At 50.4% G+C, this 71,567-nt stretch overlaps 1 protein-coding gene across 1 annotated transcript; it reads right to left on the bottom strand.

The window, feature by feature from the left end:
• Nucleotides 1-19,034: 19,034 nt before the first annotated feature.
• map1aa (microtubule-associated protein 1Aa) lies at nucleotides 19,035-66,473 on the bottom strand. Its single transcript, XM_070864953.1, has 6 exons — nucleotides 66,446-66,473; nucleotides 40,770-40,852; nucleotides 38,605-38,745; nucleotides 27,075-36,114; nucleotides 25,091-25,323; nucleotides 19,035-21,880 (listed from the first exon to the last, which is right to left on the bottom strand). The coding sequence occupies exons 4-6, from the start codon at nucleotides 35,974-35,976 to the stop codon at nucleotides 21,725-21,727; spliced, it is 9,291 nt and encodes a 3,096-aa protein (XP_070721054.1). The 5' UTR covers nucleotides 35,977-36,114; nucleotides 38,605-38,745; nucleotides 40,770-40,852; nucleotides 66,446-66,473; the 3' UTR covers nucleotides 19,035-21,724.
• Between the last annotated feature and the right edge of the window lie 5,094 nt (nucleotides 66,474-71,567).

The following is a 71,567-nucleotide window of genomic DNA, read 5'->3' as shown; positions in this document are numbered from 1 at the left end:
CTCCACACCAGCCCCCTCCCACCCCTCTTCATCTCACCCCATCACCATAACCCTCCTATTCCCTTCTCCCCCATACGCTTGTCTAGCCTCCCCTTAAATGCATCGATACTATTCGTCTCAACCCTCCCTGTGGCAGCGAGCTCCACATTCTCACCACTCTCTGGGTAAAGAAGTTTCTCCTGAATTCCCCATTGGATTTATTAGTGACTGTCTGATATTGATGGCCCCGAGTTCTGGTCTTCACCCCCAAGTGAGATCTTGTGACCTGAGCTCATGAAAGGCGCCATTGAAATGCAAGTCTTTCTTTTGTATAATAATTTTCATAACCTCAGGACGTCCCAAAACACTTTACATTAGATCATAAGAAATAGGAGCAGGAGTAGGCCATCTGGCCCCTCGAGCCTGCTCCGCCATTTAATAAGATCATGGCTGATCTGATCATGGATTCAGCTCCACTTCACTGCCCACTCCCCATAATCCTTCACTCCCTTATTGCTCAAAAATCTGTCTATCTCCGCCTTAAATATATTCAATGACCCAGCCTCCACAGCTCTCTGGGGCAGAGAATTCCACAGGTTTACAACCCTCTGAGAGAAGAAATTCCTCCTCTTCTCAGTTTTAAATGGGCGGCCCCTTATTTTGAGACTATGCCCCCTAGTTTTAGCTTCCCCTATGTGGAGATATCCTCTCTGCATCCACCTTGTCAAGCCCCCTCATTATCTTATATATTTCGATAAGATCTCCTCTCACTCTTCTGAACTCCAATAAGGGGGTTCCTACTCAACCTATCTTCAAAAGTCAACCCCCTCATCTCCGGAATCAACCTAGTGAACCTTCTCTGAACAGCCTCCAATGCAAGTATATTCTTCCTTAAATACGGAGACCAAAACTGTATGCAGTAGTCTAGGTGTGGCCTCAACCAATACCCTGTACAGTTGTAGCAGGACTTCTCTGCTTTTATACCCCATCCCCCTTGCAATAAAGGCCAACATTCCCTTTGCTTTCCTGATTACTTGCTGTACCTGCATACTAACTTTTTACAGCCAATCAAGTACTTTTCTGAAGGGTAGTCACTGTTGTAATGTAGCCAATTTGCGCACAGCAAGTTCCCACAAACAGCAATGTGATAATGACCAGATAATCTGGGTTTTTTAGTGATGTTGATTGAGGGATAAATATTGGCGACAAGACACCGGAGAGAACTCCCCTGCTCATCTTTAACATGGGATCTTTTACGTCCACCTGAGAAAGCAAACAGGGCCTCGGTTTGATGTCTCATCTGAAAGCTGGCACCTCCGACAGTGCAGCACTGGATGACCATGGGACCAAAATTCGGATGCACCAGAAAGCTGGCTCACCGATGAGTTTTTAGCTGGTACTCAGCGCTGGAACTCCTGGTGCAGTGAGTAGATCCATTTTCGGGACTGAATTCTTTTCAAAGTCGTACAGGAGATGGATCATAATGGGGGCGGGCCTTAGACTCGAAGCCATGCTGACTGGCTGAAAATGGGTCACTGTCAATCAACGCTGTGATGTCACAGCCCGTTAAAGGGGAGCGATTCGATCATTTTTTAACTTTGGCCACTGGGCCACTGGGGAGGGTTTCGGCCGTGTTGGCAGCCTGGCATCTAAGAGGCTGCCCGTTGGCAGTCCGGCCGAACCCGGGGCCAGAGTTTTGCCGGCCAATTGGCAAGTCGGCGGCAAAAATTCTTCCATTGCGCGTGGCAGTGGCCCTCCCCTTTAAGGGCGGCCATGCTGCCGGGCCGCATTCAGTGCCGAGATGGTGCACCGGCAAAGAAACCTGTTGGGGGGCACCGCGCGGCGGGGGATCAACGGATGGAGCTGAAAATGGATAGGTTAGTATTTATTTGATTTTAATTTGGCAGTGCATCTACTTGGGTGGGATGGGATCCAGGCTGAGCTTTGATCGGGGCGGCCAGTTGACCCCAAAGTGGTGGCCATTCGATTTTTAGGAATGGCCACCACCAACGGGCATTAACGGGCTTGAGACCCTAAATTTTGGCCCCACATATGCGTACTCCCAGAAGCTGCAGAGTGGTCAGCAGTGGGATTCCTGGCTGAAGTTCCCCTTGACTGGTGTTGAAGCTAGTTATAATGCTCCTCCCCCCCCCCCACCTCCCCCCACAGCCCCCTGCACCAGCCATGACTGTGACCAACCAGTTGAGCACAGACCTCTCTCGCTCTCACGCTCAACTCCCACAGCAAACGGTGCACTGCCCAACTCGTCAGTGACCCCCAGGGTTTAAGCGTCTCATTACCCGACCCCGGTGTAACTGGAAGTCCTCACTGAACTGGGGGCTGACCCCAGCGAGCTGTGTCACGAACCTTCGTCACGAGCATTCGTCAGTCCGAATGTGACTGAGGGCCTTGTATAAAGCCTGACCGAAGGTCAAAAGATTGAAATGGGCATTTGTTTCTGAATCTAAAGTTAAAGGAAAACATAATTTCAATATAGCTGTTCTTTACTCTCCGAACTGCAAATTTGTAAAATTCTCATCCTTGTTTTCAAATCCCATCTTTATTCCTTCAAGCGAAAGCTGGATTTGTTTGTGGCTGCGGTGGAGATCACCTTTTACAGAAGGGTAGGTACTGCAGGGAATTCAAGGCCAGAGTGACTTGTTTCGATCGCTGGAGAGGAATTTCCCAGATTTTTTTCCCCGCAAATTGTCCTGGGTTTTTATCTGTTAATTTGCCTGTCCCAGGAGATCACATGGTTTGGGGTGGGGTGGAGAGTATATGTTGTGATACAGCACGGTATTGTAATTGTGTGGGACCAGGCTCAGTGGACCAGAGGGTCTTTACCTGTCTGGCATTGTTCGTATGTTCTTCGTCTCTCTGTAATCTCCTCCAGCCCTGCAACCCCCCGAGATATCCACACATCCCCGATTTTCCCCATCGGTGGCCGTGCCTTCTGTTGCCTGGGCCCCAAACTCTGGAACTCCCTCCCTAAACCTCTCCACCTCTCTACCTCTCTCTCCTCCTTTAAGACGCTTCTTAAAACCTACCTCTTTGACCAACATGTTCGAATATCTCCTTATGTGGCTCAGTGTCAAATTTTATTCGATAACGCTCCCGTCAAGCGCTTTGGGATGTTTTACTGCGTTAAAGGCGCTATGTTGTTGTCTGTGTGGCAGATTTAAGTTTACCGAACAGTGAACAGGAATTAAACAAATAAACGCTGTACATGAGATTTTAATTAGATCTGTCTCGCTGGATCATTGTCTATAGATTTTATGCTAATCACTAGTCATCTTATTAGCATTTATCAATGCCATTGCACATCTGCATAGTGATTGTGTCTCTCTCCGGCTCCTTTCTCCTGTGGGCGGTGACTCCTGGCCGGAACTCTCACTCCGCACACCAGCTGCTCCCCGCGGTCTCAACCGAGACACCGTTCCTCAGGAATAAGCCTGGACTCAGAGTGTTCAACAATGGAAGGCATCATCCGGCCCTTGTCGAGACAGCCACATACTTCCCAGCATGGCTCGCTGGCTGCTCATAGAATCGTAGGCATTTACAGCAAGGAAGGAGGCCATTCGGCCCATCGTGTCCGTGCCAGCCGACAAAGAGCTATCCAGCCTAATCCCACTTTCCAGCTCTTGGTCCGTAGCCCTGTAGGTCACGGCACTTCAAATACTTTTTAAAAGTGGTGAGGGTTTCTGCCTCTACCACCCTTTCAGGCAGTGAGTTCCAGACCCCCACCACCCTCTGGGTGAAAAAAGCTCTCCTCAAATCCCCTCTAAACCTCCCCCCAATTACTTTAAATCTATGCCCCCTGGTTGTTGACCCCTCTGCTAAGGCGAATAGGTCCTTCCTATCCACTCTATCTCAGCCCCCCATAATTTTATACACCTCAATCAGGTCTCCCCTCAGCCTCCTCTGTTCCAAAGAAAACAACCCCAGCCTATCCAATCTTTCCTCATCGCTAAAATTCTCCAGTCCTGGCAACATCCTGGTAAATCACCTCGGCACCCTCTCTCGTGCGATCATATTGGGAGTGGAGCCCAGGTTGAAGTGTTCCCCTCCCTACACCAGGAGTGCAGACACCCTCTAACTGCCATCAAGTGTCCTACGCATCGTGAGGCCATTCATCCCATCCAATACTAACCCTTCCAATTAGCCCAAACTGCCCTAATCCCGTCTCTGGCACTGGGGCATGAACCTGGTGTCGTTAATCGGGCGCCCGGTATACAGACTGGACCAATTTAATTCCTTCAAAATCAATAGGGATACATATCGGGCAATTTCTATAACAGGAGGTCGATGTGTATCAGAGACTGTTAGAATACTTGTCCATCTCGCTCTCTCGCTCCCTCCCTCTCCCTCTCTCCGTCCCTCTCCCTCTCTCTCCTCCCTCTCACTCCCCTCTCCCTCGCTCTCTCTTTCTCTCTCCCTGTCCCTCTTCTTCTCGCGCTCTCTCTCTCCTTCTCTCTCTCTCTCCCCTCTCTCTGTCCCTCTCCTTCTCCCTCTCTCTCCCTCTCCCTCTCTCGCTTTCCCTCCCCATGTCCCTCGCTCCCTTGCCCTCTCCCTCTCCGTGTCCCTCGCTCTCTCCCTCTCCCTCTCTCCCTCTCCCTCTCTGTGTCCCTCGCTCTCTCCCTCTCCCTCTCTCCCTCTCCCTCTCATTGTCCCTCTCTCTCTCCCTCTCTCTCCCCCTCAGTTTACCCCTGGGGGGGCGGGGTTTAGGGACAAGTGTAATGAATGCCCCTGTGAGGATGCTCACAGATTTGTAGAGCTGTTGCATTGTGAGTGGCTTAGCCAGTCACGTGTTCACAAGACTCAATAAAGCCCCGACCAGTTGGGTTCGGGGGATCCACGATGAGGCAGGTGGTTGTGAGCCTGGTGGATGAACTGGTAATGTGTAGTGTGATTGTTAAACCTTTGCTAATAAACCAACTAGTTCTTAATAACAATGTGTTGCTATGGATTCTTCAGAAAAGAACCCATGAAGCAAATATATTACACCTCGATATTCCGGGATTGGAGAGAGAAAAGATCAGCGTTGCTTTCAGTATTCAGGAGAAAAAGTAAGAAAATTGGAGGAGAAAAAAAATACCAATTTTTATCAAAATAAATAATTTCTATAGCACCTTTCAGGGCGTCCCAAAGCGCTTTACAGCCAATAACTTATTTTTTTTGAGTGTAATCACTGTTGTAATGTAAGAAACACGGCAGCCAATTTGCGCACAGCAAGCTCCCACAAACAATGGTAATAACCAGATAATCTGGTTTTTTATTGATGTTGGTTTGAGGGATAAATATTGGACAGGACACCGGGGAGAACTCCCATGTTCTTCTTTGAAATCGTGTTATGGGATCTTTCATGATCACGTGAGAGGGCAGATGGGGCCTCGGTTTAATGTCACAACCAAAAGACGGCACCTCTGACAGTGCAGCGCTCCCTCAGTACTGCCCCTCCGATAGTGCGGCGCTCCCTCAGCACTGCCCCTCTGACAGTGCGGCGCTCCCTCAGTACTGCCCTTCCGACAGTGCGGCACTCCCTCAGTACTGCCCCTCTGACAGTGCGGCACTCCCTCAGCACTGCCCCTCTGACAGTGCGGCGCTCCCTCAGTACTGCCCCTCTGACAGTGCGGCGCTCCCTCAGCACTGCCCCTCCGACAGTGCGGCGCTCCCTCAGCACTGCCCCTCTGACAGTGCGGCACTCCCTCAGCACTGCCCCTCTGACAGTGCGGCGCTCCCTCAGTACTGCCCCTCTGACAGTGCGGCGCTCCCTCAGCACTGCCCTTCCGACAGTGCGGCGCTCCCTCAGCACTGCCCTTCCGACAGTGCGGCGCTCCCTCAGTACTACACTGGAGTGTCAGCCTGGATTATGTGCTCAAGATTAAGACTATAGTGTTTATCTCCCCAACAAACGTTTTGTGGTTAACGGGTAGCAAAATCAGATTTTGCTGGAGAGTGTCTGTATGTTAACGCCTGCGCTCCCTGTGGTCATCACCCTGACTGGGTGACTGGTCCATGATCTGATGCCGCACACAGTGTAAGATGTTGTCAGGAGCTCCTGTGTAATGGCATCCTGTATCAGTAAACCATGATTTAACAGGGTCCCATTGAAATTCATGAACTGGGTAATGGCTTTGCTTGGCACTTGGAGTGATTAGCATGTAAATAAAGGGAAGGGGAGGGATCCAGCTGTTTGTATTTGTCCAGAGGGCTGATTATCTGATGGTTGCCTGACTACAAGTGCTCTCACGATGTTGCAATGTTCCTGGGTGTCTGATTCCATCACAAGCTGACTTCTGCTGGCATTTCCTTGGGTGACAGCAGCCCACCTGTACTTTCCCCAAGGCAGTCTAATAAATGCATTTTGAAAGTGGCAAGAAAAAAAAAACAGAGCACTGAATGGGTTAAATGTAGGCGGCTCTCTCTCATGTAAATGAGATGTGCCCCTCCCTCCCATCCCCACGAAAGGGTTTTCGCTGAGACGAATCTCCTTCTTGCAGATGTGACTGAATCCAATCCATCGGGCAATGGCAGGGCCTCAGGATGCGAGCTGTCCTTTCAGAACCCTTCCATATTGCAGGTACAAGTCTGGCACTGGTACCTGCTACCCGGGAGCCAGCAGAACTGAGTTATACTGCTTCACTCGCGCAGCCCCGTACTCGAACAATACAGAGCTCGGCGCGGAACCACTTAAACACTGGCGCAAAGTTCCCCTCACTCGCGTCGAAGTGCGACAAAACTTTATGCGAGCACTCTCGCCTCTGAGTTAGAATGTTCAAGAGGATAACTAGAGAAAGAGTGGGGCCCTATTAGAGACCATAAAGGAAATCTGTGTGTGGAGGCAGAAGACGTGGGTAGGATTCTTAATGAATGCTTTGCATCCGTTTTCATAAAAGAGAGGGGCGATGTAGACTTTGCAATGAGCGAGGAGGAGTGTGAAATATTAGATGAGATAAAAATAGTGAGAGAGGAAGTATTAAGGGGCTTAACAGCTTTGAAAATGGATATATCCCCAGGCCCGAATGAAATGTATCCCAGGCTGTTAAGAGAGGCAAAAGAGGAAATAGCAGAGGCTCTGACCATCATTTTCCAATCCTCTCTGGCCACAGGTGTGGTGCCAGAGGACTGGAGCACTGTTAATGATGTACCTTTGTTTAAAAAAGGGAGAAAGGGATAGACTGAGTAATTACAGGCCAGCCAGCCTAGCCTCGGTAGTGGGAAAATTATTGGAAAAACGCCTGAGGGACTGGATAAATCTTCATTTGAAAAGACATGGATTAATCAAGGACAGTTGGCATGGATTTGTTAAGGGAAGGTCGTGTCCGACTAACTTGATTGAATTTTTCGAGGAGGTAACCAGGAGGGTCGATGAGAGCAGTGTGTATGATGTAGTCTATATGGATTTTAGCAAAGCTTTTGATAAGGTCCCACATGGCAAACTGGTCACGAAAGTAATAGCCCATGGGATCCAGGGCAAAGTGGCAAGTTGGACCCAAAATTGGCTCAGAGGCAGGAAGCAAAGGGTAATGGTTGATGGGTGTTTTTGTGACTGGAAGGCTGAATCCAGTGGGGTTCCGCAGGGCTCAGTGCTGGGTCCCTTGCTTTTTGTGGTATATATCAATGACTTGGACTTAAAGGTTGGGGGTATGATTAAGAAGTTTGCAGATGACACTAAAACAGGCCGTGTGGTTGATAATGAAGAAGAAAGCTGTGGATTGCAGGAAGATACCAGTGTACTGGTCAGGTGGGCAGAACAGTGGCAAATGGAATTCATTCTGGATAAGTGTGAGGTAATGCATTTGGGGAGGCCTAACAAGGCAAGGTACGACATTAAATGGTACAACACTGAAAAGTGTAGAGGAACAAAGAGACCTTGGAGTGCAGGTCCACAGATCCCTGAAGGTAGCAGGCCAGGTGGATAAGGTGGTTAAGAAGGTATATAGAATACTTGCCTTTATTAGTTGAGGCATGGAATACAAGAGCAAGGAGGTTATGCTTGAACTGTATAAAACACTGGTTAGGCCACAGCTGGAGTACTGCGTGCAGTTCTGGTCACATTACAGGAAAGATGTGATTGCACTGGAGAGGGTGCAGAGGAGATTTACAAGAATGTTGCCTGGACTGGAGAATTTTGGCTATGAGGAAAGATTGGAGATGCTGGGTCTGTTTTCTTTGGAACAGAGGAGGTTGAGGGAGACCTGATTGAGGTGTATAAAATTATGAGGGGCCTGGATAGAGTGGATTGGAAGGACTTGTTTCCCTTGGCAGAGGGGTCAACAGCCAGGGGGCATAGATTTAAAGTAATTGGGGGGAGGTTTAGAGGAGATATATGGGGAGATTTCTTCACCCAGAGGGTGATGGGGGTCTGGAACTCACTGCCTGAAAGGGTGGTAGAGGCAGAAACCCTCACCACATTTAAACAGTACTTGGATGTGCACTTGAAGTGATGTGATGTAACCTACAGGGCTACGGACCGAGAGCTGGAAAGTGGGATTAGGCTGGGTAGCTCTTTGTCGGCCGGTGCGGACACGATGGCCGAAATGGCCTCCTTCTGTGCTGTAAATTTCTATGATTCTATGATTCTAAGTCCCACTCCAGAGACTGGAACACATAAATTCTAGGCCGACATTCCCAGTGCCAATACTGAGGGAGTGCTGCACTGTCAGATGAGACATTAAACCGAGGCCCCGCCTGCCCTCTGATTAGAGGGTCAAATTAGAAGGCCAAGTTGCATAAACTAGGCTTGTATTCCCTTAAATATAGAAGATTGAGGGGTGATCTGATCAAAGTGTTTAAAATATTAAAAGCGTAGATACAGAGAAACTATTTCCTCTGGTGGGGGAAATCAAGAAGGAGAGGATATAATCTGAAAGTTCAAGACAGGCCGTTCAGGGTGATGTCAGGAAGCACTTCTTCACACAACCAGTAACTCTGTCCCCCAAAAGGCTGTGGATGCTAGGGGCCGATTGGAGCTCTGAAGACTGAGAGCGATGGGCTTGAGTTGGGTACGGAGCTCAATGGAGATGTGGAACAGATGAGCCACGATCTGGCGGGAATGGTTGAGCAGGCTGGAGAGGCTGAATGGCCTCCTCCTGTTCCTGAGAGTAAGGTAATCTGCTGTGATTGAGCAATGGAGGAGGTTCCTTCTCCTGATCAATACCCAGCGATGTTTGGTGAGGGACCAGAGGGCTGCTGGTCTTTGTGAGACTTATGCAATCAGCCATGATCTTATTGAATGGCGGAGCAGGCTCTAGGGGCCGAATGGCCTGCTCCTGCTCCTATTTCTTATGTTCTTATGTTATCCCAGTAAGCGGCAACCCCTTCAGCAGATAAGGGGACAACACTGGGGGAGGGGTTGGGGAGGAGGGGTGTAGCTGGTGGATCAAGGATCTGAGTTTGTTAATGATGCTAACCGTTAATTAATTATATTTCCTGTGGATCTGTAGGATGATCTGCTCGAGAATGACGGGTAGAGTATCAGTTGTATTAAAGTTGCAGAGGAAATACTTTGTTACACAAGAATATAGGAATCGTTGGACATAAAAAGACCAGGGTCCATCTCGTTCACCCTCTACCATCCTGTTAGTCAATTGGAGCTCTCCAGACTGAGATCGATGGATTTGTGTTGGGCAAGGGTGTCTAGGGATGTGGGTAAATGGAGATGAGAATCCAACAATAATGGAGTTGTTGACCAATCACAGCGATTGATTTCGATCAATGAGTCTACAACAGACCCAGACACGAGGCGAGGGATATCCCCAGTGGGGGAGAGCTTTGGGGAACCAGGGGCCCAAAGTCCCCTGTTCCTCCCAAGCTCGCTATACTCCCAACATGTCACGTCTCACAATATTCACATACCGTGTCCCCAAAATGTTATTTTCTGTTTCTGTCCTGCATTCAGCAAGCGACCAGTGCAACTCACCCAGCGAGAGGTAAGAAGTTTGGAATGACAGGGAGCGGGGTCTTGAACTACGACCTTGCCATTGAGAGCCAGTCCAGGCCCCATCGCCTTGTGCTGAGAGACTCCGGCTCGGAGATGCCGCTATCTCTGATACCCTGGAACATTTTTTCAGCACAAAAAGAAAATGATTTGTCTCCTGAAGGAGCTGGTGCGTCAGTGTATAACGCCCGCAATAAACTGGTTATTAGAGCCGCAACCTCTTGCAATCCTTGTGCAATTGCATCCATCTCATTGAGCCCTGGTTATTAAAGCTCTCTGGTGGCAAGTTATCAGCCTTGCATTAGAATGTGAATGTGTGGCACCCCCCAGTGCAATCATTATTCCAGACTGCAGTAATCGGTTCTGCTCGGGTGAGGGGGATTGTACGTTGTGTTCCTTTCTTTGCCCTGAGACTGGCCTTTCTCTCTCTAACTTCTCTCTCTCGCTTGTTGCACAATGCCGGTTTTCTTCAGCAGTTCTTTTGTAAAGATGAATGACAATTCTGTCACCCCCCCCCGCCCCCCATACACACACACACACAAAAAGCATGAGTCAATGCATGATGTCATTGGGCAGGCCATTCAGCAATGTCCCTGATTAGGAGTCTCAAACTATTGCACTGCCAAACAGCCAGGCGAGAGACACATCCCTCTTCACAGAGGGAGATTACGCCATTGTGATCGGCAATGAAAATCAGTTGGTTGTAAGTGGACTGAGAGCCAGTGACTGAGTAAACATTTAAGGGGAATTCCCCCCCCCCCCCCTCACCTCTCATTGCACCATGAAGTCATTTGTAGAGAAGAGATGGAATAAATAAGCCTCCTCTTATTCACCACAAAGACAGCAATATTTCTTCTGTAAGGCTAACCTTCTGAATAAATAAGTCTGTGCTCTAGTCCTCTGCATGTAGTGTTGGAACTTTCCCAGAATCATATAAATTTACGGCACAGCAGGAGGCCATTCGGCCCATTGCATTGGTGCAGGTCAAGAAAGCGCTATCCAGCCGAATCCAGCTCTCGGTCCGTAGCCCTGTAGGTTATGGCAAAGTTTAGAGAGGCTGTAATTCCCGTATTGGACTGTTCAGTCACCTGAGAACTCACTTTTGGAGTGGAAGGAAGTCTTCCTTGATTTCAAGGGACTGCTGATGATGATGATGAGTTCACGGCGCTTCAGGCGCACATCCAAGTACTTTTTAAATATGGAGAGGGTTTCTGCCTCTATCACCCTTTCAGGCAGTGAGTTCCAGACCCCCACCACCCTCTCATTCGGTTGGACAGGATACTTTCTTGCCCGTTTTAACCCCTCATATTCGACTTTTGTCAGCGCTATTTGCCCTCCAGAACCCTGACTCGAGCAGAAGTTGCTCATGTACAAGACGGATAGCGACCGTCAGTGGCTGATTGGCCAACGTAGCCGGGTCTGATCCCAATCTCGCTCACACCGTGAGCGGGAACGGGAATGCTCACCCTCACTGAAGCTCAACTCCGAGGGAGACCACTACGGGGGATGAGGGATAAATAACTGTGGGATGGGACAGGGGACTGAAGTAAAGAATTGTACTGCGTAGAGTTCTGATCGCTATATTATAAACAGAATTCGAGGCACTGGAGAGGGCGCAGAGAAGATTTACAAGGATGATACCAGAAATGCAAAGGATGAACAGGCTGGGCCTCTTTACTCTTGAAAAGAGAAGGCTGAGGGGTGACCTGATTGGTCTTTAAAATGGTGAAAGGTTTTGATAGAGTGGATAGAGAGAGAATGTTTCCACTTGTGGGCAAGAGCATAACCACCATGATAGCAAGGCCATCAATATAATAAATCCAACAGGGAATTCAGGAGAAACATTTACCCAGAGAGTGGTGAGAATGTGGAACTCGCTGCCACAGGGAGGGGTTGAAGCAAATAGCATCGATGTATTTAAGGGAAGGCTGGACAAGAATATGAGGGAGAAGGGAATAGAGGGTTATGCTGATAGATTTAGATGACTGCATGCAGTTTTGGTTTCCATATTTACGAAAGGATATACTTGCTTTGGAGGCAGTTCAGAGAAGGTTCACTAGGTTGATTCTGGAGATGAGGGGGTTGATTTATGAGGAAAGGTTGAGTAGGTTGGGCCTCTACTCATTGGAATTCAGAAGAATGAGAGGTGATCTTATCGAAACGTATAAGATTATGAGGGGGCTTGACAAGGTGGATGCAGAGAGGATGTTTCCACTGATGGGTGAGACTAGAACTAGGGGGCATGATCTTAGAATAAGGGGCCGCCCATTTAAAACTGAGATGAGGAGAATTTCTTCTCTGAGGGTTGTGGATCTGTGGAATTTGCTGCCTCAGAGAGCTGTGGAAGCTGGGACATTGAATATATTTAAGACAAAAATAGACAGTTTCTTAAACGATAAGGGAATAAGGGGGCGGGCAGGGAAGTGGAGCTGAGTCCATGATCAGATCAGCCATGATCGTATTAAATGGCAGAGCAGGCTCGAGGGGCGATTTCCAAAGATCCACAACCCTCAGAGAAGAAATTTCTCCTCATCTCAGTTTTAAATGGGCGGCCCCTTATTCTAAGATCATGCCCCCTATCAGTGGAAACATCCTCTCTGCATCCACCTTGTCAAGCCCCCTCATAATCTTATACGTTTCAATAAGATCACCTCTCATTCTTCTGAATTCCAATGAGTAGAGGCCCAACCCACTCAACCTTTCCTCATAAGTCAACCCACTCATCCCTGGAATCAACCGAGTGAACCTTCTCTGAACTGCCTACTCCTGCTCCTATTTCTTATGTTCTTATGAGGAAAGACAGGAGGAGGCTCGAGTGGGCCATAAACACCGGCATGGACTGGTTGGGCCGAATGGCCGTATAGCCGATGTAATTTAGGTGCATGTCAGCTATTCAGGAACTGGTAGATGGAGCTTTTATTAAAAAAGAAACATGGAACACTCCTTGCATTTATCAAATGCCTCATCAGTCGGAAACATCGCAAAGCAATCGGCACAGTGACTGACAGTGTGTGTGCCACCTCCAGCCGAGGGGAGGAGATAGGAGATGGACCAAGATATACTGCTTCAGCTGTAGGAACTGAAAGCTCTGGGAAAAAAACCAAAACCAACTCACAAGTCACACGGGCTGCTTCTCAATAGACGTATTTTATTGGCATGATCAGCCTGTTCCCTTTTACAGTAAATCTCAGTAGTTCGCGATTAAAGAGATACAGAATATTGCACACAAATTCTGAAGAACTAAATATTAATATTGAGCGGAGAGATGATTACTACAGTATTGTTGTTTTTACACCATGGGACTGAAAGGGTGGCAGCTTCAGTATGCTTACAGGTCCATCTGATTACAGTTAAGACAAGTTGCTTTTTATATTTTTTTTTCAAATTTGTTTTTTTTTAAACTATTACATACAGGAATATAACATGTTGCACATGCAAAACGAGCAAGAGGTTTCTTTTTCCTTAAAAAGTTTGAATGAAGTTCCCACGGACTACTCTACGGCAGCGTATACCCCAAATGTAATATCGTCCTTGTATTAAATCTCTAAAAGTCCTGACAAACCTTTTTTTTTGTGTCGTTTCCTAAACTGAATTATGTGTCCCCTCCCCCCGCCCCCAAAAAGCCCCATTTTAAAACCCAAAACTTTCCCATTGAACTTTCCCACTGAAAAATTAAAAGTGGGACATTGAAGGAAATTTAGCCTGGTTATATCTTCCATGGAGTTATAAGGGATTTATTCACAGTTAGAGAAACAGAGACAGTGGATAGAAACAGCATTGTCAGAGACAGTCCCGTCAATGACAGGAATTCCCTTGCGCGACATTAGGTTCACGACCTTCTAAATTTAAATATTCTTCACCTCGCGACAACGTCTGTGCATCAGTCTCAGTTCCTGCACCCCACGTGCACACACTTTGTTTTTTCTTGAATTATTTTGTACATTTCTTCTCAAACTCGGTTAAAATGGACGGCAAATTTCAGACACCTTTTTTTTTGTTCATTTGAAAAGTCAAATAACTTTTTATATATATATATATCTTAAAACACACAGCGAGAGGCAGGTGGTGTTTGTTGAGTTCTGTCAGAAACAATCACCGTGGCATTATCCCGTGCCCCCACCCCAACAAAAACTTAGTGCATTGCCCTTTTAAATCTGCAATTATTGGCGTGGTTTGGGAGAATGGGGCAAAGAAAAAAGTAATGAGTGGCTTTTGATTTTGGTCTCACTTATTTTGGCCAGCTTACTGCAGACAGAATCATCATTGGTATATTGGCTGGGAGGGGCCTTCGAATAGGACAGAGTTAGTAGTTAGGACTGCAGCGGTTCAAGAAGGTGGCTCACCACCACCTTCTCAAGGGGGCAATTAGGGATGGGCAATAAATGCCGGCCTGGCCAGCGACGCCCACATCCCAGGAACAAATATTTTTAAAAGTGTATAAACAGTATTGTACAGTCACTTTTATTTATTTATATTCAGAGTCCTTTAGGTTCTAGGAGCAGAGAGCGCTCAACACTGATTTTGACTCGCCTCCTCTTCCCCGCCCACACCAAACAATTTGGATTACAATGTGTTTTGAGTGACAGCTAGGAGAGGATAAATGTTGGATGGGTCGCTTATTGATAATACTGCACTGTAAGAATACACATTCAAAAGTCAAAACAAAACACAACCCCACTGCGCGGAGGGCGGCTGGGATTTGTGTGTCGGGGTCAGTGGTTTTCAAAGACTTGCATTTATATAGCGCCTTTCACAACCACCGGATGTCCCAAAGCACTTTACAGCCAATGAAGTACTTATTGAAGTGTCGTCACTATTGTAATGTGGGAAATGCGGCAGCAAATTTGTGCACAGCAAGCTCCCACAAACAGCAATGTGATAATGACCAGATAATGTGTTTTAGTGATGTTGGTTGAGGGATAAATATTGGACAGTACACCGGGGAGAACTCCCCCTGCTCTTCTTCGAAATAGTGCCATGGGATCTTTTACGGCCACCTGAGAGGGCAGACGGAGCCTTGGTTTAAAATCTCATCCACAGGACGGCACCTCCGACAGTGCAGCACTCCCTCAGCACTGCACTGGAGTGTCAGCCTAGATTTTTTTGTGCTCCAGTCCCTGGAGTGGGGAACACACAACCTTCTGACTCAGAGGCGAGTGTGCTGCCCACTGAGCCACAGCGGACACTAAGTTGAGAAGGTTAATGATTAGTGAGCAAGACTCAAAACAGTGCAAAACCCAAATGAGGTCTAGAGTGGCACCACCGTGCTAATACACGGCAGTAATCGAGAGGTTTGCTGTATGGCAAGCCAAGGAACGGATGGCTCTTCCATGGAACATTTTACAAGGCTCTGAGAATCCTGGTTCTTAATTTCCTTGACTAATGATCATTAAGTTTATTGCTGTGGGAACAATTCTGTGACCGGGTGAAATAGTTCCAGGCATCACCAGCCCCTCATCGCAGCCCTTCAAAAACGTCCCGTCATTTTTATCCACCAAAAATTAGAGGCAGGCCCCTCCCATCACCTCTTGCCTTGCTCCCCCACACCCCCCCCCCCCGAACACCACCACCACCACTTCTTGCCTCCCTCAAAACCACCTCTTGCACCTCCCAGTACCTCTTACCCTTCATCATCACCTCTCGCCTCCCTAACTACCACTTGCATCCCTCACCACTTCTTGCCTCCCTCAAAACCACCTCTCGTCCACTCCCAATACCTTTTGCCCTTCATCACCACCTCTCGCCTCCCCTCAAAACCACCCCCCCGCCCCCTCAAAATCACCTCTCGCCCACCCCCCCTCAAAACCACCTCTCGCCTCGGTGCCTAATGCCCCCAACATGCGCAGCACGTGGGTCCAGGGAAACGGGGTCAAATCTTTTCTTTTAAAGGAAAGACTTGCATTTCTATAGCGCCTTTCACAACCACCGAACGTCCCAAAAGTGCTTTACAGCCAATGAAGTACTTGTTTTGAATGGTAATGCTGGGAGAAAATATTTTACTTACTAATGGAGTTTTACTGTCCCGTCTCTGGATACTGGCCTCCACATTCACACAAACATCTAGCTTGGCAAAATTCAAGAAGAGTGACGTAAAAACATGGATTCTAGATAATTTCCATCCAATGATTCATTGCTCAGGATTCTGCAGTGTTAGTCTTGTTAAACAGAGTAGGGCAAATGGATCTGCTCATAATGTTAACCCAACACTGGGTGAAACTGAAAACATTTCTGGTTTCTCGGGCAACCTGATGATAAAGTGTAAGAATCGCGATAAGGAGCAGCACAGCCAGACACCATTGGGCCCATCGACCAATGCTAGCTCTATTCTGAACCCATCCTATCCTGGCCCTTTCCCAGTTTCCCTTTAACATGTGATCCCATGGGAAGAAGAGATGTAAATCTCACAATTGGGATTGGTGGAGCAGCATATTGTAGATTCTTCATTCCACCTCTGAACTGACCACTGTTTATTGTTTCTGGAATATTCTGGAGCTGTTTTCACTCTTCACTTTTTAAAATTTCCCCCCAAAATCTAGAAATCAAATTCTGAAACCTTGTCTGTTGCAGCAACCATTCTATAAAGGGTGTCTAATTCAGATATCTAGTCCAATACCCTGAATACTCCCCAGGCATATCTGCCCATCTGATGGCTGGAGTTTGGTGTACCAGCTACTGAGGGATTTTCATATTAGTCACAGAATGATGCAGCACACAAGGCCATTCGGCCCATCGTGCCTGTGGCCCTGGGCTATTTAACTAGCCTCACTCCCCTACTCTTTCTCCATAGCCCTGTCCCATCTCTCTGAACCCCCATTCCCCATCTCTCCTCCGATCGCCATTCCCCAGTCTCCCCAAACCCCGTCTCCCTCTCTCTATTTCCCCCCCCCCGCCCCCATTCTCCCCCTCTCCTCCAACCCCCATTCTCCCAAGGCATGGCAATGGCAAAATGATTGAAGGGCCGACCGTGGAATATTTGTTAAAGAAACAAATGGTGTGTCTGGTTGGGAATAGGATTGGACAGCACAGGAACGGATTTAGGCTTTAGTCCAAGGGTCCTCTCGGGCGCAGGTCATGGTTGAACAGTTGAGGTGTGAGAATGGAAGGAATATTGTGGAATTTTGTTCCATATCCTTTGGAGTACTTATACAGAACTTTCCCCCAGGAGATTAAATGGGTGTGTAGGGTCCATGATAGGTGAGAGTGTACATGGGCTGTGGGTGGAATGGGATTAATAGGCTGAATGGTCTTTCCTCATTAAGTGTCTGGTTCAAGATGATGTGTGATTAAATATCAAAAGAATCGGATGGAACACAACTGGACAGAAACGTTTCAGGGCTCGACTCCCATCTCTCCTACAAGTGGGACCTCATCGAGGGAGCTCCTGGAAATCTCCCAATAAACCAGAAATTAATTCAGCCCCTTTAAAATAAAACAACGTGAATTCTCAATAAAAATAAAAAGGAATTGTTCCATTGTCTCTCAAAGCAAAAAAATACAAAATACACAGGATATTGAGCCGGGATAAGGGTCGCTGCCTCTATGAATGGAGTGCAAATGAACTCTATCTGTAAACATGTCATCTTGCAGTTGCAATACTGGTTAGAGTTGTGCTTATAAATTAAGAACATAAACTATAAATCTCTATAAAACACTGATAATCTACAAGACAAATAAATTATAAATTAAGCTTCATGAGGACTGGTCTCCCTCTGGACTTCAGGTAAGTTTGCTTCAACCCAACAGCCGGCTCAATAACCTGCGTTGCCCACTGGTGTGGTAAAGTGTATGCGAAGATCTGCACTGAAGCCTAACATGGTTATAACACTGTTGTAATGAAAAAGTGCTGGTCTAGTCCTTTTGGGGAGGGTCTTTAAAATAGCAACGTGAACTTTTTTTGAAAGAAAAAAAAAAGACCTTTTGTTTCTAATCGTCTACAAACATGCGTACACTAACGATATTGCCTTTATATACCTTGCTGTAATCTGTTGTCTCCCTCACCCACCACAATGGCCAGTCCAAATACCTGGGGGCACTGGGAAGAGACACAGCAGATGAAAGTGTCTCAGGAGCGGGCAGTTGGCAATCTCTTGATTGAATGCCCTTCTGTGCGATGTGCAGTGCAGGGAGGCGAGACAATTCATGCCCTCCCTGGGATTAGTCAACACTAGAATGGGCATGCTGTGACATGTCCTTTACACGGGGCCCCTCGAGATCCCTGGTCACTGCAGAAAGTCACCTTGCGTCTATTCCACAGCCCCTTCTGTATTTCAATGTCAGTGCTGCTGTTTTAAGTCGAGAGTCTGTCAACTGGCAAAGCGCCAACTGGCTGGCATCAAATGCCGGTCGCTTTCCTTACCGCTCACGCTCTCACACAGCTCCAAGACGTCTCTTAATACTGCACAAGTTGCTTCACATTCCAACCACAAGCATCGGATCAAAACAGACTTTACACACTTCCTCCACTAAATCTAAATGTCTCACTCACTTTGCACGATGAAAACAGTTTTCAAAGAAGGACCCGAGCACATAACAACACGACACAAGTCAACCTGTTCAATCTGCGGGTTCCGCCATCTGAAACACCGATCCGGTGTTGGAAAGATCCAACGCCAGGAACCATTAACCTAATATGCACATCTCAGTTATCTGCTTAAATGGCCCGTTGCGGGAACACAGGAGAAACTACAGACGTTGTACACTCTTGTGTTAAAGACCCACCCATCTACATGCCTTGGGATAGGATGCTTGGGTCATCCCATAATCATTCTATCAGACTGTCTATAATGCATGTATATTTAATATACACACACACACACACTATACATACAAGCCAAGCAACTTCCAACATATACACACAGGGAATGACTCAAGTACTCTACATCCCCTTCTGCTATACACAAGGTCAGGTGTGATATCATACACATGACTAACTTACTATTTCATTGTTGGGATTCCTCCTCTCCGCGTAATCACAACCCTTCCTCGTCTCTTCCTCCATGTCGCTTTGAGTTTGGCTATTCTGCATTTGTTGTGAATTGGAATTGATTAGCCCCACACACCCACCCACCCACCCCAGTGGCGACCTCGGTAAAAGGCCCCCATCCCTCCCTGTCAAACATTGTTGGAATAATCAGAAGATCTGATCCCCACCGTGAGATTGAGCACTTTGGGCTTTTGTTGTTGCTGTCCTTCAAGTGTAGGAAAATTGTGCAAAATTATTAATTTAAAGAGATGCTGCTTCATAAAACGGTGAGGGCAGACTGCATCAGTGGTGATGGGCACAGAGCCATCCAGCACTGAATCAGTCTGAAATAGAATGAAAGTACCATGTAGCTGACTATTCTAGTGTGTGAGAAGCGGGGTTGTGGGGTGAATTACTTGTTGGAACCCCAAGAACTGGTTCTAGCTGACAGACAATGGGAGTCCCACAGCAAAGTCTAGATTCTTGTGGAGGGCTTGTTTGACCAAAAACAGGATGTGCTTGGGGAGGGGGAGAAAGACACTGACAGCACATGTGGTTCCACCAAGCACAATAACAGCCAAAGATCTTTCCAACCTTCCCCCCCTCACTCCAACTTCAGTCTTACAATGAAATCAGGAAACCCTTAAATCGAAACGTTGCTTTTGTTGTGGTCCCCACGCCATCGGAACTAACCTCTTGTGGGAATTCGGGGAAGGCAGAGACAGCAAAAAATAAATAAACTGACGGAGAAGCTCGCTGACGGTGGTGCCGATGGGAAGAGACGCAGTAAAATTGGCAACAAAATGGAAAACATAGCCAGTCCAGTTCTGCAGTGCAGCAGCAGTAGTGCATTGGTTAGCTACATTCATCTTAACGTCTAAGGCAACCACACCTGATATTTAAGCTTGATAGAGGCTGCTCACACTTCCTTTGGTTTGTTAAAAAGGCAATATCCATCTTTAGCCCCCTCCTCATCCTCAGTACAAAGGGTTGGGGGGGGGGGGGGCACGCACTGGTCCAATTATCCATCTCTCTCTCCGTGTCTCATGGGGCAAGACCACTGCCAGGAGTGCGGAGAAGAACAAGACAGACCTCAAGACTTTACTCAAAGCAATATTTTGAGTATCAATATAGCGTGGTTCTCCGTTTGGAAAAAAAAGAATCACAATTATCCCTTTAAAACCTATCGTAAAACTGGAGCTGGAGGTCACGTGGAAAGTGGCACAGATAGATGCCTGTTACATTGCAATGTCACTCTTAATGCAAGCGCTCCTCACCACAGCACGCTATGATATAGGTCACTGTCTTTTTTCTGAAAGGCTCCCTGATTGGGTAAAGCACACAGCACACATTCCGCCAGTAATATGTCCCCCTCACTGGAGCCAGTCCCAAATGCACCCCAAAGGAAATCTCGCATTGAAGGCTGCTGCTGTAAACATGTACCCTCCAGCGTGTCTAAAACACGCCAGCACATTGCGGGCAGAATCTACCCGCTGTAGTCTGCACTTAAACTTCAAGAAATACTATTTAAACCAGATATTGCCTTCTTAAGAGACAGGCCCCCTTTTGTTACCTTTGATAGGTTGTGTTTAACAATTAAATCCCTTTTAGATAACTTTTCAGTTTCAGTCATCACAACTTCTTTTTACAACTCAGAGTTTCATTAAACAGTTTAAATAATGCGCTAGCTACAAATAAAGTGAATTGGTCTTTTGCCCAAGTTCTGGATTTATATTTTGAGCAGGGATAGCTCTGATGTACAGTCTACATTGACTGGTACAAACAAGGATGCTGTCTCTTTTAATATAATGGATTTCTATTGTGAGTATCGCTCACAGTTTGTACCATAATCCATGGCAAACGCTCACAGCGCCCGCTGGCTCGACAAACGCCGCCCTGTCTAACAGGCTTCCACACTCTCCGAAGGAAGTTTCCTTGCACGGATCATCTCAAACATGTTTAGCAGTTCCTGCTTTAAGAGAATTTTTTGCAGCGGACAAAAAACAAAATCTGACCGAAGCTCGTTATGACAATACCAAGAAATGGCGCATTCAACAAACCCCTTGCTGAACTGGGTCCGCGGGGTGTACCAGTAATGTACGCGTGGTCTCACCAATACACCTTCAGTCCCGCTCCTTTCCCCAAACCATGCCTCTATGATCTTTCGCTACTCTCTGCAGACCTGCCACAACCTCGACCACAGAGCGGCAGGCAAAGTTCACTTAACTTGTCCCCCCGTCTTCCGACTCTACCGTGCGGCCAGCAATTTTCCCATCTACCTTTGGACTACCGGTAGTTAAGGTTAGAGTACTGGGGGTGTGTGGGCACTGTTGGAAAGGAGAGGTGGATTTTCTTTTGAGAACAGGATGAATTCTTTTTTCTCCAAAAAAAAACCAAAATGTACTCTAACATTAAGTCCCCCCCAAAACCTCAAAACCATCTAAGTCCCTGAACCAACTAACTTAATCGTCGATTTGCTCACCAGGCAAATCCAGGCAATGGTCTCAAGTCAACCAGATACCTTCCCAAATGTATAAAACCTTGCAAGAATAGAATAATCAATTATTCCAATACAGTCCAATCTGCAGAAGCGGCAACATATATGGGATGATCCACAATTCTTGATAGCAAATCGCTCTCCAAACTAGGTCCCTCTTCATGGAGGTCAATACACTCAGATTACAACCCTTGTTTTCTTTTCTTAACAGTAAGCTGCAAATCTAGCCATAACTGTGCTTTTTTAAAACAATTTTGAAAAAATTAGTGTGGGAGGATAGAATGGAATGATGAAGCAGGGTTCTCCCTCAGGCCGGTGTAAGCGGGATGACTGGAGTTGGCCCAGCTCAGAATTCGATCTTGCATGCTGGGAATGACTCATCCTGCATCACCACAGTACTACTGCTGGCCAGCACCATGATGTTCAGCTCCTGCTGCCGTTCGTGGGTCTGCTGGTACCACTCTCGCGTGACTTCTGTGTCATGGGTTGGTATTAGCGTCACCTAGAACGGGCCAAACAAACAAAGTGCCACTGTTATAGAAGGCCAACAGAAAAAGCCTTTCATTCCAGGCGCTCCAAAGCCGAGGAGGTCGAGCACTGTGAAGCCCGAGCACTGTCAAAGCCCTTTATTCTCCCCGGTTCTCTCACAACAGCAACTTGCATTTATATAGCACCTTAACCAACCTCTTTGGCCCAACCTTTTGGTCACCTGTCCCAACATCTCCTTAGCTAGCCCGATGCCCAATTTTTGTTTTATAACAAAAACAACTTGTGTTTATATAGTGCCCTTAACGTAGGGCAATGTCCCAGGGCGCTATCAAACAAAATTTGACATAGATCCAGCTATTATGCTCTCCATGGCATCACACCTCCCTATCTCTAACCTCCTCCAGCACCATAACACCCCCCCGCCCCCGCCCCCTGAGGTTTCTGCGCTCCTCCAATTCTGCCCTCTTGACCATCCCTGATTATAATCGCTCTACCATTGCTGGCCGTGCCTTCTGTTGCCTGGGCCCCAAGCTCTGGAACTCTCTCCCTAAACCTCTCCACCTCTCTTTCCTCCTTAGAACCTACCTCTTTGACCAAGTTTTTGGTCACCTGCGCTGATTTCTTATGTGGTTCGGTGTCAAAAGCTTGGTCAAAGAGGTAGGTTTTAAGGAGCGTCTTCAAAGAGGAACGGTGGAGAGGTTTAAGGGAGGGAATTCCAGAACTTAGGGCCCAGGCGGTTAAAGGCACTGCCACCGATGATAGAGAAACTAAAATCGGGGAATGCACTAGAGGTCAGAATTGGAGGAGCGCAGATATCTCGGAGGGTTGTGGGGCTGGAGCAGATTACAGAGGTAGGGAGGGGCGAGGCCTTGGAGGGATTTGAAAACAAGGTGCTTTCTTTGACTCTTGGGGATGCAGTTCATGGGGTAGGTTATAATAGGAAAAATAGTTTAACAGTACAGAAGTCACTATTCATATTTTGTATTATAAAGTAGACATAGAAGATGCTTCCACTTGTGGGGTGTCCAAAGTAGGGGTCAAAAATATAAGATAGTCACTAATAAATCCAATGGGGAATTCAGGAGAAACAACTTTACCCAGAGAGTGGTGAGAATGTGGAACTCGCTGCCACAGGGAGGGGTTGAGGCAAATAGTATCGATGCATTTAAGGGGAAACTAGATAAGTACATGAGGGAGAAAAGAATAAAAGGATATGTTGCTGGGGTTTGAGGAAGTAAGATGGGAGGAGGCATAAACAGCGGCATGGAGCAGTTGGACTGAATGGATGGTTCCTTGCTGTAAATTCGATGATTTATGAGAATGTATTCTGTGTGATAGGGACTAGCACAGGGTATAGATTGAGTCATCAGGTTAATCCAATTTCAGAAGCATTAAAGGGTTTATGTAAGAACTATGGTGCGTTTGGAACCAAGTTGTCTATGTTTCAGCTTGTTATCATTCAGTTAAAGGGGGGGTTTATGAGGTCCAAGTGTTTGAAACTGGTACCAGCAATACTCGGGCATCCCAGCCAAGAACAGACTCTTCATGTGTCAGGCCCAGAGAGGCGGGCATGTGGGAGGCCCAGAGAGGCGGGCATGTGGGAGGCCCAGAGAGGCGGGCATGTGGGAGGCCCAGAGAGGCGGGCATGTGGGAGGCCCAAGAGGCGGGCATGTGGGAGGCCCAGAAATGCGGGCATGTGGGAGGCCCAGAGAGGCGGGCATGTGGGAGGCTCAGAGAGGCGGGCATGTGTCAGGCCCAGAGAGGCGGGCATGTGTCAGGCCCAGAGAGGCGGGCATGTGGGAGGCTCAGAGAGGCGGGCATGTGTCAGGCCCAGAGAGGCGGGCATGTGTCAGGCCCAGAGAGGCGGGCATGTGTCAGGCCCAGAGAGGCGGGCATATGTCAGGCCCAGAGAGGCGGGCATGTGGGAGGCCCAGAGAGGCGGGCATGTGGGAGGCCCAGAGAGGCGGGCTGAGAGATACGATCAGACCCATCCCTTTAATGCTAAGATTGCCAACAAGCAGGGCATCCGAGTGCCTTAAACAGCTGTCAACGACAACCTGTATTCCCATAGTGCTCGTCATGCGAACATCGGAGACCCCTTGACAGCAGATGTAAAAGCCCCCATGGTTCTGACCTGCGGGCCAGAGATGCATCCCAAGGACGCCCGCCATACGAATGAGTTTGGATGACATGCGCAAACGTCTTCAGTGAACCGTCGTGAGAAGCTCCTTCCACCTTATGGGAGGGGAAGCCCCCAAGCAATCGCCTGATCACAATCCACCCACGTTCCCCAGAGGCAGTGACCAACTAGGGTGGAAATTCTTTGATGTCCACCTTTTTAAAAAAAAAATCTTTTATTTCTTGTTTTACTTGGGGTTTTCTTTTGCTAACTTAGACTCTCAGAAATCCCAATTGAACAGGGAAAACATAGAAACATAGAAACATAGAAAATAGGTGCAGGAGTAGGCCATTCGGCCCTTCTAGCCTGCACCGCCATTCAATGAGTTCATGGCTGAACATGCAACTTCAGTACCCCATTCCTGCTTTCTCACTATACCCCTTGATTCCCCTAGTAGTAAGGACTTCATCTAACTCCTTTTTGAATATATTTAGTGAATTGGCCTCAACAACTTTCTGTGGTAGAGAATTCCACAGGTTCGCCACTCTCTATGTGAAGAAATTCCTCCTCATCTCGGTCCTAAATGGCTTCCCCCTTATCCTTAGACTGCGACCCCTGGTTCTGGACTTCCCCAACATTGAGAACATTCTTCCTGCATCTAACCTGTCTAACCCCGTCAGAATTTTAAACGTTTCTATGAGGTCCCCTCTCATTCTTCTGAACTCCAGTGAATACAAGCCCAGTTGATCCAGTCTTTCTTGATAGGTCAGTCCCGCCATCCCGGGAATCAGTCTGGTGAACCTTCGCTGCACTCCCTCAATAGCAAGAATGTCCTTCCTCAGGTTAGGAGACCAAAACTGTACACAATACTCCAGGTGTATAAGAACATAATAATTAGGAGCAGGAGTCGGCCATTCGGCCTCTCGAGCCTGCTCCGCCATTTAATACGATCAAGGTTGTTCTAATCTTGGCCTCAACTCCACTTTCCTGCCCGCTCCCCATAACCCTGGACTCCCTTATCGTTCAGACAGGGATCTTTTTTGATAGAAAATTTAGGAGGGGTGGGGTAACATTCCAAGAGAAAGAAAGTATTAAGATACACACCTGAAGGTTGTTCCCCCACTGGGCCTTCCCTTCCAGAAGAGCGTCCAACACAGCTCGGCTGGGTTCCCCACTTCCAGGGTCGTTGCCACTCACCACGTAATAGGACGATCGGACGCGTTTGAAGAATTCCAGGTCCACGTTCTTCCCGCTGCAGTGGTTGGGGATATACGCCAGGTCCACATAGACTGGGGGACCTGGGGGGACGCCGGAGCTGGTCTTGGTGTTGATGGAAGCTGTCAGTCGGGGGCAAAAGAACCAGAATCAGTTGGAGTTTTAACGCAGCCGTCTCATAGACCAAGGCCGCAGTCAACGAACGGTAGAGCAATGGTGACTCACACTGCTCCCCTATATTAGCAGTGAACATGGGCCTTTGGAGGACATTCCAACGCACACCCGGCTGGCCTCCCAAATTCTACCCTACGTAAACTAGAGGTGATCCAAAACTCGGCTGCCCCCGTGACCTAACTTGCACCAATTCCTGCTCACCCGTGACTTACATCCGGTTAAGCAACGCTTTGATTTCAAAATTCTCATCCTTCTTTATAAATCCCTCCATGGCCCTCGCCCCTCCCTATCTCTGTAATCCCCTCCAGCCCCACAACCCCCAAGATGTCTGCGCTCCTCTAATTCTGCCCTCTTGACCATCCCCGATTATAATCGCTCCACCATCGGTGGCCATGCCTTCTGTTGCCTGGGCCCCAAGCTCTGGAACTCCCTCCATAAACCTCTCTTTCCTCCTTTCAGATGCTCCTTAAAACGTACCTCTTTGACCAAGATTTTGGTCACCTGCCCTAATATCTCCTTATGCGGCTCGGTGTCAAATGTTTTGTCTCATAACACTCCTGTGAAGCTCCTTGGGACGTTTCATTACGTTAAAGGCGCTATATAAATGCAAGCTGTTTTTGTTGACCTTGGCCTGACAACTACATTAACTAAGGAGAAACTATTGCCAGGGGTGGGAGGGTCGGTAACTGAAGGACACAGATTGAAGGCGATTGACAAAAGGACCAGAGGGAAAATGAGGAGTTTAAAAAAAACCGCAGTGAGTTGTGATCGGGAACGCGGTGGAAGCAGATTTTAACAGTAATTTTCAAAAGGAAATCGAGGGATATGGGGATCGGGCGGGAAAGTGGAGTTGAGGTCGAAGATCAGCCGTGATCTCATTGAATGGCGGAGCAGGCTCGAGGGGCCGAATGGCCGACTCCTGCTCCTATTTCTTATGTTCCAAAGGGAATTGGATAAATAGTTGAAGGGGAATATTTTGCAGGGCTATGGGGATAGGGCAGTGGGGGTGGGACTAATCGGATCGCTCTTTCAAAGAGCCGACATAGGCACGATGGGCCGAATGGCCTCCTGTGCCGTGTGCTTCTATGATTCTGTAATGGAGGTGTTACCCAGTTCATTACAGCTTAGTGCCTCCATTAATGTGACAACAATTTCTCGCCTAATTTACCTGCCTAGTTTGGTGTGGCTGGCCGCTGCTTACTCTCCAATGCCACCCTGCTCCAGATTCAGTTTCAATGGTTTTCTGTATTCTCTATATTTTGTGTAAGAAATAGGAGCAGGAGTCGGCCATTTGGCCCCTCGAGCCTGCTCCACCATTTAATAAGATCATGGCTGATCTGATCATGGACTCAGCTCCACTTCCCTGCCTGCTCTCTATAACCCTTATCGCTCAAAATCTGTCTATCTCGGCCTTAAATATATTCAATGACCCAGCCTCTACAGCTCTCTGGGGCAGAGAATGCCACAGATTTACAACCCTCTGAGAAAATAAATTCCTCCTCATCTCAGTTTTAAACGGGGGGAGCCTTATTCTGAGACTATGCCCCCTAGTTTTAGTTTCCCCAATGTGTGGAAATATCCTCTCTGCATCCACCTTGTCAAGCCCCCTCATTATCTTATGTTTTGATAAGATCGCCTCTCACGCTTCTGAACTCCAAAGTGCATAGCATCATGGTAGCCCCCACCACACAGTCCTTACCGGAACTGGATTTGATCCCATTAACCATGGCCTTCCCCATGCTGGGCTGGCTTGATCTGGAGATATCGTCTCGGTCATCGATTCGGGACGAATGGACGTCGCTGGCTCGAGAGGCTCGCGTTGGTTTGTCTGCTGCCTCCTTCTCCTTCTTCTTCGTTGACGCTGCTTTGGGAGATTTTTCCGTGGAGTCTTTGGGCGGCGAAGGCTTGGCAGGGGTGGCCGGGTGCTTGCCCTTGGAGTCGGCCTTGCGGCCGGGAGAGGCAGACTTGGATTTGTTGATCATCTTCCGAGTGCCCTTCGCCCGGTCCTTCAGGTCTTTCTTCAGCAGCTTGTCCGCCTTGTTGATGTTGTGCTCGTTGGCCAACACCTCGGGGTCGACCATGCACACGTCGGGCTGCGGGGGCTGGGGGCGGGGGTCCACCATGGGGGCAGGCGGCGGGTCGTGGGCTGGGCGGCCAGAGGGAGGGTGGTGATGGGCTGGGCCACTGGCCTTGTCCACGGGGAGGTAGTCAGTGTCCTCGTCCGAGTCGATGGCCGCATCGGCGGTGATGGACGGACATTCCTCCGTCTCGGGCGGTACGTCAGAGTCCGAGTTCAGGGGGAACGAGTCACTGCCGGAGGTCGGGGGGGTCTCGTCGCCCAGGCCGGGGCGGGGTCCGGGCTGGGGGCCGGGGCCGGGGCCGGGGTGGCTGCCGCTGGGCTGTTGGACCGAGGTGCGCACCTCGTCCTGGGAGTGACCATCCTCCTCCTCGTCCGACAGCTCGTGGGGGCTGGGGTTGATGAAGGAGGGAGAGAGCTCGCCCTTGGTGTGCTTGTACTCGCTGGGGGCCACACTGGGCTGCGGGTCGCCAGGGGAGGCCCCCGGGCCGGGCTGGGCGCCCGGCAGGAAGGGCCGCAGGGTGGGCTGGCTGGAAGTCAGCGAGCACGGGCGGGCGAGACGATCGGCGCCCTCTGCCAGCGGTGGTTGGCCGGGCTTGGTGTCCGGAGCGCTCGGTGGCGGTGGTACTGGTGGGCCGGAGCAGAGTGCCGCCGGGCCGGCGCTGGCCTCCTGTGGAGCCAGGGGAGGAGGAGGGGGGAACAGGGTCTGAGCCGCCTCGGGCTCCGCTCTGCCCTCGGAGCCCGACCTCTGGCACTCCACCCTGCAGGACAGGCTGGAGTCCTCAATGTCACACAGGTACGCCGAGCTGTGCTCCGCCGGGGGAGGCAGGGGGTCCTCGGCCTCAGGCTGGCACACGGCCTCGTCCGCCGGGACCAAGGAAGACACTCCATCTAGACTTCTCTCCTTGGCTTCCACCAGGGGGGCCGGCGGCAGCGCCATGCCGTAGGGCGATGACACCAGGTGAGAGGACTTGTCCTCCGCCTGCATCTGGGTGTGGACCGAGGCATAGTCTCGGACAGAGGGTCCCTCGGGGGGTGCACGGTTAGCCTCGGCCATTGCTGGTGGGAACGGTTTCATCTCCTGGAAGGGACTCGGAGGAAATGTTCCCGATCCAACTTTTTGTGACACTTCTAAATATTCGTCCTGAATGCCGCTAGCTTCAGGCGCCGCTCCCACAACGCTGGTGGGAAACATCGCCCCCTCGGTGAAGGAGGAATATTCAAACTGAGTCTCCTCCTTGGTCATGTATGAATGCTCAAAGCTGGATTCCCAGTGCTCTGGCTCGGCTGTCAGCGGCCGCTCAATGGCCGATGGATGAATGTCTTGGTCTTTGGCCAGAGTGACCGAGTCCGGGCTTGGCAGCCGATCCTCCGCCCGCCCCTCCTGGCCTTTGGTCATCTCGGGGTCTTTCCCCGGGTCGGGTGTTGGCTTGGCCGATTCCAGTTCAGCGAATGGGGACTTTTCCAGCTCCGGCTCGCCCTGGTCCGCACGTTTGGTGACGCTGTCCCTGTCCTGGGTGTAAGGATATTTCAGCCCGTAGGAAAAGCTCTCCAGTGTCTCTCTCTGGTCACTCGTGCACGAAATGTCCTTTTCTTCGTGGCAAGAGGTGAGCTGCTCTTTCTCCGATTTGGTCGGGCTGTGCTCTCGCTCGGTGTCCTTGCTTTGTGTGCTACCTGCTACGGTCAGTGGCGAAGCTTGGTGTTCTGCCCAAGGCGGCTGGCTGGCATCAGGTGAGGGGGCCACCCCGCCCGCCTCTGGCAGCTCTGCGTACGAGCATCTGGCGTCCTTCTCTTGGTCGGCTTTGTCCAGCGGAGACTCCTTTTCCGATTTCTCCTTGGCGCCTTTCTCCAGCTCGGAGTCACTGCTGCTCTCGTCGGCTTCCTTCTCGTAATACCCCAGGACATTGGAGTCGGGCTCCTTCACCCCCATCAACGTGTACCCGAAAACGCTGGCATCGGAGCGTGGTATCTTGGCGCACAGCAGCAAGCAGGAAGGGCTGTCTTTGGAGTCGGGGCTGCTTTGAGCTGATGTCGTCTTTCCTTGGGGTGAGCCAAGGTGGGGAGAGTCAGATTTCATTTTGCCACCTGTGCTGACCTCGGGTGTCAGTCCAGCAGGGTCTCCCTGAGCATCAGAGCCCAACGGGGCTTCTTTCGCCACTGGAGAAGGAGATCTGCGTGCATCTGGAATTTGCGCATATTCAACCGCTGTCGATTCATGTTCCGCGGGTGGGACCCGCATTGGTGGCTCTTCCCCCAGGACAAGCGAAGATTCCTTTTCTATTGGCGACATGTGCAGTGAGGGCTCCTTGTCTGTCCTCCCGGCCTCCCATGTCATCTCCAATGGCAGCTCTTGAGAAGCCAAACCTTTACACTCCGTCTCCTTCTGCGACTTCACGAGATTTTCGAGCCCCAGGGCGGTGACCTTCTCATCTATCTCCGCGTAGGTGATCGCCTTCTTCTCCGCCTCAGAGTCCTTGCCTTCCTTTGCTAAAGGACCCTCTCTCGCTGTGGAGGTGGGGTCCTGGTCTGTGAAAAGTCCAGTGCTGCTTGGCGTTGGGTCTTCATGGGTCACAGAGGGGTAATCTAATCGTGTGAAGCTATCTTCTAATTCTTCAGTGGGAGAGTGCGCTGACTGGCTGAAAACATGCACTTGCTCGTCAGGAACCAAACTCTGCGCACAAGTCAGGGCGTCGCTATCTCTCGATATTTCAGCGGATTCGTACCCATACGGAGGGGCGTACCCTCCCGAAGGCGTTTTCCGCTCTTTACTTGCGGTGTCACCGGGCAGACTCTCCTTTTCTTCCACGGGTGAGTCCCTGAAGGTTTCTTGCACCGTTGCTCCGGTGGCAGATGGAGCCGAGACTTTGGGCTCAGCAACGGTCCACGAATATTCGGGCTGAGGGAGAGACATGGCTGAAGTCTTCAGCTCCAGAGAAAGGTCCTGCTTCTTTTCAAACATCGCGGCATAGTCGAATGGAGACTGACTGCTTTCCGTCCCAATGGTCCAAGAGTAGTCAAGCCCAGTGGAAAACTCCTTCTTTTCGTCTTCATGGTCAGAGTACTTGTGTTCACTCGCACTCTCTCGCTCGTCCTTCTTTGCGGCGAGGGGCTCCTTGAGCTGGAATATCTCGGTTGGAGGATCCTCTGGGGAGGACATCGGTGAGATAACAGCAGCATCCTTGGCGTCGTCCAAGTAATATTGAGATTCGTAGGAAGGAGGGTCCCATTTGCTGGTATCAACCGCCGGCTTTGTCTCGGTGCTCACTTGTTCAGACTTGCTTTCAAGATGGCTGCCGACTCCCGAAGGGGACACCCGGCCTCCTTTGGGGCTCGTGTGTCCGGCGTGTGTTTCCCACTTGTCCGGTGTTGCAGCCACTCTCTCCTCCGGAACACCGACGTGTTCGGTGCTGTCCTTCGCCTGACTGTCAAACGCCATTGTGCTCTCTGCCGCCGGTTTATCCTTGGCATGGAGTGAAGGCTCGGAATGCAACAGGTCATCCCCCTTCACTAGATGGTCGTCTTTTGCTTCTACCGGTTTTGTTTTGTCTGCAAGGACACGCTGATCACCTGATGGCGACGCGTCCTGGGCGATGGGTTGCTCAACAGAAAGTTTCCCCTCGCTCTTTGGCGATGGCAACTTTTCCACGATTGGCGTTAGTTCCTTCTCCAGAACCGCCTTCCCTTCCACAATCTCGGGAAAATGTTCATCTTCTGACGAATAGACTGCCTCGCTGACTCTCTCTCCTGTATATTTTGGCACATCTTGTGTCTCAGTAACGTGCTTTCCCAGTGTACCGGTTGGGGAGTACACCGTTTTACATGTTACTGCCTGCATGTCTTCTGTTGATGTAGGTCCCTTCTCTGGGATGTCTTTGGAGAATTTCTCAGTTTCCGCTTGCTCTTTCTCCAGGTCTTCTCCTGATGCTGTACGCTCCTTTTTCTCTTGGTCCTCTTTGGTCACTTGTTCTGCTGTGTGTTCCGTCTCTAGCACCCATTTCCCAATATCTGCAGGTGTCTTCGCTGGAGCCTCCTGTTCCACCTTCCCAGATGCTACAGGTTCGCTCTCGAACCCACCTTTCCCCAATTTTTCTGTATCTACAAGTTTTGTCTCCACGATCTCTTTTTCCATCGTTGTGGCATCTGGCGCTTTCTTCTCTGGTGTCTCCTTGTCCATCTTTTCAACATCTTCTGGTTGCTTTTCCAAGTCTTTCTTTTCTACTTTAGTCACCAGGTCTTCTTTTGACACCTTTTCAATGTCTGTAGGCTGTTGCTCTGGGACCTTTTGTTCAATCTTTCCAATATCCATAGATTTTTTCTCTTGCTCCTCTTTCTCCAACTTTCCAACATCTCCAAGTTTCTTTTCCAAATCCTTTTTCTCCAGCTTTCCAACGTCTTCTGGTTTCTTTTCCAAATCCTCTTTCTCCAGCTTTCCAACGTCTTCTGGTTTCTTTACCAGTTCCTCCACCTTTCCAACATCCACAAATGTCTTTTCTTGCTCCTCTTTTCCCACAATCTCTGCTGTGGCAAGTCGTTTGTCCAGAGCCTCTGTTGTCATGGTCTCAGTATCGGTGGGTTTTTTCTCCAGGTCCTCTTTGTCCATCTTCTCAACGGTTGACGGTTTCTGCTCCAGAATCTCTGGTGCTATTGTTTCAGTATCTGCAGCTTTGGGCTGTGGGATCCCTGTGGGTGCCACGTGTTCCTCAATGGCAGGTTTCGGCACTGAATCCTTTTCCATCTTTTCAACGTCCACCTTTTTCTCGGGGACTTCTTTCTCCAACTTTTCAGCCTCTGGAGATGTGGCTTCTGGGCTTTGTGCGCCCATCAGTTGGTCAGGGCTGGCTTTCAGCTCCTGGACATCTCGTTCCATTTTCTCAGTGGCTGCATGCTCAGTCTCGTGGGCATCTTTTTCCATTTTCTCTGTCGCTCTCAGTTCCTGCTCTTGCATCATTTGCTCTTTCGATGACAGTTCTGACTCGTCGGCATCAGAGTCCAGGACAATGGGCGAAGAAGGCAGGAAGGATTCCTTGAATAACTCGGGTTGGAGTGGCAGGTCACCGAGAGGACTCTGCCTGGAACTGGGTAGCGTTGAGTCTTCGCTCTTCGTTGTTTCCTCGGCGTGCAAGGATGTTTTTTGTGCGGCCGGTTCTGCCAAGTCTGTTTCCACAGAGTCAGTTCGTTCCTCAACGGGCGACTGGTGGAAAGGTGTGTGCCCAGCGCTGGTGGGTCCGGACTGAGTTGGCGAGGCCATTTTTACCGTGCTATCATCTGGGCTGATGCACTTGTCATCGCTCTCCGGCAAGTCGGCATCAAAGTGCAAGGAAGGTTTGAGTTTATCAGAGCTCTGAAGGTCAGCACTTCGGTTATCACCGAAATATTCACCTGGCATAAAAGGTGGGCTCTTTTCTGGAAACATTGCACTGTATTGCTCTTTTAGTTTGGTTGGAACCTCTACGTTTGGCGTCTGATCCTCATCCTCTTCCTCCTCCTCTTCCTCCATTTTAGCAACCACTTCAGCAATAGGCCGAAAGTCCTCGGAAGGCGGTGATTTAAAGCACTTGTCCTCCTCCAGTGAGGAGGTGGGTGAGATGGTGCCCGCGGATGGAACGTAATCCCTGCCCTGAGTGGCCTCGGTTCTGGAGGAGGCCATGCTATTAACGGTGTCCAACAGAAGCGAGCTCTTCCCGGTCTCTTCGGTCTGGGGTGCCGTGACAGATGCCACTGACTGGTCCTCTGCCACCGACGTGGCGAAGGAGGAGAGCTTGTCGCACTCGGTGATCGAAGCCGCCGACGAGATGTGCTCCTCCTCGGCAAGGGGGGCCGCCACTATCTCCGAGGGATAGACAACGATCTCGGGCTCCTCCCTGGCGAAGCCCTTGGCCGCCATCTCAGCCTCCGACATCGCCTTCATCTCCTTCATTCCATGGACCGTGTCAAAGGACCTCGTGTCGTCCGGCACGGAGATGTCGTAAGTGTCCACTTCATATTTCAGGTGGGCGAGATGGTCTTCTTGTTCTTCGTGGATTTCCTCGTCAGAGATAGTTTGCTCGGTTTCAGAATAGCCAGGGATGGTTTCATCCTGGATGTACGAAATTGGCTCGCCCACCGCTGCGTGTGCAGGCTGTAGTTGGGTTGGCATCGCCTCGTCCTTCGTCTTGGCCTCTTTAGCTACTGGTGGGGCTTCTGATGGGGCAACGTCCCTTTTCTCTGCTGGAGATGATTCACGCTTAAATATGTCTTGATCTTGTTTTTCACTGAATGGATGTTTATCTTTCAATTCGTCTCGAGGCACTTCTTCTTTCTCCTTGGATTTGATTTTCTTATCTTCCTCTGCACCTTCCACCGTTTCTTCCAGCTCCGCCTTTTCCACCACCTCTTCACCATCGCTTTCCTCCACTTGCTCCCTGCTCCCCATCGTTTCAATGTATCTCTCACATTTCTCCATTTCTTCCACTTCGTCCTTTCTTCCAACCTCTTTTCCTGTGTCGAGTTTCTCTTTCGCCAGGTCGTCTTCCTCTTCATCGAGCTGAGCATCCAATCCATCCTTGACCAGGTTCTCTTCCTCCTGCTCCGTCCTCGCTACCTTCTCTTCCAATTCACTCATTTCCAACGATTCCTCCATGGCAGCGCCTTCATCGTCAAACTTCTCGGCTGTTGGCCCAGGCCGGCAAATGACCTGTTCCTCGTGCGGCGACTCTCCCTCTACATCTGTGGTGTTTATTCCCTCATCTGGAGATTCGAGAGGGGCCTTTGTGTCAGCAACAACTGGAGCGATGGTGATCTCCTCCCGAGGGCTGGGCTCCAGGGTGTCTGCCGGTCTCTCTTCCTCCACAGGAGCTGTTTCTTCTCCATCAATGGGACTCTCGCCTGGCTCCAGACACACAACTTCCACCTTGGTTGTCTCTTCGTTTCTCAGTTGCTCAAAGTCCTTGGTCAGATCTTCTGGCGAAGACATTACAGACCTGTCCTCCTGTAACCGAATGGCCATGTGCTCGGCCACCGCGGTGTCGGGTGCGGCTGGATGGTCCTTGCGTTCGGCCACCGCCTCTTTTGGCACTTTGGTTTTGGCGGAGTCGGCTTTTTTCCCGGCTCCTTTCGCCTTGTGTAGAGTTTTCCTCACCTCTGGTGTGAACGGCTTCAAGTCGGCTTTGAACGATTTCTTTGACTCTTTCTTGGCCTCTTTTTCCTTCTTCTTCTCTTCCTTCTTCACTTCCTTTTTCTCTTCTTTCTTCACGTCTTCTTTCTTCACTTCCCTTTTCTCCTTCTTGGTCTCCTTTTTCTCTTTATCCTTCTTTTCTTCTGACTTGGCCACTTTGTCTTTGGTGTGTTTTTTGATAGTTTTCTCCTTGGCCAGCTTCTTCTTCTCGGTCTTTATCACGTCTGTCGCGGCTTTTTCCACCTCGGCCTTCACCTTCTTTTCCTCTTTCTTTTCCAGCTTGTTGTCCTTCGCCACTTCGGGCTTGGCCTCTGGGTGTTTGGGCAGCGCCTCCTCGGGCGATTCCTCCTTCTTCGCCGGCTTGGCGGCTGAAGGCTTGGGCGACGACTTGAGGCTCTCTTTGCTGTCAGTCCTTTGCCGCATCTTGGTCTGCTTCACGACGGGCGGTGTCACGCCGGAGGCCAGGTCCTTCTGCGTGGCCACCGGGTATTTGAGGAAATCCAGGTGCTTCAACTTCTCCAGCCCTTCCAGGATTTTGTTCTGCGGTGCGTTGCCGGGGAAGAGGACGCGGACTATTTTCTCCATTGGGTTGGCTGGGTGCCACACCACCAACGCTGTGATGGAGGTGAGATAAGGGACTGAAATCTCGCCTTCTTTGCCGTTTGGCAGAATGATTCCCGTCTTTGCCTTGCTGTTCCCAGCCCACTTCTGCATCAGGAACTGCATCTCCTTGCTGTCTTTCACTGGGTTGAGGATGTACATGTCTAATCTGCCAACCCCCATTTTGTGGAACAATGGGATTGGGTCAATGGTCGCCCCAACAACCCTGTTGAGGTGTTCAGGCTTGACTCCCAGTTTGGTCAAGTACTGTAGCGATAAGCAAGCTTCTTCGATGCTCCGTTTGACCTTCATGGATGACTCGTGCATTTTCAGTTTATCGGGGACGTTGAAAAACACCACTCCCAGCTCAGGGGAGATAAGGTTCTTGATCCAGTCACTGTATGTGGTGGACCCTTGTGACTGCTCCTCATCCTGCTCAGCAATCTTTCGCTGCAGCAGCCCGTTAATTCCAGGCAAGTTGTCCGCGCCAATGTGCGTCAGCAGGATGGAGTCAATCCTGTCCAAGTGACGGACCAGCTTCCAGAAGCAGGACTTCCTCTCGGATCCTCCGTCCACGAGGATGTTGAAACCGTTCACGGCAAACAGGGCCGAGTCGCCCCTTCCACCAGGGAAGATGTAGCAGCAAGGCTTGGAGAGTTTCAGGAAACCTCCCGAGGTCGGAGGCTCCAGCAAGTCAAAGGGCGACGGGACCTCGACCGATTCCGTCAGGTACTCTGTGAATTCGGAGACGCCGTCCATCTCGGGCAGCATGGGGGCCGGGTTCAGTTTAATGCTGATGAACCCCTGGAGATTGTGGTGCTCTAGGCTGCTCCAGTCTCCTTCTCCAGAGTGGCAGATAGTGACACAGGCCTTGGTGTCGCCGTCGGTGCTGCTCAGTAGTTCTGTGACCTGGAGCGACAGCAATTGAAGAGTGTTAGACAAACCAGGAAAAACGCCATCCACCCACTAAAGCACCAGTCAGTCATATTTTGTCCCTCATTGCAAAGGTGGGGAGGGGGTTGGAGTTCAAGAGTAAGGAAGTCTTGCTGCAACTGTACAGGTGAGACCACACCTGGAGGGAGTCAAGGGTTCTGGGGATCGGGCATGAAAGTGGAGCTGAGGCCCAGATCTCATTGAATGGTGGAGCAGGCTCGAGGGGCCGTATGGCCGACTCCTGCTCCTATTTCTTATGTACCTCGTACAGTTTTGGTCTCTTGGTACAGTGACTGGATCAAGAACTTTATCTCCCCCGAGCTGGGAGTGGCATTTTTCAATATCCCCGAGTGTAATAAAGGTTCACCAGACTGATTCCTGACGTGAGAGGGTTGTCCTATGAGGAGGGATTGAGTAGATTACGCCGATACTCTCTGGAGTTTAGAAGAATGAGGGGTGATCTCATTGAAACATACAAGATTTTAAGGGGGCTTGACAGGGTAGATGCAGGGAGGATGTTTCCCCCGGGCTGGGGAGTCTAGAACCAGGGGTCACAGTCTCAGGATAAGGGGTCGGCCATTTAGGACTGAGATGAGGAGAAATTCTTCATTCAGAGGGTTGTTAATGTTTAGAATTCTCTGCCCCAGAGGGCTGTGGAGGCTCAGTTGTTGAGTATATTCAAGGCTGAGATCAATAGATTTTTGGACTCTCGGGGAATCGAGGATATGGAGATCGAGTGGAAAAGTGGAGTTGAGGTCGAAGATCAGCCATGATCTCATTGAATGGCGGAGCCGAATGGCCGACTCCTGCTCCTAATTCTTATGTTATGATTTTCTTATCTTATGAAAAGGAAATCGTGGCACTGGAGAAGATGCAAAAAAGATTCACAAGGATATTATCAGTGGGAGAAGGGTCGATAACCAGAGGACACAGATTTAAGGGGATTGGCAAAAGAACTAGTGGTGACATGCGGAATAAACATTACGTAGTGAGTTGTTGTGATCGGGAACGCGCTGTGTAACAGGGCGGTGGGAGCAGATTCAAAAGTAACTTTCAAAAAGGAACTGGATAAATACTTGGACAAAGAGTGGGGGAGGGGAGCTAATTGGATAACTCAGCCAATGAGGTGTCCTTCTGTGCCCATTCAAATAATTGTATGATACTTATCAGGAAAGGATGAACAGCCTTCTCTAGAAAAGAAAGGCTGAGGGGTGACCTAATAGAGGTCTTTGAAATTATGAAGGGGTTCGATAGTGTAGACGGAGAGAATATTTCCCAGGGAGCCATCAATATAAGATAATCACAAATAAACCCAATAGTGAATTCAGGAGAAACTTCTTCACCCAGAGGGGTGAGAATGTGGAACTCGCTGCCACAGGGAGGGGTTGAGGTGAATAGTATCGATGCATTTAAGGGGAAGCTGGATAAACACATGGGGGAGAAAGGAATAGAGAGTTATGGTGATAGGGTGAGATGAAGGGTGGGAGGAGGCTCGAGTGGGGCATAAACACTGGGCGAAAGTGCAGCAAATGAGGGTATGGGGCCCAGAAGAGGCGTGAGCTCGGGCCCAGGGGCAGCACGGGCCCAGCCCACACTGCGATATGTGAGCGCACTAGGTCCATGCAGAAGAGCTGGTTTCCAGTCGTCCTGGTTAATCTTTACCACTGGACCAAGGCCTAGCTCTGTCAAGCCCGTGTGGTGGCTGGTGTGCAACGGTCACCCCACATTAAAAAAATTCACGCACAGGCATCTTCCACCCCCTCAACTGGAGTTCAGGACTGAAATATCGGGTCCTTCATTGAAACACCTGTGAACTCTTGTGGAAGCGAGTCATCCTCGTTCGAGGGACCGCCTATGATGATGAAACACCGGGATAGACCAGTTGTTTCTGTGCTGTAAATTCCACGCAATATTTAACATGCTGAACATTTTTTTTTAATAAGCTGGAATAGCTTGTACACAACTATCCATTATTAAATGATTTTTCCCCACTCGGCTGAAGACACTGAGCCTTGCTAGGAGATAGATCCAAGTGCTTCTGATGCCCTACTAGCACGTGCCCGGGTGACCACCTTGTTGGATGGGTCCGGAGAGTAGACTACTCAACCGTGGACAGCATCACAGGCAGGATCAATTTGTCCTGACACCTAGTCTCCAGCGGGAGTTGCTAGACCAGGGGTGGGAACCTTGGCTGGTTAGTCTACCCGCTACTCCCGGGGTTCCAAGACCAAGCCAGCCCCATCCAAAACAGAGAATTGCTAGCACCAGGAATCAAACTTGGGAATTGGGTCAGCTACTGGGTCACCGCTTAAACCAGAGTAATTTGCAGAGATTTCTGAGAGATATATAAGGTGCTATCGATACTCCCAGGTCTTTCTTCATCCTCACCTCACTGCTGCTCTGGCTCATTCTCTGGAGTTTAGGGACCATGAGAAGTGGTTGTGAGTTCATGCAAGCAATTCTCACCTCAGGGTCTGCGAAAGTCTGAATGAATCGTTGAAAAGAGTAGGTTCCGGTCTGCAAAATGAGGTCTCCTCCTTGGTCCGAGCTTTGTCCGCACAGAACCAAGAGCTTATGGCGGGACGAGTCTGTCACGAGTGAGTGAACCTAGAACAAGGCACAAGAAATGAGGCGATTGGAACCCAGCTCTGTGTGACCTCTGCCTCCACACTGCCCTCGAGGCAAGTCACGGAGCTCCTGCTCGTACAGTGGGTACACACTGGGGACCTCCCCATGGCAGTCCAACCTTCGGTCACCTCCCACCTCGTCTCCTAACTTCCCCCCCCCCCCCACATCCCTTTGTAACGCGCCTCGGGATGATTAAAGACTGTACACAGAGCTGTTGTTGAACCTGCTGCTCTCTGGATGGTACGAAGGGGCAACGAGGGCACTGCCCATCTGCGGCTCGAACTGTAGAAGCGATGGAGTCCCAACAAATCCAGCACCAACTTTAAAACCAATCACACGAGCACGGCATCGAGCAGCGATGGGAAACCGGGAACCGGTTTAAATAACCGCGCCAGTGCACCGGGAACTCCGAGGGTCGCCCACCCCGTTTGTGATCTCACTTCCTGTCAATCAGGGTGGGCATCTCAGCGGAAATGGGATTTTCCTCACTCTCCGGCAGGAATCACCGGATATAGGGGTTGCCAACCCTCCAGGACTGTCCTGGAGACTCCAGGAAGGGAAGATTAATCTCCTGCTGCGAGCAAAACCCAGGAGAAAAATCATAGGGATGTTTATAATTTTCCTGTGAACACTTTTATTCATTGGTTATAAAGTATTGGAATTGGGGGGGGCGGGGTAGAAACCTGTTCGACTAACAAGTGAAGATTAATCCAATCAGGTAACAAAGAGTGGCTTCCCTTTCCAATTGGCTGTGGGAAGGCGGTGTGCCTGGAGGATAGACCAATGGCGGGAGAGTAGGGCGGGGCGGCTGGAGGATGGACCAATGGCGGGAGAGTGGGGGTGGGGGCGACTGGAGGATGGACCAATGACGGGAAAGTGGGGGCGGGGTGGCTGGAGGTCATGTGATGAAGCTTCCAGGAATACACGCGACTGGAGTTGGCAACATCACTGACAGTGTTCGTGCTCCCAGTTACTGTGCGTTTGAAACTTTTGTAGATTACGATCCAATGACAAAACCTTGGGCTCCTTATTGAACAAGTTAAAGCTGCTCGTTCTTGGAAACTACAGCCGGCATATTAGGATTTAAAGGGTTAAGTCCACATTTAAAGACTATTTCTACTGGAGAGTTTGTGAGGATCTGGAGACATTACCTTAAAGCGCACGTCCTAATAACCAGCAACATATTTCACGTTATGCTATTCATGGGTACACCTTAAACAGGCTGGGGCTCCTTTCTCTAGAGAAGAGATGACGGAGGGATGACCTAATTGAGGTCTTTAAGGGGTTCGATAGGGTAGACGTAGAGAAGATGTTTCCACATGCGGGGGAATCCAAAATTAGGGGCCGTCAATATGATAATCGGGAATTAAGGAGAAACTTCTTTACCCAGAGAGTGGTGAGAATGTGGAACTCGCTGTCACAGGGAGGGGTTGAGGCGAATAGTATCGATGCATTTAAGGGGAGGCTGGATAACCATATGGGGGAGAAGGGAATAGAGGGATATGATGATGGGGTGAGATGAAGCGGGGTGGGAGGAGGCTCGTGTGGAGCATAAAACCCGGCACGGACCCGTGGGGCCGAATGGGCTGTTTCTGTGCTATAAATACATAAGAATTAGGAGCAGGAGTCAGCCATTCGGCCCCTCGAGCCTGCTCCGCCATTCAATAAGATCATGGCTGATCTTCGACCTCAACTCCACTTCCCGTCCGATCCCCATATCCCTCGATTCCTTCAATATCCAAAAATCTATCGTTCTCAGCCTTGAATATACTCAACGATACCCCTCTGGGGCATTCCAGAGAATTCCAAAGATTCTCCACCCTCTGAATGAAGAAATTCCTCCTCAACTCAGTCCTAAATGGCTGACCCCTTATCCTGAGACTGTGACCCCTGGTTCTAGACACTCCAGCCCGGGGAAACATCCTCCCTGCATCTACCCTGACATTGCCTATGCCAATCCTAATCCCTGTCTATCCCAATTTCTATGAAGTGTTCAGTGTTACCTCAGAGGCGACTGTGTCTTCAGCAGGATTAACTAGGACCACTGTCTCCAGGATATCACTCCTGTGGTGAAGCGTCTTTTGGCCTGGAAAAAAAAGCAGATTTTGATTGTAGAAACCTCCAAACCGACCACTCTGCACCAGGTTATAGGGTTGCCAACCCCTCCAGGATTGGCCTGGAGTCTCCAGGAATGAAGGTTCAACCACTCACAGCCAGGTAGCCAGGATTCAAGGGGTGGCGAGTCACAGGTTGGTCACCGCTGCAGATACCAATTTGCCTCCATCAGTCAGCAGTGCCCGATACATCCCACACACATACTTTCTCAATACATGGACTCCTATCTCGAAAATCTCCACATTTCAACAACAACAGCATGCAGTCACTCAGTTTAGGAATCTCATGCATGAAGGACAGGGTCAACCAACAGGCGACAGAGACTGCAGCGAGATGGAGAAAATAATTTGTATTTCTATAGCGCCTTTCATGACCACCGGACGTCTCAAGGCGCTTCATAGCCAATGAAGTACTTTTGGAGTGTAGTCACTGTTGTAATGTGGGAAATGCAGCAGCCAATTTGTGCACAGCAAGCTCCCACACACAGCAATGAGATAATGACCTGATAATTACCGAGATGAGGAGAAACTTCTTCACTCAGAGAATTGTGAACCTGTGGAATTCTCTACCACAGAAAGTTGTTGAGGCCAATTCGTTAGATATATTCAAAAGGGAGTTAGATGTGGCCCTTACGGCCAGAGGGATCAAGGGGTATGGAGAGAAAGCAGGAATGGGGTACTGAAGTTGCATGATCAGCCATGATCTTATTGAATGGTGGTGCAGGCTCGAAGGGCCGAATGGCCTACTCCTGCACCTATTTTCTACGTTTCTATAATCTGTTTTTAGTGATGTTCATTGAGGGGTAAATATTGGCCAGGACACCGGGGAGAACTCCCCTGCTCTTCTTCCAATAGTAGCCATTGGATTTTTTACGTCCACCCGAGAGAGCAGACGGGGCCTCGGTTTAACGGTTCATCTGAAAGAAGGGACCTCCGACAGTGCGGCACTCCCTCAGCACTGCACTGGAGCGTCAGCCTGGATTTTTGTGCTCAAGTTCCTGGAGTGGGACTTGAACCCGCAACCTTCTGACTCGGGTGAGGGTGTGACCCACTGAGCCACGGTTGGCAGATGGAGCTAGACTATACCCAAGGAAAACAGAAACCACAAAACATTAAAGTGTGAGCAGCAAGGTGTGCCCAGATGCTTGGCATATTCAGTATGTGATAATCGATCTTTAATTATTCCTTGGGAAAGGGAACATGGCCTGCGGGGCAGGGCAATCATTCAAGGAACAATCTTTAATCAGGCGCATAGAAGATGTTTCCACTAGTGGGGAGATCAGAACTAGGGGCCATCAATATAAGATAATAAACTCAATGGGGAATTCAGGAGAAACTTCTTTACCCAGAGAGGGGTGAGAATGTGGAACTCGCTGCCACAGGGAGGGGTTGAGGCAAATAGTATCGATGCATTTAAGGGGAGGCTGGACAAGTATATGAGGGAGAAGGGAATAGAGAGTTATGCTGATAAGAGTTAGATGAGGAAAGACGGGAGGAGGCTCGAGTGGAGCATAAACGCTGGCATGGACTGGTAGGGCCGAAAGGCCTGATTCTGGGCCGTACACTCCCACTCCAGGGACTTATATTGATGGCCCCTAGTTCCAGGGACTTGAGTACATACATCTAGGCTGACGTTCCAGTGCAGTACTGAGGGAGTTCCACATTCTCACCACTCTCTGGGTTAAGAACTTGCTCCTGAATTCCCCGTTGGGTTTATTAGTGACTGTCTTATATTGATGGCCCCGAGTTCTGGTCTCCCCCACAAGTGCTGTCTTTCGGATGAGACGTTAAACCGAGGACCCTGTCTGCTCTCTCAATTGGATATAATAGATCCCATGGCACTATATCGAAGAGGAGCAGGGGAGTTCTCCCCGGTGTCCTGGACAATATTGATCCCTGTATCAACATTCAAAAAACACAGATTATCTGGGTCATTATCACATTGCTGTGTGTGGGAGCTTGCTGTGCGCAAATTGGCTGCCGCGTTTCCCACATTACAACAGTGACTACACTCCATGAAAATACTTCATTGGCTGTAGAGCGCCAGTGGTCTTGAAAAGTGTATAGAAATGCAGGTCTTTCTTTTACATTCGATGTAATTCTATGTAATCAGTTCTACATGCAGAAACTAATCCTGGAAATTGACTGGGAGTGGACTGTACAGTGTATCTGGAGCTCCCAACAACAGCTGAACACACCCCAGCAATCCATTCCCTTGAACAGGATTACCCTGCAGCCTCCAGGAATGCAGGATTAATCTCTAGGCCACGGCTAGGAGCATCCCAGGGGAGAAAATCCCAGGGGCATGTTTATTTTTCCCATTTTCTTTCCACGCTGTTATTAGTTATAAAAATATTGACGATGGGGGAAAAAAAAGGCTGTTTGATCAGGTGGGAGGTCATGTGATAAAGCCTCCAGGAATTCCTCCAACCAGAGTTTGCAACCCCAGCCTTGACGATGTGCAAGAAAGACAGACTTGCATTTATATAGCGCCTTTCACGACCACCGGTCGTCCCAAAGCGCTTCACAGCCAATGAAGTACTCTTTGGAGTGTAGTCACTGTTGTAATGTAGGAAATGCAGCAGTCAATTTGCGCACAGCAAGCTCCCACAAACAGCAATGTGATAATGACCAGATAATCTGTTTTTTTGTTATGTTGATTGAGGGATAAATATTGGCCAGGACTCCGGGGATAACTCCCCTGCTCTTCTTCGAAATAGAGCCATGGGATCTTTTACATTCACCTGAGGGAGCAGACGGGGCCTCGGTTTAACGTCTCATCTGAAAGACAGCACCTCCAACAGTGCGGCACTCCCTCAGCACTGCACTGGGAGTGTCAGCCTAGATTTATGTGTTCAAGTCGCTAGAGTGAGACTTGAACCCACGACCTTCTGACTCAGAGGCGAGAGTGCTGCCCCCTGAGCCACGGCTGACACCGAGGATGAACTGTCCAACAACAAATGATCATTGCTTATCAGAACTAACAATCAGGAAGCAAGCCCCTGTGGCTTCTCAGTCGAGTCCCACAAATCTTTAACTTCATCCCCCAAGGAACTCTCAGCTTCAGTCTGACATGGCATCAACCGGGAACACAGGAGGAGGAAGGCAAGGGAAGAGAGTCAGAGTGTTGAGTCAAGCCAAGGTGGCCTCTGGCATGTTCTACAAGTGAGCACCTGCAAAGAGCTACAAGAAGATGACGTGTCTCCTCTCAGTTGCAAGAATCGGACCAGACAGGAGATGAAATACAATGTTATTTTTGCACCCAAATACGCCATAGAAATAAACATCAAAAATCGTAAGAATCCAAATTACTTGTCGAGAAGCTCCCCCTCACCCACAAGGACACAAGCTCCACATCCTTGCTCTGCAACCTCTCCACCAGTCCTAATAACATTTAACCGAGGTGCAGAAAGTTCCGTGCAACCATTTGAAAGGAGACCCTCTCCTAAAATGCCTCGTGCCTATTTGACGACAAATAAGGCCTTTGTACGGGACATGCAATGTGCTCTGTTATATTTTGTAATGTATTTGCTTACGAATTCATAGCAACACATTGCTATTAAGAACTAATTGGTTTATTAGCAAAAGATTTAACAATCACACGACACATTACCAGTTCATCCACCAGGCTCACAACCACCTGCCTCATCGTGGATCCCCCGAACCCAACTGGCTGGGGTTTTATTGAGTCTTGCGAACATCACGTGACTGGCTAAGCCCCTCCCAACTCAACAGCTCTACCAACCTGAGAGCGTACTCACATGGTGCATGCAGTGCAGGCGGGCAGGTGGAGTTGAGATCGAAGATCAGCCATGATCTTATTGAATGGCGGAGCAGGCTCGAGGGGCCGAATGGCCGACTGCTAATTCTTATGTTGAAAAACTTTGTGGGAAAACAGTTAAATGTGTGTGCTTTTGGTCCACTACAGAAGGTTACTGGGTGCTGGCCCAGGATTGGAAAGCAAGTATTAACGAGTACTACAACACAGCAGTTCACCAATGTTTCCGACAGTCCAACTTCACAAAAGTACTTCATTGGCTGTTAAACGCTTTGAGGCGTCCTGAGGTGGTGAAAGGTGCTATAGAAATGCAAGTCTTCCTTTTTCATTTTCCCTACTTTGTGTAAAAACGTTGCTCTTTATGCGGCCTCAACAGCTGCAGATTAAAGAAAAAAAAATCCCAGGACTTATTTTCCTGCTTCAGTCGAAAAGATGCCGAGCACCTTTCAACGAACACGACATCTTGTTCGAATACAAAGATGGGTTGTGTGCTTGCTCTACAGCCCCATGAGTCATCTGCGATGACATATAACGGTACTTCAGCCAGTCCACGCCAGCTGAATGCGTAAAGCAGTCCGTACAATGGCTGGCTCCCCTCAATGAGCACCAACCTCATTTACAAGTGCAAGGGGGGAACGACCAGCTTACAAATAACAGGCGCCCCCGCCCATCAGCCTTCGCCTGCTCCATCCGCCTGTTGGAAATGCTCGAACATTTGTCCCCCCTTGCAGGCTCAAGCTGTGACGTGTGACTTGAATTGCAATGGTCTTCCGCTGCTAATCCAATTAAAGCCATGGTACCAATTACAGCTCAAGCACTTCTGGTTAGCCTTGGAGATGGGGCGGGACTAGCTTGGTTTCAGCTTTCTTCTGATCTCGTCTTTTCTAGGAATTAGCAAATGCTTCATCTCTCAACAAGTAATGATAACTTTATCGGACAGTCCTTTGTTTGTTCCTCCTATAGATTCTTCCTTCGGTGTCAGCTGTGGCTCAGTGGGTAGTGCTCTCGCCTCGGAGTCAGAAGGTTATGGGTTCCAGTCCCACTCTAGGAACTTGAGCCCCCCAAAAATCTAGGCTGACACTCCCCGTGCAGTGCCAAGGGAGTGCCGCACTGTCAGAGGTGCCGTCTTTCGGATGAGATGTTAAACCGAGCCCCTGTCTACTCCTCTCAGGTGGGCGTAAACGATCCCACGGCACTATTTCGAAGAAGAGCAGGGGAGTTCTCCCCGGTGCCCTGGCCAATATTTATCCCTCATTCCACATAACAAAACAGATTAACTGGTCATTATCACATTGCTGTGTGTGGGAGCTTGCTGTGCGCAAATTGGCTGCTGCGTTTCCCACATTACAACAGCGACTACACTCCAAAAGTACTTCATTGATTGTAAAGCGCTTTGAGATGTTGGGTTGTCGTGAAAGGTGCTATATAAATGCAAGTCTTTCTTTCCTGTGTTTATATCAAGACTCATGGCGTTGTCTCTCATTCTTTCTCAAGGACCTGCAAACTTTGGAACTTTTCCCTCAGTCGTCGCCTTTTTATAAAAAGCTTTGACCTCATCTCATCTCTCCTACTGGTTCCAATTCTGATGGTAACCTGCAACCTGAGCCATGGCACAGATTTAACAAAATTGATTATTCAGTTTATCATCAGTCAGTCGACAAACTAATTCTGATTCCCCCATGGCTCGGGAATTAATTGTCCCCACTGGCCGAGAGGCAGGATTCATACCGACCTGGTTATTATCCAGCGTTGGTCAGAGAAGGTGCTTAATGTCCCAAAGTTACAGAATGGGAAACTACAGGTAGTTCAGCCTCCCAACACGCACCTCCAGAAACCAGCACCGCAATCGCCAATCCCGAGAACGTTGCAGCCCCGAGACTGGTGTCATTTCTTAGCATTTGTCTGCACAGCAGCTTCAGCGAGACCACGAGAGGCTCCGTCTCGGTTTGTATAAAAGGCCGTCATATCTCGCACTGGACACACGCACAACTACACTAACAATCGCAGAGGCAACATGCCAAGGAAAAGAAATGTTGGACCAGGACTTCGTCAGTGAGGGGGCAAAACAGCCACAAGGGGGCAACAGGAGGGGGCAATGGGAGGGGCGAGGGGGCAACGGGGGGGGACAGGGAGGGGGCAACGGGGGGGACAGGGGGGGGCAACAGGGGGGACAGGGAGGGGGGGCAACGGGGGGGACAACAGGGGGAACAGGGAGGGGGGGGCAACGGGGGGGACAGGGAGGGGGGGCAACGGGGGGACAGGGAGGGGGGGCAACGGGGGGGACAGGGAGGGGGGGCAACGGGGGGACAGGGAGGGGGGGCAACGGGGGGAACAGGGAGGGGGGCAACGGGGGGGGACAGGGAGGGGGGGCAACGGGGGGGACAGGGAGGGGGGCAACGGGGGGGAGGCAACGGGGGGGACAGGGACGGGGCAACGGGGGGGGACAGGGAGGGGGGCAACGGGGGACAGGGAGGGGGGGCAACGGGAGCGGCAGTGAGGGTGTGTACTGCAGCACACAATGAAATATCGGCAGAGTCGCTTTCAATCTGCGCTCGCTAGTTTTACAAATGCCTGGCTCAAACTAATTATGTTTTTTTCTTTCTGCGGCAGCTGTGTTGTGATGGAACCTTCCAGAGGGCTGTGGAATGTTGGAAACTAGCCGCTTTGTTCATATTTAGAAACTTCTGGCCTCTGAGGTAAATTGTGCAATGTTAAATTACCCAATGTGCTCCGATCCGTACAACAGCCAGAAAGAAAAGAAAGACTTGCATTTATATAGCGCCTTTCACCACCACCGGACGTCCCAAAGCGCTTTACAGCCAATGAAGTACTTTTGGAGTGTAGTCACTGTTGTAATGTGGGAAACGCGGCAGCAATGTGCGCACAGCAAGCTCCCACAAACAGCAATGTGATAATGACCAGATAATCTGTTTTAGTGATGTTGATTGAGGGATAAATATTGGCCCCAGCACACCGGGGAGAACTCCCCTGCTCTTCTTCAAAATTGTGCCGTGGGATCTTTTACGTCCACCTGAGAGAGCAGACGGGCCTCAGTTTAACATCTCATCCCTCAGCACTGCCCCTCTGACAGTGCGGCGCTCCCTCAGCACTGCCCCCTCCAACAGTGCGGCGCTCCCTCAACACTGCCCCCTCCAACAGTGCGGCGCTCCCTCAACACTGCCCCTCAGACAGTGCGGCACTCCCTCAGCACTGCCCCTCAGACAGTGCGGCGCTCCCTCAGCACTGCCCCCTCCAACAGTGCGGCACTCCCTCAGCACTGCCCCTCAGACAGTGCGGCGCTCCCTCAGCACTGCCCCTCCGACAGTGCGGCGCTCCCTCAGCACTGCCCCTCAGACAGTGTGGCGCTCCCTCAGCACTGCCCCTCAGACAGTGCGGCGCTCCCTCAGCACTGCCCCTCCGACACTGCGGCACTCCCTCAGCACCGCCCCTCAGACAGTGCGGCGCTCCCTCAGCACTGCACTGGAGTGTCAGCCTGGATTATGTGCTCAAGTTCCAATCATCATATCATAGGCAGTCCCTTGGAATCGAGGAAGACTTGCTTCCATTCCTAAAGTGAGTCCTTTGGTGGCTGAACAGTCCAATGCGAGAGCCACAGACCCTGTCACAGGTGGGACAGACATTTGTCGGGGGAAGGGGGGAGGGGTGGGACTGAATTGGCGCGCGCTCCTTCCGCTGCCTGCTCCTGACCTCTTCACGCTCGCGCCGTTGAGATACGAAGAGCTCAACGCCCTCCTGCATGCACTTTCTCCACCTCGGGTGGTCTTCGCCAGGGTCTCACAGGTGTGGCTGGGGAAGTCGCAGGGAGGCTTTGAGGGTGTCCTTGTAACGTTTCCGCTGCCCACCTAGTTCCAATAACTTTATATAGAACTTATACCCACAGTCTTCAGAAAGGGCAATACTGGAGAGATTGTGGAAGATGGTTGCTTGCGACCGTGTTGGATGAAGCTAGGAGAGACAGTAAGCTGTGAGAAGGACACAAAGAGCTTGCAAAGGGATATAGACCGGTTAAGCGAGTGGGCAATAAGGTGGCAGATGGGATAGAATGCTGGGAAATGTGAGGCTATTCACTTTGGTAGGAAGATTAGAAAAATAGAAACATTTTTAAAATGGTGATAAACTATCGGTGTTGAGAGAGAACTGGGTGCCCTCGTACAGGAAACACAGAGAGCTAGCCTACAGGTACAGCAAGCAATTAGGAATGTAAATGGCATGTTGTCCTTTATTGCGTGAGGGTTGGACTGGAAGAGTAAGGATGTCTTGCTACAATTGTACAGGGCCCTGGTAGGACCACACCTGGAGTACTGTGCACAGTTTTGGTCTCCGTATCCAAGGAAGGACGTACTTGCCTTGTAGGTGGTGCAATGAAGGTTCACTAGATTAATCTCTGGGTTGAAAGGGTGGTCCCATGAGGTGAGATTTAGTAGATTGGGCCTATACGCTCTGGAGGTTAGATAAATGAGAGGTGATCTCATTGACATATATAAGATTCTGAGGGGGCTTGACTGGAATAATGCAGGGAGGATGTTTCCCCCGGGCTGGGGAGTCTAGAACCAGGGGTCACCGTCTCAGGATAAGGGGTCGGCCATTTAGGACTGAGATGAGGAGAAACTTCTTCACTCAGAGGGTGGTGAATCTTTGGAATTCTCTGCCCCAGAGGGCTGTGGCGGCTCAGTCTTTGAGTATATTCAAGGCTGAGATCGAAGGAATTATGGACTCTTGGGGAATCGAGGGATATGGGGATAGTGCAGGAAAGTGGAGTTGAGGTCGAAGATCAGCCATGATCTCACTGAGTGGTGGAGCAGACTCGAGGGGCCGAATGGCTGACTCCTGCTCCTAATTCTTACGTTATGTTCTGGTTACCACTCGTTAAAGCTTTAATCGGACAGTAGAATAATTCCTGTCTCCACGATGGCAACAGTTTACTAGTTTCATTGCGATTGGTTGAACAGCTGATGGCGACAAGACAAAACAAGCTGCCAGGACCCGTCCAGTAACAAAGAACCACACACACTGCACAAAGTCAGTCGGAACAAGCCTTCCGTCCCCTCTCTGCTTTTCTCCCCCCAACTCCCGGAAGTGTCAGCTTGTAGGGCAACATGATGTCGTGACCCGGAACGCGCTGCCTGAAAGGGCGGTGGGAGCAGATTCAATTAATAGCTTTCAGAAAAGGAGAATTGGATAAATACTGGAAAAATAAACATTTGCCGGGCTGTGGGGAAAGAGCGGGGGGAGTGGGACTAATCGGATCGCTCGGTCACAGAGCCAGCACAGGCACGATGGGCCGAATGGCCTCCGCCTGTGCCGTATCATTCTATGATTCTAACATGTCACCTTGCGGTATTTTCTAATCAGACACTCAGGTGCCGTTGTTATCACAGCCGGTCAGAGGCTGGGTATACTGCGGCGAGTGTCTCCCCTCCTGACTCCCCAAAGCCTTTCCACCACCTACAAGGCACAAGTCAGGAGCGTGATGGAACACTCCCCACTTGCCTGGATGAGTGCAGCTCCAACAACACTCGAGAAGCTCGACATCATCCAGGACAAAGCAGCCGCTTGATCCACAGCCCAGCCCCTAGCAACTGGTCAAATATTTTCTACTACAAATACATTATAATCTGTATACCTCTGAGCTAAGTGTTGAGGGGAATCTCCCTTGTAAACAACGTCCTCCCTTTACACATACTTAACCCACTCAGCATATTAGGCTTGCTTCACGGGGCATTATCTGAAGCAACATCAGAACATACGAAATAGGAGCAGGAGTCGGCCATTCGGCCCCTCGAGCCTGCTCCGCCATTCAATAAGATCACGGCTGATCTGGTCATGGACTCAACTCCACTTCCCCGCCCACTCCCCATAACCCTTCACTCCTTTATCGTTCAAAAATCTGTCTATCTCCACCTTAAATATATTCAATGACCCAGCCTCCACAGCTCTCTGGGGCAGAGAATTCCAAAGATTTATGACCCTCAGAAATGAAATTCCTCCTCATCTCAGTTTTAAATGGGTGGCCCATTATTCTAAGATCATGCTCCCTAGTTCTAGTCTCCCCCATCAGTGGAAACATCCTCTCTGCATCTACCCTGTCAAGCCCCCTCAGAAGCTTATACGTTCAACTTCCTCAAAAAATTATTTTACAGAACCAGGAGCAAAGGACTGAGACCCAATCAAACTGCGGCTCTTATAAAGAGTAGTTATACTACTGCTGCTGCATTGTTCCCACTGTGCAGCAAAGCTAAAGTGACGATCTAACTCTGGAAGATGCAAATATGTGAGGTGCCCTTCACGGGCCCAGCTCAACCCGCCTCAGCTCCACACTGCACCGAGGGGACAAGCTGGGTTGTACATTAAACTCTTGTACAGAGCTTAGTGTACATGTGAATCGCACGCACAGAGCTCGGTGTACACGTGAATCACATGCACAGAGCTCGGTGTACACGTGAATCACATGCACAGAGCACGGTGTACAAGTGAATCACACGTACAGAGCTTAGTGTATACATGAATCACAAGCACAGAGCACGGTGTACATGTGAATCACACGCACAGAGCTCGGTGTACACGTGAATCACATGCACAGAGCACGGTGTACAAGTGAATCACACGTACAGAGCTTAGTGTATACGTGAATCACAAGCACAGAGCACGGTATACACGTGAATCACACGCACAGAGCTTAGTGTACACGTGAATCACACGCACAGAGCTCGGTGTACACGTGAATCACACGCACAGAGCTCGGTGTACACGTGAATCACACGTACAGAGCTTAGTGTACACATGAATCGCACGTACAGAGCTTAGTGTACACGTGAATCGCACACCCACTCTCACTTTCCTGATATAGAGAATTGAATTCTCAGCCGAGCTCAATAAACCGGCTGTAAATTGATCAGACATTAGAAGCCACACACACTTCTGTGTTCTTATTTCCATTGATCGAACACATCGTCAGATTACCCGACAAACCATCACCGCAACCCCCCACTCCCCCCCGGCCCCGCATTCCTTACCCACAGTGCAAGCACATCACCACGGCAACAAATTTGAAGGCGCCAGACTAAAGGATGCAGAAAATCTTGTCTCACCGTCATGGGCTTTTGACTATATTTCTGTACACTCAGCAACCACCTCACTCGGTCTCCCTGGTTACTGAGGAGTTATTCCAGTGGATACGCATCGACTGCCGGCCCACACCCAATCATTGGGCATCGACTGCAGAGGACGCAGTGCGCTGATGTGACTGGGCAGGCCAGCGGATCCGTGGTTTGGCTCTGAAGCGTTTTGGGACATTCTGAAGCCCTGGCAGTTTCTACATAAAGGCAAATCATTGAATAAATTTAAAACAGAGATAGAGTTTCTTAACCGATGGGGGGGGGGAATAAGGGGTTATGGGGAGCGGGAAGGGAAGTGGACCTGAGTCCATGATCGGATCAGCCATGATTGTATTAAATGGCGGAGCAGGCTCAAGGGGCCGGATGGCCTACTCCTGCTCCTATTTCTTATGTTCTTATAAGTCTTTTATTTCATTTTAAGACTCAATACTGGTGTCACTTAAGTACTTTCAAGACCGAAATAGACTGATTTTGTTGTGTGCGGGTATCGAGGGATATGGGTCAACGGAGGTTAACTGGAGTTGAGATACAGATAAGCCACGATCTAATTGAATGGCAGGAAGAACAGGTTTGAGGGGCTGAATGGCCTCCTCCTGTTCCTTCAAACCGGCAAGCTTCACCCCAATATCTCCTATGTGGCTTGGTGTCTAACGTATTTGCTTCATGGGTTTTTTGCTTAAGAATTCATAGCAACACATTGCTATTAAGAACTAGTTGGTTTGTTAACAAAGGTTTAACAATCACATTGCACATTACAGTTCATCCACCAGGCTCACAACTGCATACCTCATCGTGGATCCCCCGAACCCAACTGGCTGGGGTTTTATTGAGTCTTGTGAACATCATGTGACTGGCTAAGCCACTCACAATGCAACAGCTCCACAACTATTTTAAACTAAACTTTCAATCAAGTGCCCCCGTTCGGCAAGAGCACTAGAACCCATAAATTTAGAAATTAACTGGAAACTTTGTAATCAAATAAAAATTCTGTTGCCGGGGGTGATGATGCACTCCAGTCCCTCCGGCGCCCACCTCTCGCGGAAGGCCGCGAGCGTACCGGTGGACACCGCGTGCTGCATCTCCTGGCGCGAACGTAGCCGCGGAAGAGAGGCAGGCAGTCGGGCTGAACGACCCCCTCGACCGCCCGCTGCCTGGACCGGTTAATGGCCCCATTGGCCAGGCCCAGGAGCAGTCCCGCAAGGAGGCCCTCCGACCTCCGACCTGCCCAGTCCCCTCCGTAACAGGTGCTACATACTCACCAGGTGCGTACATGACAGTGTTAATTTTTGTCTTATAACGCTCCTGTGAAGCACCTTGGGACATTCCAGTACGTTAAAGGCGCTATATAAATACAAGTATTTGTTGTTGTAAAGTGTCAAGACGACCTCATCTTTTGCAGTGCTTTGACCCCAGACCTACGTCTCTCAATGAAAGAGAAAAAAAAATCATCTCTCGTTCCAAGTCTTTTTAAGGCTCTGATTCCAATATTGTTAAACATTCCTGTGCTCCATTGCAAAGCCTGGATGCCAGGCAAAAGCCTGATCTCCAATTTCAATCCGTTGCTCGCGACGTAGGCCGAGCGTCTCAAGTTTTACTTTTATGGCGATTGTTTATAAACACACGAGGGCTCGGTAAGCTCGACAGCTGACTTATGCACTTGAAATAATCGCTTCCCATCCAGCAGGAATTCAGGCAATGACATCAGCAGGTCAGGGGTCACATAGCTCAGATACTTGGTTTCCAGACGGAACAAGGGGGTGGGGCGGGGGGGCGATTGACCGACTGGTAAAAATATTCGTGTTCTCAGCTCGGCTGGGGTCAGGGGTCACTTTAGGAACTGCCTCAGCTACGCGACCTCTTAATTTATCACCACAAATAAGGAGAGAAAAAAGCTACACGCAACACAAGAAAGGACATTGTGCATAACCAAGACATGACGTCCACTGATGTTAACCTTTACATAACATAAGAACATAAGAAATAGGAGCAGGAGTAGGCCATACGGCCCCTCGAGCCTGCTCCGCCATTCAATAGGATCATGGCTGATCTGATAATGGACTCAGCTCCACTTCCCTGCCCATTCTCCATATCCCCTTATCGGTTAAGAAACTGTCTTAAATTTATTCAATGTCCCAGCTTCCACAGCTCTCTGAGGCAGCGAATTCCACAGATTTACAACCCTCACGGAAGAAATTTCTCCTTATCTCAGTTTTAAATGGGCGGCCCCTTATTTTAAGATTATGCCCCCTAGTTCTATTCTCCCCCATCAGTGGAAACATCCTCTCTGCTTTGAAGTGCTTCTCGGCTTCTGACAAACCCCAGCCAATTTCTACCATGCTTTTCCAACATTTATTAGTCTGATATATTCGCAGCAGCAGACCGCATGCTTTTTATTTGTTGTTACGGACGGAGTACAAGCTTTAAACATAAAGCCCCTCTATCTGTAGCCTGAAATTTGCAAGCAGATGCAATTGCTCTCTGACTGACCCCGGCAAGTTACCATTACCTGGATCTGCCTATTCAGAGCAGGGGTGGATCTAGCATTCCCAACTGCACTCCAGAACCCCCGACATATGTGAACAATGCCAAGGGAGAGCCGCCTCATCATTAAAAGTCGTGCCTACGACACCAGTCAAACTTTAAATGTGTTCTGAGCCCAAAAAGGGGTAATTCTGACTGGCTCAAATACACCATGTGATAATACGGACAGGTAGGAAAAGGTACTACAGCCATACTGCTCCCTCAACAACCCCACGCATAACACAACACATACAGAATTCAAGAATTAGGAGGATTAAACATAAAACTTACACCTTCCCCGCTAATCCCGGATAGCTGCCTATATTGGCCAATGGCCACCGACCATATCTCGCCACCTCAATCACAAAGGCGCCTCTTCAACCGTATTAAGCTGGGCAGGGTATTTAGGGTAATTCTCCGCATCTTGTGTCCCCCGGGCTGGGGCGTCTAGAACCAGGGGTCACAGTCTCGGAATAAGGGGTCGGCCATTTAGGACTGAGATGAGGAGAAATTTCTTCACTCAGAGGGTGGTGAATCTTTGGAATTCTCTGCCCCAGAGGGCTGTGGAGGCTCAGTCGTTGAGTATATTCAAGGCTGAGACCGATAGATTTTTGGACTCTCGGGGAATCGAGGGATATGGGGATCGGGCGGGAAAGTGGAGTTGAGGTCGAAGATCAGCCATGATCTCATTGAATGGCGGAGCAGGCTCGAGGGGCCGAATGGCCAACTTATGCACCTAATTCTTATGTCGTTATGTTCATAGACAAACACACCCGCTGTACACAGTGGGAACTGCTCATATTGCCACACAAGCACTGTCTCTTACCCCCACAGGCCTTGGCCTTCGCTATCCTTTCTATTCAATACTCTTCGCTCCTCAATGTTGCTCCTGCAACCTCTCTACATACATGGCTATCCCTCTCTCCACTTTCCAAGCCTCTCCATACAATCTTATAGCACAGGTGGCCCATTCGGCCCATCGAGCCCGTGCCGGCTCTGTGACAGAGCGATCCAATTAGTCCCACAGCCCCACCATGCTCTTTCCCCATCACCCCGCAAATGTTTCCTCTTCAAGTATTTATCCAATTCCCTTCTGAAAGTTACGATTGAATCTGTGCCCCCTGGTTACCCAGCCTGCTGCCACTAGAAACAGTTTCTCCATATTCACTATCAAAACCCCTCAGAATTCTGAACACCTCCATTAAACCTCTTCATAACCTTCCATGCAAGCTGTACATTTAGGCTGTTACCACAACCCTCTCCCGTTCCCCGAAACAGAGAATGGCTTCTCACTTCAGGAAGATCGGATACATCAATTGCATCCACTGGGGTTGTGGCAGAAACTCTCAGTGCAAGGGGGTAAGGGGGGGGGCGGGGGAATGAGGAGGGGGGAGAGAAGGGAGGAGGGGGGTGGAGAGGAGAGGGAGGGGAAGAGGAGGAGAGGGAGGACGAGGGGGAGAGGAGGAGAGGGAGAAGGAAAGGGAGGAGGAGAAGGGAGGAGGAGGAGGAGGAGGAGGGAGGGGTGGGCGAGGGGGAGGGGAGGAGGAGGAGGAGGGAGGGGTGGGAGAGGGGAGGGGGAGGAGGGGAAGGGAGGAAAGGGGGAGTGAAGGGGAGGAGGGGAGGGTGAGGAGAGGGAGACAGTGAGAGTGCGAGGGGCAGTGAGCGAGTGTTTATTTCCCGTGGGCTGGGGTGAGAGGAGGACACTATTTGACCCAGAATGCCGGCACTAATCGTTGCAGGGTTTCCCTACAGGCCGCTCCAATGCAGTGTGTGTAATCACGCGCTGAATCAGTCCTCTCACAGCAGCATAAGGCAGCCCAACCATTTAGTTGATGAGCAAGTGATTTAAATGTAAATTTAAACAAGATAGGATTAGACTTTTTAAAAATAGATTGAGCATCCCTAAAGTGTTGAAATGATGAATCTAGTTGGTCAGGCCCACAGGCAGGTGTGACGTCACCTGTACAGGTGTGGGGCAATGCTCCCTCTCATTAGTTTTTGACTGCACAGGCCACTCAGACCCCGCATTGCGCCGTTTCTTGCATTGTGAAGCTGGCAAATATTTATCTTGTCTCATAATTCAACAGGACCACATATATTGTATCAGGCCCACCTCTGAGTCAGAAGGTTGTGGGTTCAAGTCCCACTCTAGGCCAACACTCCCAGTGCAGTGCTGAGGGAGCGCCGCACTGTCGGAGGGGTAGTGCTGAGGGAGCGCCGCACTGTCGGAGGGGCAGTGCTGAGGGAGCGCCGCACTGTCGGGGGGGCAGTACTGAGGGAGCGCTGCACTGTCGGGGGGGCAGTACTGAGGGAGCGCCGCACTGTCGGGGGGGCAGTACTGAGGGAGTGCCGCCCTGTCGGAGGGGCAATACTGAGGGAGCGCTGCACTGTTGGGGGGGCAGTACTGAGGGAGTGCCGCCCTGTCGGAGGGGCAATACTGAGGGAGCGCTGCACTGTCGGAGGGGTAGTACTGAGGGAGCGCCGCACTGTCGGAGGGGCAATACTGAGGGAGCGCCGCACTGTCGGAGGGGCAGTACTGAGGGAGCGCTGCACTGTGGGAGGGGCAGTACTGAGGGAGCGCTGCACTGTCGGGGGGGCAGTACTGAGGGAGCGCCGCACTGTCGGAGGGGCAGTACTGAGGGAGCGCCGCACTGTCGGAGGGGCAGTACTGAGGGAGCGCCGCACTGTCGGGGGGACAGTACTGAGGGAGCGCCACACTGTCGGAGGGGCAGTACTGAGGGAGCGCTGCACTGTCGGGGGGGCAGTACTGAGGGAGTGCCGCCCTGTCGGAGGGGCAGTACTGAGGGAGCGCCGCACTGTCGGAGGGGCAGTACTGAGGGAGCGCCGCACTGTCGGAGGGGCAGTACTGAGGGAGCGCTGCACTGTCGGGGGGGCAGTACTGAGGGAGTGCCGCCCTGTCGGAGGTGCCGTCTTTCAGATGAGACATTAAACCGAGGCCCCGTCTGCTCTCAGCTGGATGTAAAAGATCCCGCGGCACTATTTCGAGGGAGGACGGGGGAGTTCTCCCGGTGTCGTGGCCAATAATTATCCCTCAATCAACATCACTAAACCAGATTATCTGAGTCATTATCATGTTGTGTGTGGGAGCTTGCTGTGCGCAAATTGGCTGCCGCGTTTCCCACATTACAACAGTGACTACACTCAAAGTACTTCATTGGCTGTAAAGCGCTTTGGGACATCCGGAGATGGTGAAAGACGCAATATAAATGCAAGTTTTTTTTTTAATTGAACAACCCTCTATGAAGGCATGGCCTGTCCCATATCAGTCCAACTGCGGTGGATAAACATCACTGATTGTTCAAGCAAATAACAAAGCACCTGTAGAATGAACTACCAAATTATAACTAATTATTATACTGACTGAATTTTAAAAAATTCGTCACTGGGATGTGGGCGTCGCTGGCAAGGCCGGCATTTATTGCCCATCCCCAATTGCCCCTTGAGAAGGTGGTGGTGAGCCGCCTTCTTGAACCGCTGCAGTCCGTGTGGTGAAGGTGCTCCCACAGTGCTGTTAGGGAGGGAGTTCCAGGATTGTGACCCAGCGACGATGAAGGAACGGCCGATATATTTCCCAGTCGGGATGGTGTGTGACTGGGAGGGGAACGTGGAGGTGGTGGTGTTCCCTCGCGCCTGCTGCCCTTGTCCTTCTAGGCGGTAGAGGTCGCGGGTTTGGGAGGTGCTGTCGAAGGTGGTAGCTACTTAAGATAAGTGGCTGATACATGGTGAGGAAGATCAGTACTTTTGAAGCCCGATGCCAGACACTGAGTGTTGGCGGGCTGTTTGACTGTGGTAGGCACCACAACTAAATCCTCAGCTGAATTCCACGCACGCCCAGCCTCCAGCGAGCCCCGATTACTGGAAAACGAGACGGGTCCAAGTCTCTATCAGTGCATCGACTGCCGCGCTGTGGTCCCAGAAAGATGGTGAGCGGGGCCTTTGCTGAAACGGGGTGAGTGAACCTGCGCTGCTGAGAGACAGCGCAGTGAGAATTGAAGAACCGGAGAGCGCCCCCTCCCACTCGACACCAAATCCAGACATGCAATTTCAAGCCTACAATTTTGCCACTGCTTATTAAAGTTTGGAGAGTTTGGCAATTCCTTCTGGTTCCAAAAGCATAGTGCATCAAATCTCCTGTACATTCCGTGAAGGTTCTGAACATCATTTCCATCCCTGTCTAAAGCTCAGGGAGTCATCACCCAGCGAACAAAAGTCATGTCTGGATTGCTGATAAATCAACTTCATAATTCTCCAGCCATGCCTCTCCTTCCCAACAGGGCCCTTCCCTGTCACAGTAAATTTAGTCTTCTTATCTCCGTCACTCCTAATAATAGATTTCATGTTCTCCGCAAATCAGAGTTTTCCCAATTCAGTTGGAGAAAAAAATATCCAATTCTATGCGCTTTTTCTAAAGTGTCCGATTCAATCCCCTAACACTTGCTCGCAACCAATTCACCGACACCGCACCTTGCACTGCAAGACCCATCGAAAGCCATCTGCTCAACTAACCCAACCAAGCCCCCTTTCCCCTGGTACTTCCAATCCGCATCCCACCTCCAGCCGGGTCAAACTGCTTCCCCAACTTGGGACTGGTCTGGGGGAGGAGAGTGGGGAAATGTGTCTGGGCTTAGTCGGAGAGTGGGTGGGGGAGGGGCGAGAGTGGGGAAATGTGTCTGGGCTTAGTCGGAGAGTGGGGGGGGGGTCGAGAGTGGGGAAATGTGTCTGGGCTTAGTCGGAGAGTGGGTGGGGGGGGCGAGAGTGGGGAAATGTGTCTGGGCTTAGTCGGAGAGTGGGTGGGGGAGGGGCGAGAGTGGGGAAATGTGTCTGGGCTTAGTCGGAGAGTGGGTGGGGGAGGGGCGAGAGTGGGGAAATGTGTCTGGGCTTAGTCGGAGAGTGGGGGGGGGGGTCGAGAGTGGGGAAATGTGTCTGGGCTTAGTCGGAGAGTGGGTGGTGGGGGGGGGGGCGAGAGTGGGGAAATGTGTCTGGGCTTAGTCGGAGAGTGGGTGGGGGGGGCGAGAGTGGGGAAATGTGTCTGGGCTTAGTCGGAGAGTGGGTGGGGGGGGGGGGGCGAGAGTGGGGAAATGTGTCTGGGCTTAGTCGGAGAGTGGGTGGGGGGGGGCGAGAGTGGGGAAATGTGTCTGGGCTTAGTCGGAGAGTGGGGGGGGGGCGAGAGTGGGGAAATGTGTCTGGGCTTAGTCGGAGAGTGGGTGGGGGAGGGGCGAGAGTGGGGAAATGTGTCTGGGCTTAGTCGGAGAGTGGGTGGGGGGGGCGAGAGTGGGGAAATGTGTCTGGGCTTAGTCGGAGAGTGGGGGGGGGGGCGAGAGTGGGGAAATGTGTCTGGGCTTAGTCGGAGAGTGGGGGGGGGGGCGAGAGTGGGGAAATGTGTCTGGGCTTAGTCGGAGAGTGGGTGGGGGAGGGGCGAGAGTGGGGAAATGTGTCTGGGCTTAGTCGGAGAGTGGGTGGGGGGGGCGAGAGTGGGGAAATGTGTCTGGGCTTAGTCGGAGAGTGGGTGGGGGAGGGGCGAGAGTGGGGAAATGTGTCTGGGCTTAGTCGGAGAGTGGGTGGGGGAGGGGCGAGAGTGGGGAAATGTGTCTGGGCTTAGTCGGAGAGTGGGTGGGGGAGGGGCGAGAGTGGGGAAATGTGTCTGGGCTTAGTCGGAGAGTGGGTGGGGGGGGGGGCGAGAGTGGGGAAATGTGTCTGGGCTTAGTCGGAGAGTGGGTGGGGGGGGGGGGCGAGAGTGGGGAAATGTGTCTGGGCTTAGTCGGAGAGTGGGTGGGGGGGGGGGCGAGAGTGGGGAAATGTGTCTGGGCTTAGTCGGAGAGTGGGGGGGGGGGCGAGAGTGGGGAAATGTGTCTGGGCTTAGTCGGAGAGTGGGTGGGGGAGGGGCGAGAGTGGGGAAATGTGTCTGGGCTTAGTCGGAGAGTGGGTGGGGGGGGCGAGAGTGGGAAAATGTGTCTGGGCTTAGTCGGAGAGTGGGTGGGGGAGGGGCGAGAGTGGGGAAATGTGTCTGGGCTTAGTCGGAGAGTGGGTGGGGGTGGGGGGGCGAGAGTGGGGAAATGTGTCTGGGCTTAGTCGGAGAGTGGGTGGGGGGGGCGAGAGTGGGGAAATGTGTCTGGGCTTAGTCGGAGAGTGGGTGGTGGGGGGGCGAGAGTGGGGAAATGTGTCTGGGCTTAGTCGGAGAGTGGGTGGGGGGGGCGAGAGTGGGGAAATGTGTCTGGGCTTAGTCGGAGAGTGGGTGGGGGGGGCGAGAGTGGGGAAATGTGTCTGGGCTTAGTCGGAGAGTGGGTGGTGGGGGGGCGAGAGTGGGGAAATGTGTCTGGGCTTAGTCGGAGAGTGGGTGGGCAGCAGGGAGGATCAGCCAGGCACACAGAGCTATCTGCAGCACCGTGTTGGCACAGCAATGCTTTGCTCAGATTGCTTCAGCCTGGATTCTTCTGCGAACAGCTGTGCTTGACCACAGAGCGGGCCCTTTAGTTGAATGCGTTACACTCGCCAATGTCAAGTAGATCCCTGCAGTTCTGACATCACTGGGGTCCCAGAGAATCCACTGAGCTTGCCAGGATTGGTGCACTGCAGTGTGCGTTGCCCACCTGCTCAGTTTACAACAACAACTTGCATTTATATAGCGCCTTTAACGTAGTAAAACGTCCCAAGGCGCTTCACGGGAGAGTTAACATTTGACACCGAGCCACACAATAGGACAGGTTGCTTGGCCACAGAGGTAGGTGTTAAGGAGAGAGAGGTGGAGAGGCGGAGAGGTTTAGGGAGGGAGTTCCAGAGCTTGGGGCACAAGCAACAGAAGGCACGGCCACCGATGGTGGAGCGATTATAATCAGGGATGCGCAGGAGAGTAGAAGCACAAATATCTCGGAGGGTTGTGGGGCTGGAGGAGATTACAGAGATAGGGAGGGACGAAGGCCATGGAGGGATTGGAAAACAAGGATGGGAATTTTAAAATTGAGGCTTTGCTGGATTAGTTGGTCATCAGGGATGGACTCTGTTATGTATGTAAACGTGTATATACCTTGTACACCCACCAGAGGGTTCATCCCCTGGAGTCCCAAGGGATCCCACAATCCCTTGGGAGCACAGGTACTTAAGGAGGCCTCACAGGCTGGAGAGGCACTCTGGAGACCTGCAATAAAAGACTACGGTCACACTTTACTTTGAGCTCACAGTATCCAGTCAGACTCTTTATTCATATAAAACAGACTCCACCACAGATCTTTCTATATGGGTCTATGCCCATCTTAGGAAACTCGAACAAGCAGCGCAGTGGAGAGAGGGTGGACTCTCTCCTTGCTGACACCCAACCGGGACCACTTCAGTCCGACCTTCCAAATTCACCAAAAAGAAATCTTCACGCAACAGGAACAACTGGTGTTGGGGTGGGGGAGCGCGGGGAGGAGGGGGTGGTGTGGAGGGGGAGACCCATAGCCATCGCTGCAGATCTTTCCCATCAACATCAACTTAACTACAACATGGAATCCCTACCATCAATTCTGACGGGACTGGACAGGTTAGATGCAGGAAGAATGTTCCCGATGTTGGGGAAGTCCAGAACCAGGGGACACAGTCTAAGGATAAGGGGTAAGCCATTTAGGACCGAGATGAGGAGAAACTTCTTCACCCAGAGAGTGGTGAACCTGTGGAATTCTCTACCACAGAAAGTTGTTGAGGCCAATTCACTAAATATATTCAAAAGGGAGTTGGATATGGCCCTTACGGCTAAAGGGATCAAGGGGTATGGAGAGAAAGCAGGAAAGGGGTACTGAGGTGAATGATCAGCCATGATCTTATTGAATGGTGGTGTAGGCTTGAAGGGCCAAATGGCCTACTCCTGCACCTATTTTCTATGTTTTTATGTTTCAAGCTGAAGGCTCCCAGTCTGGGCAAGTGAAATAAGAAAGAGAAGCTGGGATTTATCTCCTCGGGACGTCCCGAAACACTTCAGAGCCAGTGAATTACTTTCAGTGGGGAGAAAAACAGAGAGTTAATGTTTCAGGTCGATAACCCTTCTTGACAATAACCCTTGTTTCTCTCTCCACAGATGCTGCCTGACCCGCTGAGTATTGCCAGCATTCTCGGTTTTTAGTTCAGATTCCAGCATCCGCAGTATCTTGCTATTGAAGCGCAGACAAAGATCCTTTGCACACAGCAAGGTCGCACAAATACCAGTGAGTGGTGGAACCTCATCCGTAACCTTCCCACTCGGAGATGACAGGCTCCCAACTGAGCCAGGATTGAGCCACTAATAACCCAGGCTTCACAAATGTGTGAGCTTCTAGTTGGGAATCGACAGTACCTGAAAAGAACATCAAGCCATTAAAGCAAACACTCACCAGTCACCACTGAGCTATACATGGAGCCGGAAGAGAAAACTATTAAAAATGGTTGCTGCAACTTTACAAGTCATCCTTACCGTTTGCGGATTAGGTGGCTGAGCCAATCAGATTTTGGATCTGGTTATTGATGACCTGGATGTTCCACAGAACCATTTTGTTCCGGGACAGATCTCCACTTGGCGCCCGCCCTGGTTTAATAGATTTATAAATGTTGCACTGGAGTCCCGGGATCAATGCTCACAAAAAGGTGGGTGGCATGGGGGGGGGGGGGGGAGTGACATCGGGGGGGAGTGACATCGGGGGGGGGAGAGAGGGGGTAGTGCAATGGGGGGGGGGAGTGACATCGGGGGGGAGAGACATCGGGGGGGGAGTGCAATGGGGGGGGGAGTGACAGACATGAGGGGGGGGGAGTGACATGGGGAGAGGGGGGGAGTGACATGGGGAGAGGGGGGGGGAGTGACATGGGGAGAGGGGGGGGAGTGACATGGGGAGAGGGGGGGGAGTGACATGGGGAGAGAAGGGGGAGTGACATGGGGAGAGAAGGGGGAGTGACATGGGGAGAGAAGGGGGAGTGACATGGGGAGAGAAGGGGGAGTGACATGGGGAGAGGGGGGGAGTGACATGGGGAGAGGGGGGGAGTGACATGGGGAGAGGGGGGGGGAGTGACATGGGGAGAGTGACATGGGGAGAGTGACATGGGGAGAGAGGGTGGAGTGACATGGGGAGCAGTAATACACACGGGAGAGAGTGTAGGGGAGAGAGTGTGGGGGGGAGAGGGGGGGGGGGAAGAGACAGAGAAAAGGACAGGGAGGGAGAAGAGATGGAGTGACTGGGGTGAGACAGGGCAGGGGGAGAAACGGGGGGGGGGGGGGGGAAGAAAGACATGGAATAAATAATTCAATGAGGGAAGAGGAGGCCACGATTAACAATAAACTTTAATTTAAAAGAATTGTCTATCCCGTAAAGTATTCTAATAGACGGATGTGCGCAGTCTGCAAGCTGGTGATCTCGGAGAGCATCAACTGTGTCAATGCTGACACACAGGCTGCACTACTGTCAGTATATCTGAGTTCTGGGAGGCTGCTCTTCAATGAGAGCCACCGGTTCTCCTTCTATTTGTGCACACGACACGGGCACTGGGTAAATATTCTGGGAATGGCCATTCTTTTGCCAGGTCTGGGTGGCCTAGACTTGGGGAGGGGGTAGGACGGAGACTGAAGGGGTGCAACACCTCCAGGCTGTGAGATCCAGTCCGTGTTTTGTCGCCTACCACTGCAGTAAGCTCCTGGTTCCAGACACCTACAGCAGGCAAAACAGGACCATCAATAAATAAGAAATTCTGCAGCCGGCATTTAAACCATTAGAACATTCTTAACACGGGGCACACACAAAGGGCGCTTTCACCGCAAAGGATAAACGATTAAACATTAAAAAACACACGCACATAGTTTTTTTGCAACAGACTGAGATTTCTTGATTTGCAATACCTGTCCCCAGATTAAATAGCGTCTCGTTTGCGAGTTGCGATTCTCGGCGCGGCGCAGTGTAAACTCTACGCCCTCCCCACACGGGGCTGTGTCTGTCACACGCAATATTGCACCCAATGCGCCCAGAAAACACCCTCCGCCCCGCTTTAAACCCGAGGGTAGCGATTGCAAGACCCCCTCCTCCCTTGTGTCAGTCCCACACAGCCTCGGGGAGGTGCCACAATAGCCCGCCCTGTCTTCCACCTCCAGACAACCTCGTCTCACTCTTCCTTGCACAATGGCTGCAGCCTCTCTGCCGGAGATCTGACCATTTGATCCAGCAACCTCGCAGACAATCAACACTTTGAACGTTTTGTTTTTGGGAGAGGATTTTGGGGGAAGGAGAGTCAAGACTAGATTAACATATTCTCCCCTACTCTTGGAACATGAGAGTTTCGAGTGCAGGAATCAGTGAAATGGGAAGATGCAAATTCATTTTGGCACAGTATGCTTTTAATTCTATATCCCCCCCCCCCAACTCTCATCCTCCAATCTGAGGTTTACCTTTTGAACTTGTGCCTGGATATAAGATTGCTTGACTGTAGGTCACAGCTAAATTCTGCAGCGCTGTATGATCTGTTAGATCCCCTTCAGTGTTCGAGCTTAATCTCTTAATCTGCTGCAGTCGACAACGGGTTAAAGGTCAGTGTGATGTTCTGTGCACCCTTCAGGCACCAATGATGCAGCATTTCCTGAGCCCCCAAAACTCAACTCTTTCATCGACTCAAACGCACAAAAATCTATCCCAAGTACATGGGGTGAATAAAAACATATTAATCCCACCGCCCCTCGCTGTGACCATTATGAATTGCAAGGATTCTAACAGATAGACTCCCATAAAAAGTTGCAAGCAAACCAATTTTGCCAAGGAATATCGCTGCGCTTCCGAAAATACCGATTGCGCCACTGGCGTCGCACGATTGTCCTATGCCTCTTAATTTAGCACCAAACGGATTAAGGAATCAGCGATGTACTGGGGGCTGATTTTAACTGCTAGACGGAACATTGAGGCATCTGGCGATAAAGTAACATAAAAGCCCCCCCTCCCAAGCATCATGTACACCGAGGAGGGGAAGGGGAGGAGGGGAGAGACAGAGATTGACAACAAGGGGAAATCATTGTTACAATCTGACACAGGCACATTACACCTCTCTGCGCTAATAACTCCTGCACCCAGATCGCTGAGCGTCCTGACTTTATTCAGGATTGTCAGAATAAATAAATTACCATCGCCAAGTTTCTCCACTGCTCATTTAGCCCCCAGAGATCAAATGAGGTGCATATATATATATATATATTAGCAAGGCATAAAACAAATAGTAAAGTGTGTATTCCAAAGTTACTTAAAAAGGCTTTTTTTTAAAATTAAAAGCAAAAATATATATTTCCCCACCCTCCCTCAATGATTTGAGGGTTTTCAACAAATAATGACGGTCTCTCTCAATGACCAGGGGCGAGTCTGGTCCACTGCAGAGATTAGAGAGGTTCAGAGAGAGCGAGGAGAGACTGAGGGATATGGTACAAAGAGACTGCAGGATTTGACGCAGTGTAGTCTCTCTCTCTCTCGTTGCTCCTTTACATCCTAACCTTTACCTCAATACTTCCCGTCTGGCTATTAACGCCTGGAATTTTCAACACTTACCATTTAAAAGACAAATCTATGCTGCATACTAGCCCTGCTAGTGATCTGCTGTTAAAAAGGCTGGCATTATTCTGTGTGATCAGATTCACAGTCAGGGGAGGGGCTAGGCTTTCATAGGGGGGGGGGTAAAAAAAAATCATCTCATTTTTAAGGGAGGGGGAGATTTGCAACAATGCTGGTTTAAAAAAATAAACAGTTTTTCTTAAATATAAATCTACATAATCAGTATTGTAATGCAGAATCTGGCCAAATAGAGGCAGAAATAAGCAAACGATTGGAAAAGGAGATTGTGGAATAAATACAGATGTTTGCAAATAAAAGTATTTTGCCACACACATATGTCTCAGAGATTGTCTGCCGGGTCCATCAGACGGGCTATCTGTTGCCAAACACACACACAGTGCTGGCACCAATTCATTCACTCAATCTATCTCACTTCCAAACTCCTCGCCAACATCAATCCTATTTTTCTTTATATATCAAACCAACAATTTTTTGTACTTTCACTATCGCAGTGATCAGGTTCCCACGTTCAGAGCTGCGCCAGTCTGCCTGCCGTCCGCCTGTGAGTGCTGCCCCAGCCCGGTCCCCGGTACCTACCCGGCGCCTCTGCCCCGCCGCCGCTCAGTCTCAGGCTCACCCTCACTCTGCAGCCTCCAGCTGCCTCGGCTCGACACCAGGGCGGAGCCCAGCCTGGTACAGCCTCTCTCTCACACACTCCATCAGTGCAGCCGCAGCATTAACCCCCGCCGCACTGACAGGGAGAGAGAGAGGAAAGTTAGGGAGACACACACAGAGACAGGGAGAGAGAGAGAGAGAGAGAGAGAGGGAAAGGCAGAGAGAGAGGAGGGAGAGAGAGAGAGAGAGAGACACACACACACACACACAGAGACAGGGAGAGAGAGAGAGAGACACACACACAGAGAGAGGGAGGGAGAGGCAGAGAGAGAGGAGAGAGAGAGAGAGAGAGACACACACACACAGACAGGGAGAGAGAGGGAGGGAGAGGCAGAGAGAGAGGGGAAGAGAGAGAGACACACACACACGGAGACAGGGAGAGAGAGACACACACACACAGACAGGGAGAGGGAGGGAGAGGCAGAGAGAGAGGGGGAGAGAGAGACACACACACACACAGAGACAGGGAGGGAGAGGCAGAGAGAGAGGAGGGAGAGAGAGAGAGACATACACACAGAGACAGGGAGAGAGAGGGAGAGAGAGAGACACACACACTCACAGACAGGGAGAGAGAGAGACACACACACACAGACAGGGAGAGAAAGGGAAGGGAGAGGCAGAGAGAGAGAGAGAGAGAGAGACACACACACAGACAGACAGGGAGAGAGAGAGACACACACAGACAGACAGGGAGAGAGAGGGGGAGAGAGAGGCAGAGACAGAGAGACACACAGACAGGGAGAGAGAGGGGGGAGGCAGAGAGAGAAAGAGACACACACACACAGACAGGGAGAGAGAGAGGGGGACATACAGACAGGGAGAGAGGGAGGGGGGAGAGGCAGAGAGAGACACACAGACAGAGAGGTAGAGGAAGTTAGGGAGACACACAGAGGGAGACAGGGAGAGAGAGGGAGGCAGAGAGACACAGAGAGGCAGGGAGTGGGAGAAGAGAGATATAGATACAGAGAGACACAAATACAGTGGGGGAGATAGAGATAGATACAGAGACACACACTGAGAAAGATAGAGAGACATATGGACAGAGAAAGCGGGGGACACACACCGAGAGACAGATGCACAGACAGAGACACACACACAGACAGTGAGAGACATACATACAGAGACACAAATACAGTGGGGGAGATAGAGATAGATACAGAGACACACACTGAGAAAGATAGAGAGACATATAGACAGAGAAAGCGGGACACACACACCGAGAGACAGAGACACAGACAGAGACACACACACAGACAGTGAGAGACATACATACAGAGACACAAATACAGTGGGGGTGATAGAGATAGATACAGAGACACACACTGAGAAAGATAGAGAGACATATAGACAGAGAAAGCGGGACACACACACCGAGAGACAGGGACACAGACAGAGAGAGAGAGATAGAGACACACATACAGACACAGACAGAGAGGGAGCAAGGAGACAGAAAGACAGCAGGAGAGAGAGAGAGACAGACACTGAAGGGACAGGAGAGGCAGCAGTGAGGGGAGTCATCCCTCCCTCCGTGCCCCTCCCCAATGAGTAACCTGCCCACCAGGTGTGGTGCGGGGACATGCGGAGCAGGAAGGTCCCAGGCTGCGAGCCCTGCTCTGCATTCTGTTGGTTGATCTGCCGGAGACTGTGTGACCATCCTCAGTCGCTCTGGCCCAGCCTGGGGCTCCTGCTTCTAGTCCTCCTCTGACCAACCTTACGTTAATGGCGCGGGGGGCCAGCGCAGGGTTGGACATCCCCACCGACACCTGGGAGTCCCCGGCCAAAGACCGCCCTAAGTGGAGGAGGTGCATCCGGGAGGGCGCTGAGCACCTCGAGTCTCATCGTCGAGAGTGTGCAGAAATCAAGCGCAGGCAGCGGAAGGAGCGTGCGGCAAACCCTTCACTTCAACCACTGTCTGTCCCACCTGTGACAGAGACTGTAATTCCTCTTTGGACTGTTCAGTCACCTGAGAACTCACTTTCAGAGTGGAAGCAAGTCTTCCTCGATTCCTAGGGACTGCCGATGATGATGGGCCCAGCTCTGGTGACCCTCCGCAGTTGAACAGCCTTTTGGCCCCTGCTGTGCCAACACCAACACAGAGAATGGATAGTGAGCCAAGAGGCCTGGACCCGTGGCTCAGCATGGGTCAACATACTTCAACAATGGACGGGAGGAGCTGAACCATCATGGGCCACACCTTACCCTCCGTACTCACAAACCTGTGCCGAGGAAGGTGGGGCCACACTACTATTTCAGGTGGCCATTCTAAGTCATCTCACATTGAATCTCCCTTCCTCTGTGCCCAGCACTCATTTCAGAAGCAGAGAATTAAACCCTGCCATATAGTTTCTCAGACTGCCTCACTCCCTGCACTGGCCCCAGGTATCCATAGCTGCAAGTCCCTGTAACACTCACTCCCTCCACCACTGGCTGCAGTGTGCACCATCCCCAAGATGCACTGCGGCAACTCGCCAAGGCTTCTTCGGCAGCACCTCCCAAACCCGCGACATCTACCACCTGCAATTTCCCCTCCAAGTCACACATCATGACTTGGAAATATATAGGACCGAGATGAGGAGAAACTTCTTCACCCAGAGAATTGTGAACCTGTGGAATTCTCGACCACAGAAAGTTGTTGAGGCCAGTTCGTTGGGTATATTCAAAAGGGAGTTAGATGTGGCCCTTGCGACTAAAGGGATCAAGGGGTATGGAGAGAAAGCAGGAGTGGGATACTGAAGTTGCAAAAATGATCAGCCATGATCTTATTGAATGGTGGCGCAGGCTCGAAGGGCGGAATGGCCTGCTCCTGCACCTATTTTCTATGTTCCTTCATCGTCGCTGGGTCACAATCCTGGAACTCCCTCCCTAACAGCACTGTGGGAGCACCTTCACCACACGGACTGCAGCGGTTCAAGAAGGCGGCTCACCACCACCTTTTCAAGGGGCAATTAGGGATGGGCAATAAATGCCGGCCTGGCCAGCGACGCCCACATCCCGGGAACGAATAAAACAAATGCCGGGGTTTATGCTTCACACGAGCCTCCTCCCACCCCTCTTCATCTCACCCAATCAGAATTCCCCTCTATACCTTTCTCCCTCGTCCCCTTAAATGTACCTATGCTCTTTACCTCAACCACTCCCTGTGGTAGCAAGCTCCACGTTCTCACCACTCTTTGGCTTTCTCCTGAATTCCCCATTGGATTTATTAGTGACTATCTTATTTTGACGGTCCCTAGTTTTTGACATCCCCACAAGTAGAACATCTTCTCTACGTTTACTCTATCAAAGCCTTTCATGATCTTAAAGACCTCTATCAGGTCACCCCTCAGGCTTCACTTTTCTAGCGAAAAGAATCCCTGCCTGTTCAATCTTTCCTGATAGGTACAGCCTCTGAGTTCTGATACGACTCATATATACCAGGCAGCCACTTCCTTGTGGCTGAACAGGCAGTGGTATTCATAGCGATGGGGGTAAGCCAGATGATCGTTTTACACCTTTAATGGTGCAATGCAGTGGCATAGCATTGTGAGTTATACTGGTGGGGGCACAGATTAGGTGTCTGATGCCTACTTAAGAGAATTGTGCCCAATGGCAGCTTCCTAATGCCCAGAATCAGGAGAGATTTGATGGTGTCGTCTCTTTATCTGCTCTGCTACGATCTCAATCTCTGCAGACTCTCCGATTCAAGGCCGTTCTCTCCAGACGTTCCGATCATACATCGGCTTCAGGGCGTGTAGGGGGTCCTCTTATCGTGCATCTCATTTAAGCCATGCGTTGGCTGATTCAGTCATTCTGTGTCGGGCACTTTGGGGTGTCTGAACGACGTGATAACTTGCGACATTAGTGCAATTTCTCCCTCTTTTAATTACAGTCAGTCACTGCTCTTTGGGCTGGGTTTTCGGTTCTGCTCATTTCGGGGCGGTTAAGTTTGTGCCCGGGAACAGTTTGCGTCTCAGTCAGCAAAATTGGGCAGCTGGGCCCTGAGTGTGGGGCGGAGCGCTAGGGGAGGCTTTGCACATCTCTCTCGGGGCGCTAGGCCAGCTGAGCAACTGAGAATCCCGAGCTAAACAGCCGGCCTCGGAGCGCCCTAAGAGAGGCCCGGGGGGGGGGGGGGGGGCGAAAGATGGCACCTCTGACAGTGCAGCACTCCCTCAGTTTCACGCTGGGGGTTTCGGCCTAGTTTTTTGTGCTCAAGTCCTCAGAATGGGGCTTGAACCCACAACCTCGGAGAAGCTCTGGACAGAGAAGTTCGAACTAACGGAGGTGAGGAGAAAGTGGGCAGACGGGGCGAGAAGCAGATCTTTAAAATGTTGCCTCTCACAAATGCAGAAAACTCAGCGCACTCCCCGACTGTCTAGTTTTGGATCATCATGAAGTCATTTGTACGGATACAGGGAAACCGCTGGAAAATGTTGCAGCTAGTGTTGGCCAAAAAGGGTTAACTGAGAAATCTCTCTGTAACGTTGCATTATTTTGCCTCGAGCTATGAAAATGGACAGAGAAAAGATCAAAGACCAGCGAACTCCCTGATTCATCAGCATCATTCACCACTGTCAGAAACTCTCTCTCCATCAGTCACCCGGGACTGATTAAAGGACTGCTATAGCCAGTAGATAACAGCGTTCTAACCTACTTTCCTCCCTCACTCGGTGAGATCCATCTTGTTGACTGGGACTGCGTCAGTGAATGCACAGCCCCATTACTTTGCAGTCAGCCCCTACAAAAGGCTGTTTCAATCATACAACACAGAAGGAGGCCATTCGGCCATCGTTCCTGTGTCGGTAGAGCGATCCAATTAGTCCCACACCCCCCTGCTCTTGCCCCATTACTCTGTAAATGTTTTCCCTTCAAATATTTATCCAATTCTCTTTTGAAAGTCACTATTGAATCTGTTTTGTATTGAACCCCTTGTAACCTGTATTACCCTACCACCAGAGGGCCTACCTGTTGGAGTCCCAAGGGATCCGAGCATCCCTTGGGAGCACTGCATATAAGCAGGCCACCCACGAGGTACCTGCACTCAGGAGTCTTATTAAAGGAGCTAAGG

The sequence above is a fragment of the Pristiophorus japonicus genome, chromosome 21 (genome assembly GCF_044704955.1).
Source record: "Pristiophorus japonicus isolate sPriJap1 chromosome 21, sPriJap1.hap1, whole genome shotgun sequence".
NCBI lineage: Eukaryota > Metazoa > Chordata > Chondrichthyes > Pristiophoridae > Pristiophorus > Pristiophorus japonicus.
The sequence above is the reverse complement of the archived record's forward strand: the minus strand, read 5'-3'. Positions and strand labels throughout refer to the sequence as shown.

Bases quoted from the DNA above. Each gene is read 5' to 3' on its own strand.
- map1aa (XM_070864953.1), bottom strand. From the start codon at position 35,976: ATGCTGCCCGAGATGGACGGCGTCTCCGAATTCACAGAGTACCTGACG. The intron at 25,324-27,074 runs GTAAGGACTGTG...CCCGACTGACAG, and splicing joins TGGGATCAAATCCAGTTCCG to CTTCCATCAACACCAAGACC. The intron at 21,881-25,090 runs GTGTGTATCTTA...GGCCCGTTCTAG, and splicing joins AGTGGGGGAACAACCTTCAG to GTGACGCTAATACCAACCCA.